General features: G+C 39.3%; 2 protein-coding genes across 2 annotated transcripts; one reads left to right on the top strand and one right to left on the bottom strand.

Annotated features, from left to right (window-relative positions):
* Window positions 1-18,668: 18,668 nt before the first annotated feature.
* On the top strand, window positions 18,669-46,362 carry LOC308279116 (NACHT, LRR and PYD domains-containing protein 12-like; the record flags this gene model as incomplete). The annotated part of the gene is made up of 12 exons (XM_080719080.1): window positions 18,669-18,738; window positions 20,159-20,203; window positions 22,206-23,859; window positions 25,612-25,701; window positions 34,631-34,801; window positions 34,919-35,089; window positions 36,385-36,564; window positions 37,161-37,331; window positions 37,433-37,603; window positions 37,892-38,062; window positions 38,182-38,352; window positions 46,281-46,362. The coding sequence occupies 12 exons, from the start codon at window positions 18,669-18,671 to the stop codon at window positions 46,360-46,362; spliced, it is 3,147 nt and encodes a 1,048-aa protein (XP_080575206.1).
* On the bottom strand, window positions 29,822-31,072 carry TEX13B (testis expressed 13B; the record flags this gene model as incomplete). Its single annotated transcript, XM_080719526.1, has 1 exon — window positions 29,822-31,072. One exon carries the CDS (start codon window positions 31,070-31,072, stop codon window positions 29,822-29,824), a length of 1,251 nt encoding a protein of 416 aa, XP_080575652.1.
* Window positions 46,363-72,089: the final 25,727 nt, after the last annotated feature.

Raw genomic sequence — 72,089 nt, 5'->3', positions numbered from 1 at the left:
GAAAGATAAAAAAAAATCTAGTGGCCAAATCAGCTTTTTTGGCTTAAAGAACATATATACTCACTGCTAATCAGAAAATGGGCAATGCAGTATGATTTAGTATTGCTGGTTAATAGATTGCTGTAATGGAAAGTTCATAACCTTTGGATTAAAATAATCATTATTACTCTGCCATTTACTAGCAGTGTGACCTTGAGCAACTACTTCATTTTCTGAGCCTCTGTTCCGTCTTCTGTGAAATAATACTGATTTCATAAGGCTGTTTCAAGGATTTAAAAACAGCATGTATAAACTGTCTAACATAGTACCTGGCATTTATAAGTGTGCAATAAATATGAATCTCCTCCCTAAAACTATTCATTTTCTTTCCTGGCTTTTATATTTTAGGTCCCTGGGACAAAGCTTTAATATCATCACTCCATTTTTCACTCTATCCTGGAGTACATTCTCCCACTCTTGCCTTTATCAACCAGACTAACTCTAGCCTCCTAGGTTATGTGCCCTCTTTTGCAACTCCTAAGGTGCCCTGAGCATCCCTTTTTCTCAGCAATAATCACATTGTATAGCAGTGTTTTCTAAAATGTGGTCCTCAGAACACTTATGTTAGAATCACCTTCAGTGATTTTTTTATTAAAATGATTGATTCAAGGACTCCACTCCTGATGTATTTAATAAAGAGTATATGGGAACATAAGTGGAAATTTACATTGTTTTGACAAGCTCCTCAGGTTATTAGATGTACACAAAGGATTGATGTATAATAATTATCTTCCCTACTAGACTGGGAATACCTTGAGGGCAAGTACTGTGTTTTTATTGTTGTTGCTGTTGTATTTTTAATACCTGGCACAGTGTCTGGAACAGAATAAGTTGCCTGGCTAATGTTTGTTGAAAGAATGTATGAATGAACAAATGAATACTCAAAGTTTCTCTCTTGTAATCTGATGTCCATAGTGGTATTTATTATTTTCTGGTCAGAAAAGATTGGTTACTTTTCCATTTTGTCTGTATTGATATTATTTTGAAGATGTACCAGGGCTTATAGATATATTACTCTCCTGAAACAACTTTTTGGCAGTTATCTTTCAAAGACGTCTTTGGGACACATAGCACTATTCTTTTTAATACCATTTCAATTTTTCAAATGCTCTTTGAAAGTAGATTTAATGTTTTGTTAGAGGCAAAATTCACTCAGCTAAGCCTACTGAATAAAATGGTAAATGAAACAGAGTTTGAGGTAAGCAATGAAGTTTGACTCTAAAATCCCAGTTTCTGAGCCAAATAATGAAGTGGCTTTCAAGACACAATATAGTGACAAAGCATTCAGCAGGGGTGTGGTGAGCCTCAGCTATCTACTTAAGTAAAAGTAAGATTTTAATAAAATCCTGGCAATACCAGGAACTTAAGGGAAGCCATTGGTTATCTCTAGCTGAACCCAGCTACCCAAAGGGAATAGGGCCTATACTTAACATCTTCAAGGAAGCTGACTCCATAGTTTTCATTGTTGCTTTACTCAATCTAATCTCTATAACTCTGCTAGAAAATGATTTTCTGTCTACAATTTATGCTTGTTTCCACTTTTATATTGTCTTATTGAAGAAAGCACAAAAATACAGTTAAATCTGCTTTGAGAATATGAATGAAATTGTAATATCACATTGAGTTTCTGGCTACTTACCTGTAAGTATGACTAACTGCATCTGGATGTGTTTTTATTATGTAAATCCATTGTGTATCTTTGGATGCAGTGAAATTCAGATTGCACCAAAGGCACTTACACATTATTTAGAGCTACAGTTTTCTGGGTAAATTTTCTAAGCTTCCATGGTTTACATATTTATATATGACTACCTGGATGGAGCAATCCATGAATGGACTTTTGAATAAGCTCAAATATTTGATACCCTTTTTTCCCCAAGGAATGGAGAATTGAGGCAGGTAGATATGAACCACATCCACACTTATTTCTAGCTCCTGAATCCAATTTCAGCCTCAGAGCCATTGGGCTGTATTTGGTAGTGTATTACACGTTGGCAAGACTTATTGCCATCAAGTCAGGAAGAACTGCCTTTTATGGTGTAGTCTGCCAGCTTCTGACATATGCTGTGTTATTGTTATTGGCTAGAATATTTATTAGACTATTGTCAGACTATTTTTTATCAAATGCTTTACCCCAGGCTTGTTTGTACTGAGAGCTCTGGACCAGTAGTGTCTCTCCTGGTGACAGAAATATGAGCATCTGTGGATTACACAGTCGCATCCCTCTCTAAAATATCCCAGCCCATCCAAAATGTTATATTATGAATTAAATAAATATATATGTATTCACGATTTCTTGGTTGCGTCTTACTGGAGTTTAGTTGGAATGTGACTAAATAAAAGATGGACACAAGTTACTGAAATCGAATAAGTGGCTTGAGGAAAACCAATTATCATATAATACATAGAGTCTATGCAGATAGTTTAGGAAGTCTGGAATTTAAGATCCAATCATGAAATATTTGATTCCCTAGCAGCAGAATAAAGTCAAAAATTTTGAAGAAATAAAAATATAAATAAGATATAAGGTACAAGGAAGCATGACACATGACATTTCAGGAATTGGAGCAGATGGAAGGAAGAATTTATAATGTTCCAGTTCTGGAACCCATTGGCAAATGTCAGAATAGAACCAGGAGTGACTGAGATGACTTGCTGGCCTGTAGGAGGAGCCTAAGAATTTCAGGCAGTCCCTTGGGCCTGGGATTGGGCATATTTTAATCAAAGTTGTGGATGCACTGAATCTAAAGGGTCATGGTGGTGCACACTTGTAATCCCTGCGCGTGGGAGACAGAGACAGGAGGATCGTGCAGGTTCAAAACCAGCCACACTGGCTTAAGAGACCCTGTTTCCAAATAAAAAGTATAAAATAAGTCTGGGAGTGTAGCCCCGAGGTAGAAGGGCTTCCAGGAACCCCAGTACCACCAAAATAAATAAATAAATAAAGGGTCATGCAATGTGAAAAAAAACAGGACAGTCGAATAAACAGTTAAGGGAGTTAGTACAGCACAAAGGCAAGCAGATTAAAACAAATAAAAGAAATTGCAATATCAGGGGTTTTGTAGTCTAATTAGCAACCTGGATAAATGCTAGATATGAAGCCACTTCCCACAGCTAAAGTTTTCATATGTATTTTTTGTGTATGTGTTTCTGATGATATATTTATTGGAATGAAAAGGCTAACTCCATTCAGTGTGCCTGAGCAAAGAAGACATTGAATTCTTTTAAGTCTACCTCTGTAGAGAGTTGATCCCAGAGTCTCATTGAAGCTGAGCTTATAGGTGGGTATGAGGTGGTCTTAGTTAAAAAACATTAGGAGCAACAGAATGCAAGAAGGTCATGATATAAATATAGCATAACTAGTGAGAATGATTCCTCCACTGTGAATTTCCAAGAGTTGAGGATCCAAGTGGTCTTCTTCTGATTGATGGGTACAATATATATATATATATATATATATATATATATATATATATATATATATATGTTACAGTTGTGAATTGTCTGGCCTGATGCAAGAATTATTTATTATCACTTGCTACATTCCTATAATTGTTTTCATTTTGTGGGGCTGCTAAAATAAAATATATTACTGTCATTCATTATGGAGCACCTGAGTAAATAATTCCTCCCACATCGTTTAAGGTCTCTAAACTCAATGAGTTATTGGCAATTGAGAAAGGGAGAACTTACTGGAGATATAGGGAAGAGAGTGGGATTCTTTTAGCAGGACCTAGCATGCAGGCTTGTGCATAGTAGGTCTTTTAGTAAATGCTATTAAAATAGAATTAGAACTTTGTCAGCAGAATGGCAAGCAGGTCATCCTGTACATTGTGAGATTTGTCTTCAGTGAACTCATCACCACCACCTGTATAATCCTCCTCAGGCACAGACTCTAGACTCACCATTCCTATAACTTTGTCTTACCATTGTTCTTTGAGGTCAGGCTCCTTTAAAGGGAACAATTAGAAGAGTAAATTAGTTATCAATAATGTGCTAATGTAGGAGTGTGGGCAAAATACATACCCTCAACAACTACTTACTCTACCTCTTCCTTCTTAGACTATAAAGAATGCTAGCAAAGACCTTCTAGAGACAACACTTTCATTGTCAAATTTGGGGGTGAAAAGGAGTGAGCAAGCTTCGGACTTTCAGGTTTAGAAGGGTCAGCTGGTAATGTACTGGAAGGCTCATAAGGAACATATTTTGAACTTTTTGAAAGAGGAATCTTCCTTTTTGTGTGTGTGGTAATGGGGACTTAACACAGGGGCATTCTATGCCCAAGCAATACCTCCAGCCCTATTTTATTTTTTTATTTTTAAAGAGGGTGTCACTAAGTTGCTAAGGACCTCACTAAATTGCTGAAGCTAGCTTTGAACCTGTGATCCTCTTGTCTCAGTCTCCTAAGTACTGGAATTACAGGTGTATGCCACCATGCCTAGCCAGGGAATCTTCCAAACAATGTAATACACATGTCAAATCTACTCTTTTTAGGGCGTTCAAAAATGCAAACAAACAGGCCGGGCATGGTGGTGCACGGTCATAATCCCTGCGTTTGGGAGGCGGAGACAGGAGGATCACTCAGGTTCGAAGCTGCTACAGCCAGCTGGCAAAAGTACAGGTTCCAAAGAGAGAGGTGAGGATGAAAAGAATTCAATTCTAAGAATTTGATTCAAAGAATATTTAATTCTATAATTGAAGGATCGCCAGTACACTCCCGGGTCGATATCTCTACTGACCAATCCTGGGTTTATCACTCTCATCCTATTTATATAGCTCCAGGTCAATCAACCCTCGTGCCGTCACCACCTGTGCGCATAACGGTCAAGTCAATCAGTCCCTCATGTCATCACCACCTGTGCGCGTAACGGTCAAGTCAATCCCACCTGAGCTTCTCTCAGACCTTGAACTTTCCATGACTCCAAACCTTATTGATTCTGGGCAAAGGACAGTCAAAGTATTATTTTAGGGGAAAACCTTAATGGCTCCCCACACGAAGCCAGCCATGCAGGCTCAAGAGACCTTGTTTCCAAATAAAAAAAGTATAAAATAGGTCTGAGAGTATAGCCCAGAGGTAGAAGGGTTTCTAGGAATCCCAGTACCACCACCACCACTACCAAAAAAAAAAATGCAAACAGAATCTGCTACTCCTCCTGCAAAGTTTAACATCCCAGGAAATGGAAATATTTTCCTTTGACATACAGTGGCAGAAAACATTCATGATGATCTACAATATGTTTGTCCTGCTCAATTCCCTCTATTCCTTTTTTTCCCCCATTACTAGGGATGGAACCCAGGGGCATTCTACCTCCAAGCTACACCCCAAGCCATATATATATGTATATATATATTTTTTTTTTTGAAACGGTCTCGCTGATTTGCAAAGGACCAATAGCTGAGACTGTCTGCAAACCTGGATCCTTCTGTTCTCAGCCTTCCAAATGCTGGGATTACAAGCGTGTGCCACCAGGCTCATCTCTCCTGTTGATGAAGGAGGGTGCTGTGCTATATTAGGAACATGAAATTCAGAGCTATCAAGCATATAAGGCAGGGTCTATCTAGTCCAAGGCCTGCCTGATTCAGCAGGTAAATATACAATGAATCACTTTTAGATTCATTGTATTTATTATTAACACAGTGAAAGGAAAAGCAACCACAGTTCTAGTTCATAGTGGCCCTTTTCTCAGCTACCAAAAAGCATGATCTTGGAACAAAAGTGGCCAGAGGACTACCATGAAAGTTGTGGGATGAATGCTATTACTAAAATGTCAATCCTAAACTTTCCTAAATGACTATATTCTGTAGCTCTGTTGTGAGGGAAGTGGATCAGGAAGGCTTAAACCTTATCAGAACCCAGAAGGTGGGGAGGGGGAATGAAAAGTTGTCTCATGACAGCCACCAATGGGAAATAAGGGACAAGTGGGAGATGACCTTGAGGTAACTCCTCTCAGACTTCTCAAATTCTTGCTCTCTTGGAAGATCACAGACACTCTTCTAATATTCAGACTAACTGTGATTTAAGCCCTTGACTTCTGTACCTATGTGCACAGCGCAACATCATAATGGTGCCAGATTGAAGTCCTCCTACAGAGGCTTGCTGAAATTTCAGGTAGTTTCCCTGGGGGTGGAGGGAAGCCAAAGGAAATAAAGTCATGGTCTGTTAAGGAACTTCCTCTGTCTCCCTTCTGGTGACCTTCCAGTCATGACCTTCCATTCTTCTCAGCATATTTGGAGTAGTAGGTAGACATGGGTCAGGGATTACAGGAATAATGGAATAAAAAAATGCAGACTTTGCAAGATTCAGTACCAAGGCCAGAGGATCCCAAGGCCCAAATCCTTTACTAACTCTGGCTCTTGGTTTTTCAACTATAATTGAATTATATGGATAATTTCTAAGTCCAAACAACATGAAATCCATAAATCAAATTTGGTTAAGGTGGTGATAGAAACCTAATGTTCATATCCTAAAAATGTTGGGACATTAGAGTAGATCATCGGGAATCATTGAGGTAGATGCTATTACTTTAGGACTACTATCAGATTTCTTTTTGGGATGACTATCCTTCCCCATATATGTTTCCCATGGTTTAATGGAAGCTCTCTTGCCAATCTTCTCTACTTATATTTGTACTGTTATTTTGAGCTTTCTATTTCAGATCTCTTCCCTTGTCTTTCCTTACTCATACACCATGCAAATACTGCTCTAGCTAGCTATGCCTCATTTTCAAATTTCAGGTCAGCTGTCTGACAGTCTCCCATGTGTCCATGTAAGGAATTGCCCAAGACATTCCACTTTCCAAGAGCAGAGTAGATCGCTTGATATAGCAATCAACAGGGGTCCTGTGCATCACCTTTCCTTTCATGGCCTCCCCCCACATCAACAGTCCACAACCATAGCCTTTATCTGACATAGAGGGTCTTATTCTAGCAACTAGTCCGGTTATCATTCAGTCATTTATTCATTCGTTTATTAAACAAATCATTTATTAATATCTTGTCTCTTTGTGTCAGGTGTTGGAGTTCAGTGATGAGTAAGGCACACAGTCCCTGCCCTCATAAAATTCATAATCAAATGGGGCAGATAATCAGGGAATGAGCATTTTCCTAGTCATATGAGCTATCATTGATAGATTGCTTAGTGTGCCTGACACTATACTAAGGACTTGAGATGTGGTGCCTAATTTAATCCTCCCCAGAAAATGAATAGCCAGTTAATCAATCTTTTCGTCTTGTGCCCAGATCAGCAGATTCCTAGACGCCTGGTGAAATACAGGCAAATGTTAGTCATAGTTGCCTTTGGCACAGGGTAATTAAGTTTAAGGGCCAGAACTGAGGGAATGACTTAGCCGAGTAGCTTCTGGTGCAGCGTTCACCAGGAGGGATTTCCTGGTCTTAAATACTCTCAAAACTGCAGGTGGCATAGTTTCCCCACCCCCATTTTCTTTCTCTTTCCAGCCCGTAATCAAGCCCCCCCTTTCCAGCCCGGTTCCTCCCTCTGGGCCGCCTTCTCTCTGAGTCATTTTCTCCTTCCACGCCCTCAAAGACCTTAGCTTTCTTTCCTGAAGTCCCTTCCCCGCTGGCAGAAAGCAAGGAAAGGCAAACCGGCTTTGGGAACCAGGTGAGCGGTTTCCCCAGCGGGGGATGAGAAATGCACTCCCCCCCCCACCCCCCGCCCGGTCCTGGATTCTGAGGGACAGGAAATAGAGGAAGTTCCCTCATTCAGAGGTGCTGACGTCCCTGCTGTCTGAGGTCCCGGTAGCCAATTGTGCGAACTACCCGCCCCAACACACACACACACACACACACACACACACACACACACACACACACGTCTCCGGGAAACCGGGGGAAGTGGCGGGCCAGTGGGGCATGGCGGCCGCGGGTTTGTGCGGGTGAGCTCAGCTTGCTTGTGAGGGACTCCGTATCTGTATCTGAGATCTGAGGCCGGAGGGCGGGGAGGGACTGACCGGCCCAGAGACCAGCCATTATGAAGAGAGTGGGGACAAGGATCTGATGATGTTCGTGGGCTTGGGGGCGTGGGCAAGTGGGCCGGCACGTGTGGCGAGGGGGATCCGTGATTGTGGAGGGGTGGGGAGAAGTGCGTGTGCAGAAAGGCGCCTGGGTGTGGCAGCAAGTCCGGGTGAGGCAAGCTAGCGAGCATTGACAGGTGCAGATGTGGTGCGTGTGTGGCTACCGAGAGGGGTATTTGATCCCAAGGGGCGCGCGTGAGGATTCCTAGTGGTGCTTGTGTGGGTGTGTACCGATATGGCGCTGTGCGAGGGAATTAATATGCATGTGCGCCGGATGCGTGCGTACGTGGGGGTGCGTGCGTGGAGGATGCGTGCGTGGGCGGGTGCGTGCGTGTAGGCGTGCGTGGGGGGGAGGGGATAACGGAAAGGAAGGCTGATCGTCTCAGGGAGCCAGGACTGCCTGCAGGCGTGCGTGAGCTGCTGAGGTAAAGATGTCAGAGAAACTTGCTTGATCTGGCTTAGAGTCCTGATTCTTAACACCCCACCCCTATTTTTGAGGTGGGCGGGAGGGTGGACATAGTCCTGTTGGAAATTCAACAAAAATTCTTTGCCGTGTCCAAAAGAAAGAAAGAACCCACGATTCACATATAACTACAGAAGGATCCTGAGCCCCTAAATGGCCATTCCTAGATCCCAGATTATGGTTTGGAGGGGGAAACAGACCCAACGGGGTTACTTTGCTATTTGCCATTGTGTCTTGATTCTATGAGACAAGAAACTGAACAGGTGACTGAGCTGTTTAATCTCTCTTGAACCTGTCCTTGGCTTGGTGTGGCTTTAGCACTAGGTGTGCTGCTCCTGTGACACATGGTCCCCTCAGAGTAAAGGGAGTATAAAGATCACTTTCTAGAGTAAGATTGCTGGGACAGCGGGGGAGGGGGTGTCATGGCTTTCATGGCCTGATTTCCTTACAATGTATGTTAAGGCCCCTCCCTGAGCAGGTCCTGGTACCTCACTGGCCTCAGAGCTCACTGGTCAACTCCTTGCTAAATAAGGTTGAAGTAGAGATTTGTAGTACTTCCTTATAGGACTCCCCTCCTCCAAAAAAAGGTCTGGACAGCCTATGGGTAGTATGGGAAATATGAATCTAAATTTGGGGCTTTGTTGGGTAAGGAACAATAGACTTGAGTTCCAATCCCATCTTTATCATTAACTGACTGTCTGTGGACTTAAGCATTTTTCTTAATATTTCCATGCCTCACTTTCTTTTATTATATAAAATAAGATAGTGGCTCACAGGACAGTTGAAATTGTAAATAAGCCTATAATTCCCAGCATATGGGAAGCCTTTAGTAAATGTCAGCATACTTAGAAGTGTGTGTGTGTGTGTGTGTGTGTGTGTGTGTGTTGTGTATGGGTCTCTGTGTATAGTGGTCCCTTGGTATCCTGGGAGAAGTAGCTCCAGGAACCCCTGCACATACAAAAATCTTCAGTTTTGCAAGTCCCTTTTATAATAAAGAGGTATAGCATTTGTGTGCAAATTATGCATACCTTCCCATATACTTTAAATCATCTCTAGATTACTTACAACTGATACAATGTAAATGTTATGTTGTGCTGTATCATTTTAGAAACAATAGCAAGGAAAAGGGCATGAAGGGGCTAATAAAAGAGTTGTTAAAGGGATTCACCACCGGGTGTGGTTGCACACATGCCTATAATCTCAGTACTTGGGCGGCTGAGACTGAAGGAAAACAAGTTCAAAGCTCCTCTAAGCAATTTAGGGAGGCACTCAGCAACCTAGAGATACCCTTTTTCAAAATTTAAATCAATCAATCAATAAAAAATATAAATAAAATAGGTATGAGGGTATATCTCAGGGGTAAAAAGCACCTCAGTTCAATCCCCAGAATAAATAAATAAGTAAATAAACAAGAAACAGATATACCATGGCATCCTCTAGACTGAATAGGGAATGGAGCAGCTATGGTTTGCATCCGGAATGTTCCCGAAGACTTCATGTGTTAATTGCTTGGTTGCTAGTCTGTGTTGGTACTGGGAGCTGGTAGGACTTATAGACATTCCATAGCGGATTTTTAAAGAATATTTTAATCCACAATTTGGCTATTGTAGCTGTGCCTTGAAAATATTCTTTAAAAACCCAAACAAGTGCTGGGTGTGGTGGCGCATGCTTGTATTCGCAGCTCTTGGGGGACTGAGACAGGAGGAGTGCATAAGTTCGAAGCCAGCCTCAGCTGCTTAGTGAGACCCTGTTTCCAAATAAAATAGAAAATAGGTCTGAGAGTATAGCCCAGAGGTAGAAAGCCCCTGGGTTCCATCCCAGTACCACACACAAAAAAAAACCCAAGCAGTTAAAATACTGCAGTTCCATATGTGATGTTATCACTACCAGTCTTGCTAATATACCCCCTCCAAACAAAATATTTTAAATTTTTGAACACACAGATGTGGAACTCATTGATAAGGAGGGCCAACTGCATAAATATGCAAACATATACACAGACTCTTGAGTAAAAAATAAAATATTAGCCAAGCATGGTGGTGCATGCCTGTAATCCCAGGATTTGGGAGTCTGAGACAGGAGGATCCGAGCTTTGAGGCCAGCCTCAAGTAATGAAGTAAGGATCTCAGCAACTTAGCAAGACCCTGATTCCAAATAAAATAATAAATAAGCCTGTTGGTGTAGCTCAGAGGTAGAATTTTCCATAAATGAAAACATATCCCAGTACCCTAAATAAACAAGTAAGGTATTGTGTGTATATATATATATATATATATATATATATATATATATATATATATATGTTTACAAAGAAGCTAAAGCAAAAATCTTATTCTAATAGAAGATATTAAACTGGTTTCTCTTTGGTTTCTTATAGGCATAGCTAGTTGTATTGTCCTCAACAAAAATCCACTGAGTTCATTCTGTAAATTCACACATCTGAAGTAAGTGAAACTTTATTTTGAATTATTTGTAATGTACAGGTCCACCGTCAGCTCTTACCTGGATTACTGCTTTGGTCTCATTAAGACTTCACATTTGCCTGCTTTTCTATCCTTCATTCCCTACTTGCACCCTGCTCTAGACCTTCTTTGCTATCCTTTGCCTTATTTGTAAAAGGGGATACTGGTGATATCTATATCATATGGATTTTGTGAGCATTTGTGGATGTGATGCATGTAGAATGACCCATAGTAACTGTTCAATAAATGGTGGATTAAAAATGGCCAGGGCAAGCTGGGCGTGGTGGCACAGGCTTGTAATCCCAGCATTCAGGAGGCTGAGACCAGAGGATTGAGGTTTTCAGACAGCCTCAGCTACTTAGTGAGGCCCTCCGCAACTTAGTGAGACCCTGTTTCAAAATAAATAAGGCAGGGGGTTTATCTCGGAGGCTGAATGCTCCTGGCTTCCATCTCCAGACCTGACTGTCAAAAAAAATGGTCAGGGCAGTGAAGTTGCTAACAAAAAAAGCATGATCGAAGTGATACACCATGTATACCATGGAATATATATTGAATAGGATATGAAGGTGCTAATGGTTTGAATCTGGAATGTCCCTGAAGGTTCAGGTGTTAAAAGCTTGATTGCCAACCTCAAATGGTGTTGGGAGGTGGTGGAACCAGTAGGAGGTAGGGCCTTGTGAAAGGAATTTAGGTCATTGGGAGCATGCCTTTGAGGAGGATATTGGGATCCTTGCTCCTCCTCTCTTTTCTTTGCTTCTAGACTGCTCTGAGGTGAACAGCTTTGCTCTGCTACATGCTCCCTGCCATGATGTACTACCTCACCACAGGCCCAAAAGCAATGTAGGCAACTGACCATGTACTAAAACCATGAACCAAAATAAATTTTTCTTTTTTACAGAGTTTATATCTCGGGTTTTTTTTTTTTTTGGTCACAACAATGGGAAACTGACTAACACACAGACCATGAATTGATAATGAGCTGGGGAATGGGAGAAATCATAGTATAGGAGATCTCAGGAATAAGAAATGAATATTCTGAAAACGAGGAAGAAAGAAGGGTAGGAGATTTTAGACAGCTTGGTATAGTAGAATTCAGGATTTTTGTGATAGCTAAGGAATTGAACTCAGGGTATCATACAGGTTAGGCAAGTGTACTACCACTTAGCTATATACCCTGCATACTAATTTCCATAATGGTTGTTCTAATTTAAAATCCCACCAACAGTGTACACATGTTCCTTTCCCCCTACATCCTCACCATTATTTATTATTTGTACTCTTGATGACTATTATTCTAACTGGAGCAAGATGGAATCTCAGTGTAGTTTGGATCTGCATTTCCCTAATTGCTGAAGATGTTAAACATTTTTTCATATATTTGTTCCCTGTTTATATTTCTTCTTTGGAGAAGTGTTTAGTTCATTGGCCCATTTATCAGTTGGGTTATTTGTTCTGTGGATATTAAATTTTTTGAATATGTTCTGATTATTAATCCTCTGTCATATACTCCACCACCCAGAAATAAGCCTTTCCAAGACTCAGTCCCCAGATGTAATCACTCCTGCCCAAAGGGAAAATGAGTTGCACTCTTTTCTATTATCTCTGACCTGAATCTCCCAGACAACAATCTTCTCTGTTCCTACTCCACTCTTGTTCTGCCAAGTGTACTCTATGCTACTCTGTGGGCACTGGCCTGGAGAGTGTGACAGAATTTGATGTCCTGGGTTCCTGAAGCAGCAAGTTCCATCGAGTTCCTCAGGACAGTTCCTGCTTTACCTCTTTACTCAAAAGTTGAGAAACACCAAGTACTTTTCAAACCACAGCTTGCTATGCAGCCTTTTGATTTTGCCGAGTTCATACTACCTTTCAACTCTACAGATGTTACTGTGCCAAGTCGGTCTGCTGTGTTTCTCTCTCTCAGTATTACCCTACCCCTCTGCGGTGGTACAGCACAGCTGCCACCACGAGCTTGGCTCCAGTGTAGTCTTTCTTGTCCTTTGTTAAAAACACCAGAATTCCTGGGTCTCTCCAAGCCTCTAACTGTCCAGTACTGAATTTCAGTGAATTCCCTCAGTCACCTGTTCAGGGAGAGGCAGTATTCCCACTGCTTCACTTACTGGGCTAAGGAGCAACTGGAAAGTGCAGTCTTCCTCTACTCTACTGTCTTCGCTCCTCAGGCAAGTGTGTGTGTGTGTGTGTGTGTGTGTGTGTGTGTGTGTCTGTGTGTGTCTGTGTGTTACTGGGATTGAACCCAGGGATGAGCTACACGCAAGCCTCTTTTATTTTACTTTTTTGTTTTGAAACAGGGTCTCACTAGGTTTCTGAGAGTCTCACTACATTGCTGAGACTGTCTTTGAACCTGTGATCCTCCTTTCTCAGCCTCCCAAGAGCTGGGATTATAGGCACATACCACCATTCTCAACTGACAGATATTTAAGTGTTAGATCTTCCCTGTTTCCTAGGATAAAAATTCTGGGGAGGATATATCCTTTTAAATCTAATATGGTATTTGAGTGACTAATATTTTCTTTTGCATTTATATTTTTGTGTCCATAAGTGAAATTGCCTATGCATGGCATTGATACTCAACCTGGGGCTAAACCATACTTCTTTAAGCCATTTCAAAATATCTGGAGGTACATTTTGTTATTACAGTTTTTTTTTTTTTGGAGTATGTGTGTGAGGGGAAGTCCTACTAGCATTTAATTGGTGAGATCCAAGGATAGTGAGAAATGATCCCAACCAAAATGCCAGTATCACCCCTGTGAAAAATGTTGGCCTGTAGTTTTCTTGTACTTACTCATTTTGACATCAAGATTATACTTTTTGTATCTATATTAACAAGTGAGATGGGCCTGTAATTTCTTTTCCTTTTGTCAGTTTTGACACCATTCATCTCTAAAACCTCTTCATCTTCCCAAACTGAAATTCTATTACAATTAAACTGTTACCCTCTATGAATCTTTCCCCCAGCTCCCAGCTCCTGGTAAATACTATTCTACTATCTGTATGGATTTGACAACTCTAGGCATGTATATAAGTGAAATCACAGAACATTTGTCCTTTTGTGTCTAGCTTATTTCACTTAGCATAGTGTCTTCAAGGTTCTTCCATGTTGTAGTTTGTGTTAGAATGTCCTTCAATTTTAAGGCTGAATAATATTCCATTATACACATGCACATACATACATACATACATACATACATACCACATTTCATTTATTCATTCATCATTCATGGATATATGGGTTGCTTCCAGTTTCCCATTTCCTAATTGAATTTTAATTAATTATATATAATTTTATTTATATTGGCTGGTTCTATTTATATACCATAAAGTTCAACTTTTAAAAAATTTTATTAAGCCAGGCGTGGTGGCTCACCCTTATAATCCCAGAATTTGGGAGGCTGAAACAGGAGGATCATGGTTCAAGGACAGCCTCAGCTACTACTTAGTGAGGTCCTTTACAAGTCAGTGAGACCCTGTTTCAAAATAAAGAATTTTTTCTTTATTTTATATAGGGCTGGGTATGTAGCTTCGAGGTAGAATGCCCCTGAGTTCCATGCCCAGTATTGCAAAAAAAATTAAAAAATAAAAATTTTTACTAATACAGTGTAGTTGTATGTGAAAGTGAGATTCATAGTGATAATTCAGATATACAAATAACATTATTTGTTCTATTTCTTTCCCTACATCTTCCCCCCCTCTTTTTTTGCGGGTCTGGGGATGGAACCCAGGGGAATTTGATCTCTGAGCTACACTCCCCTGCCCTATTTTTTATTCTTTAATTTGAAACAGAGTTTCACTAAGTTGCGAAGGGCCTCACTAAATAACTGAGGAATTAAAATCAGAATACTGTAGCGATACTGCACATTAATGTTTATAGCAGAACAATTAACAATAGCCGGGTTATGGAACCAACTTAGGTATATGCCAGTTGAATGGATAAAGAATGTACCATATAAATTCATCCTTTTAAAGCATATATTTCAGTGGTATCCAGTATTTTTTACAATGTTGTATATTGTTACCACTATCTAATTCCAAAGTATTTCCAACACCCTAAATAGAAAACCAATACTTGTTAGCAGTCAGTGCCAGTTTCCCTTCTCCCTCAGCTTCTGACAACTACTACTTTGCTTTTTGTCACTATGGATTTACCTATTCTGTGTATTTCATATAAATGGAATCATATATTATGTGGCCTTTATTTTCTGGAGTCTTTCAATTTATGTAATGCTTTCATTTTTTGTTGATATGATACTTTGTGTGTATTGAACCCAGGGCCACTCTACCATTGAGCTACATTTCGATCAATTTTATTTATTTATTTTTAAACTTTGAGACTAAATTGCCTAGGCTGATCTTAAATGTGTGATCTTCCTGCCTCAGCCTCCTGAATAGCTTAGATTACAGGTGTGTAAAGCCACATGTTTTCAAGGGGTCATCTACATGTAATATTTGTGTGTGTACTTCATTTATTTCTATGTTTATAATATTCTACTGTATACACATATCACATTTTGTTTATTAATTGATGGACATTAGCTATTGTGTGTAATGATTCTCTGACCATTCTTTTGTGTGTGTGTGTGTGTGTGTGTGTGTGTGTGTGTGTGGTACTGGGGATTGAACCCAGGGGCTTTCTACTTCTGAATTATACCTTTTTGTACTTTGCATAAAAATTCCAAATGTTCTATTGGTGATCCCTATACAGTGTATACTTTTCTATCCTGGAATTTAGATCCTGGGATAGCCTTTATTATAGCTGGGACTAATACCAGCTATAAAATACCTCAACCATAATTCTCCAAAGGCCTTTATAGTTTAATTTATTCTTTGGTATAACTTTTATTTTATTTTTTAAAATTTATTTATTTTTGGTGGTACTGGGGTTCCTGGAAGCCCTTCTACCTCCAGGCTACACTTCCAGACCTATTTTAACATTTTTATTTGGAAACAGGGTCTCCTAAGCCAGAGCGCGCGGCTGGCTTCGAACCTGCACGATCCTCCTGTCTCTGCCTCCCAAGCGCGGGGATTACAAGTGTGCGCCACCACGCCCGGCTTTTGGTATAACTTTTATATCAAAATTTTGTTGCAGGCAGCAGAAATTGGTTTGTATAACTTAAGCCAAAACAGAACTATTTGGAATGATAACAGGTGTGTATAAATGCAGATTAAATTGCTGAAAACCAAGGCCTTGAAACCAGAAACCAATGAACTTGAGTAATTTGGGTAGTAGAACCTCAGTCCCTATAGTCTTCAATCAGGTTTAAATATTCAAGGATGAAAAATCTGGTTATTCCCAAGAGGAATTGACATATATTAGGACAAAATTCAGTGAACAAATGTTAAACAAATTAATCAGTAGCAACCAAAGGAGGTTAAAAAAGAGGTGTCAGTATTCAAAAGAAGATGTTGAGTAAGCCTTTAAACGTATAAATTGGGATCTCATATATGATGAGGGCTAGATTGGAATAAACAATTAGGAGTCATCAGGATAATTGAAATAATAGACAAGACTTAGATTGCTCAGGAAGAAAGCAAGAGGCCTTGTATCCCTCCAGCTTTGTTACACAAAGGTAGGCACTCTAAGTGGGGTAATTTGTAGCTGCAAGATTGAGTGTACCTTGAGGAGGATAAGGATATTCTTACAGATTGGGAGAGGAATCCAAGATAGGGTTAATATAGTAGTATGTTGTAAAAATTCTCTTTAATAAGAATGAAATTGTCATGAGTAGATATTAATGGAACATAACTTCTTTCTGGCAATGTTGTAATAAATGACATTTTTTTCTCTTAATATTTACCATCTATATTGCACCTGGTCCTTTGATAAGCATTTTGTGAACACCATCTTACTTAATCCTCACAAAAATTAGTGAGATAGATATTACTATCAACCACATTTTGCATATAGGTTACTGGAATCTCAGAGTTTAATTTACTCGATATCTTATTGCTGGAAAGAGTGGAAATGAGACTTAAAGTCTAAGTGCAAAAGCATATCTACTCATATAAAATGATACATCAATATAAACATTATATATAAATTAGAGATTTTAAGCCCTTACTGTCTACCATAAATTAGTGGTCATAATGACCTCATAAAGGAAGTAGTATTGTTATTCCTACTTAACAAATAATCTGATGCTTGGACATTTTAATTCTACAGTTGTCACATAGTCAGTAGTAGTCAGGAGGACTTGAACATATTTTTTGGATTCTAAAGACTGTGCTCTTCACCAATACAATTTCCCCTATCAAAACTAACCACATTTGTGCCAGGCGTTGTGGCATACACTTGTAATCCCAGCATTTGAGAGACTGAGATAGGAGGACCCAAGTTTGTGGACACCCTCAGCTACTTAGTGAGGCCCTTTGCAACTTAGACCCTGTTTCAAAATAAAAAGTAAAAAATAGGGCTGGGGGTGTAGCTCGGAGGTTGAATGCCCCTGGATTCCATCCCCAGCACTGCAAAAAAAAAAAAAAAAAAAAAAGTAACCACATTTTAGATTAGTGGCTCTCTTCTCTGGATGTGTAATAGAATCGCCTGGGGAGTTTAAAAATCAATGCTAAGCATCATCAAATATTCTGATTTGATTTATTGGGCATGTGGAGGAGTAATTGGATTATTTTTTAAAGCGTCCCTTCATTCAGTTTACTCAATAAACACTCAATGCATATCTACTCTCTGCCAAACACTTTCTAGGCTCTTATATTCCATGGTGGCATACAACCACCATGAAATTTTGTGGTCTTAAGCATTTATTAATCATTGATTGCTACAGATCTGGAAAACAGCTGGGATTTAGCTGATTAATAAGGCTCTATTGCACTAGGAACAGTGATACATGCCTGTAATCCCAGTACTTATGAGGCTGAGGCAGGAGCATGACAGGTTTGAGGCCAGTGTTTGTCAACTTAGTAAGATCCTGTTTTAAAATAAAAATTAAAAAGGGTTTGGATGTAGCTCAAAGATAGAATGCCCCTGGATCAAATACCAAATACCCCTATGGCTCTTTTACTGTGAGACTATCAGTAAACTAAGGTGGCTATGTTTCACTATTTTTCATCCTTCTTGGACCAATGGACTAGTTGGAGCTTTTATTTTGGCTTTTCTTATAACAGTAGCAGAATCACAAGAGGGGACATGTTCAAAACTTCATTAGACAAAGCAAGCCTCAAGGCTGAGGCAAAAGACAAGTGAGATAAAAACAAGCTCTCCTGTGTTGTTTGTTGAATTGCAAAGTTCATGTCAAAGGTTGAGAATTGGGTGAGAAAGACTGACAAAGAATAAGCATAGCATATAAATAAATTACCAAATGTATTAGAAAGTGATATGTCTTTTGCAAAGAAGAATAATAAGGTCTAGAGAGTAGTATGAAAGTGATTCATATGTACAGCTAGTACTGAGAACCACTGTTCTTATAATGTTAAAGCTAGGAAGAAACTTAATCTAGCATTGTTTTCGCCCATTTTGAACAAAACAAAACAATCCCTGAGAGGAGAAGAATCTTACTCAAGGTCCATACGATAGAGTATTTCTCTTACATCATAATATTCCAATATATAGTCAAAAATCTCCCTTTGTTAAGGGTACCAAAATACATTGTAGAAGGGGATTGAAGTTATTCTTTCTTTTTTAGATTATAGTCTTACCCATTTTTCAGGATGAATAGTCAGAAGAAAAGAAAAGATATGGAACCTGCTTGTACCTGGAGTTTATTGTCTGGAGAAAAAGGTAAGGAACTGAATTAATAGGGCATATAAGTGAGTCTATTCATTCTCTTTCCCCTAGTTATTCTCATAACCTTTGGGATTCTTTTGAATCATTTAATTTCTTCTTAGATGTGGACATGCATGTGTGTATATGATGATATTACTTGAATCCAAGTGCGGTGGCAAATACCTGTAATTCCAATACTTGTGAAGCTGAAACAGGAGGATTGCATGTTTGAGGCTAGCCACAGCAACTTAGCAAGACCCTGTTTCAAAATGTAAAAATAAAAAGGGCTGGGGGTGTAGCTCAGAGATAGGACCCACCCCAGTTTCATCTCAAGTTCCAAAATAAATATTTTTTGGATACAGTATATGCCTACTAATCTTGAAACTGACAAGAGGTGACTGTGGTTTATGTTGTTTTTCACAATCTCCCGAACATTTATAGTCGTAAAAGACTTTAAATCTCTCCCTTTGTTGTCACCACAGCATTTTGTGTGTGTGGTACTGGGGATTGAACTCAGTTGTGCTCTTCAACTGAACTATACTCCCAGGGATTTTTACTTTTATTTTGAGACAGGGTCTCACTAAATTGTCAAGGCTGGCCTCAAACTTGCGATCCTCTTGTCTCAGCTGGTAAGTATTGGGATTATAGCCATGTATCATCATCCCTAGCAACATAGCTTTTCCTCAAATGTATAGTAAATGAAGTTTTCTGGAGTTCTCTTGGTGGCTAATTTCTGAATTCCAAGAAGTGTTTAGTTGTGAGAAATAGAAACCAATCTCAACAGACCACACTTGCCTGTTCATTTCTGAGATATTCTAATATCTACCCCTCCAGATCCTGCTTGTTTCCATCCATCTAGTATACCTTCTCCACAACTATAAGTCCCATTCTTTTAAAGCAGTGCAAGTAATTAAAAATCTACAGAATGTGGAGTTGTGTGTCTATGCTTTTCAATTTTTATTTATTTACCTATATGTACAAATGTTTGCGTCGAGTGTATATATATATATATGTGAGTATAGGTCATTATATGATGTGTTAAATATTCAGCAATGTTTTATTCTTTCCCATTATCAAGTCAGGCTCAAAAGAAGCCTCAAAAGAAGCAATAGACTGTTTGATCAAAGGAAAATACCAGAAAATGGTCATTTATAATATCATATACATCTCTAATACCTAAAATTTTCCTTATTAATTATATAAATAAAATGTTTATACCTAAATAAATGTGTAAGGGATGTTCTTATGTGTTACTGTATGCTATACATTAGCTCTAAAATACATTTGTGGGTAAGTCAGAAAAGTTATGAGGTGACTTTCTGTTTGAGGAAAAGTATGAAAGGCAGTAGCAATGTAGCTAAATTTTCATATAATTCATGTTTGGGTATGAGAGTGTATTTGTGATACTTCTAATCCAAACCTTTTTCTTCCACAGCTGCTTCTAGTTCTCTGGCTTCATATTCTTGGAAAGAGCTTACAGGTAGGTGTCTTTTCAGTTTTACCCCATTTTGTGTTTGGGGATTAGTGTCTCCAATGAACCCAGCTTCTCATCCCCAACTGTTTCTTGTCTCTGCCTTTATTCCTTGGCAGTAATTGATTTTTTGGCAATATCTATGAAGCTCTAAACTGGCATAGCAATTTATAGTATAATTGTATAATATAGAACGTATTCAAAGAGGTATTCAAATACTGGAAGGACCACTGATGGTGGTCATTCAGAGCCAGATATAGCAGAGCATGGAGGCCTACTACATCTGTAATCCCACTACTTGGGAGGCTGAGCCAGGAGGATTGCAGATTTCAGGACAGCCTGAGCAACTTAGTGAGAACCTCAGCAACCTAGCACGACCCTGTTTCAAAATTTAAAAAATTAGCCAGGTGTTGTGGTACATGCTTGAAATTCTAGTATTTGGGAGGCTAAGACAGGAGGATCACAGTAGACTAGGGGTATAACCTGGAGGTAAAATGCCTCTGAGTTTAATCCCCAGCACCAAATAAAATAAAATAAAGTAAAATAATTATTAAAAATGGCCAGGGATGTAGTTTGGAGATAGAGTGTCCCTGAGTTCATCCCTAGTACCAAAAATAGAAGAGCCAGATGTAGAGATTTTTATGGCTAGGAAAAACCAGTCCTCTTTTGGAATTATGTAAATCAGGGCCAAGGAACTATAGCTAGTAGGCCAAGTTCTCCCAGATGTGTGTTTTTGTAGACAAAGTTTTACTGGAAAACAGCTATTCATTTACATATTGTTTATTGGAGCTTTCTCATGCTAAGATGGCAAAATGAGCAATTGCAACAGAGACAAAAAACTCAAGCTATTTATGAAATTTTATAGAAAATGTTAGCCCAAACTTTCTAGATCAGCATTCTCCAAAGTGACGTCTACATAACAGTTTTCCAGGAGTTAAGAACTTTGTTGTTAGAAAAGAGCTCTGTAGCCAGGTGTGGTGCACACTTGTAATCCCAGCATTTGGGAGGCTAGACAGGAGGATCAAGGTTGGCGGGGGACAGCCTCAGCTACCTATTGAGGCCCTTTGTAACTCAGTGAGACTCTGTTTCAAAATAAAGAATTAAAAAATAGGGCTGAGGGTGTAGCTCAGAGGTAGAATGCTCCTGGATTCCATCCCAAATACTGCAAAAAAAGAAAAAAGGAGGAGGAGGAGGAGGAGGAGGAGGAGGAGGAAGAGGAGGAAGAGGAAGAGGAAGATTCAGAATTTCAATGTAGCAAGAGCGAAGTATTAAACCAAATATGGGTTCTGAGAATGGATACCTGTGGAACTTAATAGATTTCACCCTTATGAAGCCAGCTCTGGTTGTATTTTAATTTTTCAACTACCAAATATGAATAATTAATTCATGGCATTAATTTGAGAATTAAATAAGAATTATATATAGACAGTCCAGTATAGAATTTAGTATAGAATATGTAATAATTAATAACTTAGTTAAATGAAAAAGCATTTATATCCATATTTAATAATGGGGATCAAACCCAGGCACATTCTATCACTGAGCTATACCCCCAGCCCTTCTTATTTTTTTTTTGTTTTTGAAACAGGCTTTTGCTAGGTTGCTAAGAGTCTTGCTACATTACTGAGACTGTCCTTGAACCTGTGTACCTCTTGTCTCAGCCTCCCAAGTATTGGGATTATATACTCTCATGCCTGGCTTGAGGCTTATTTTTGAGGGCATAAATCATAGGCCTTGTTAATTGATTGATGTAGAGAATTGAAAGGAAAAAAGAACAACTCACAAAACATTTCTGAGCAATTGGATAGCATCTTTTAACTAAGACATGAAATGCCTGGGGAGAGTTGTTTGGCAAGCAAAAAGGGTATAACAAATCAAAAGCTCAAGTTGAGACATGTATAAAATTTGAGGAGCCTTTGAGATATCCAGATAGAGATGGTGGTGTTAGTCATAGTTGTTCAACCTGTTGTCTAGGATTCTTGATTATTAACTCTTGGTGTCATGTCATTAGATTACCAGGAAATGTACAGAAAACATCTAAGAGAAAAATACCTAAAAATAGGAGTTGATAAATGTTATCACCATGGCAAACATATAGAGTCACGGCTGCTTCTTGTAAAAGAGCATGGCATATCAGAAAAGACACCATGTGGAATTCCTCAACAAGACCATTTTATTGAGCTGGAACATGTGTTTGATCCCAGCGAAGATGGATGCAGCTCACCCAGAACTGTGGTTCTTCAGGGATGTGCTGGGATTGGGAAAACAGCAGTGGTGCACAAGTTTATGTTTGACTGGGCAGCAGGAGTAGTTACTCCAGGCAGGTTTGACTATCTCATATACGTCAACTGTAGAGAAATCTGCCAAACTGCTAACCTTTGTGCTGCTGACCTGATCACTAACACTTTTCAAGACATAAACCGACTAATCCTGGACATTATTCTTATATATCCGGAGAAGATTCTGTTCATTCTAGATGGATTTCCTGAGCTGCAATACGCTGCGGGTGACCAAGAAGAGGATCTTAGTATTAACCCATTGGAGATAAAGCCAGTAGAGATGCTCTTGTGCAGTTTCGTGGGGAAAAACCTGTTTCCCGAATCTTCTCTCCTGATAACTGCCCGGCCCACAGCTATGAAGAAGCTCCACTCTCTATTAAAACAACCTATCCAGGCAGAGATTCTATGCTTTACAGATGTTGAAAAGAGAGCATATTTTTTGAGTCAGTTTTCAGGTGCTAATGTGGCAATGAAAGTCTTTTATAGCTTACGAGAAAATGAAGGTGTTGATATTATGTCCTCTCTTCCTATTGTTTCCTGGATGTTATGCAATGTTATGCAGTCACAGGGAGATGATGACAGGACTCTTTTGAGGTCCCTAAACACCATGACTGACATGTATCTGTTCTACTTTTCTAAGTGCCTCAAAACCCTTACGGGCATCTCAGTGTGGAAGGGACAAAGTTGCCTGTGGGGCCTCTGCTCTTTGGCTGCAGAGGGACTGCAGAAGCGTCAGGTTCTGTTTGCAGTCAGTGACCTCAGAAGACATGGGATAGGAGTTTATGATACCAACTGTACTTTTCTCAGTCACTTTTTGAAAAAAGCTGAAGGAGGTTTCAATGCCTATACTTTCCTTCACTTCAGTTTCCAGGAGTTCTTGACTGCTGTGTTCTATGTCCTGAAGAATGAAAACAGCTGGATGTTTTTTGATGAAGTAGGGAAAACATGGCAAGAAATATTCCAACAATATGGAAAAGGTTTTGCATCACTAACAATTCAATTCTTATTTGGCCTCTTGCAAAAAGGTAAAGCTGTGGAAACTACTTTTGGGAGAAAAATTTCTCCAGGACTTCGAGAAGAGTTACTGAAGTGGACTGAGAAAGAAATAAAGGACAAATTTTCTAGATTACAGATTGAGCCAGTGGACTTGTTTCACTGTTTGCATGAGATGCAGGAAGAAGAATATGCAAAAAGGATAATTGATAATTTACAGTCAATTGTACTGCTCCAACCTACCTATACAAAAATGGACATTCTGGCTATGTCGTTCTGTTTAAAAAGCAGTCACAGTCATCTGTCAGTGTCTCTGAAGTGTCAGCACCTACTTGGGTTTGAGGAGGAAGAGCAGACCTCAGCACTCATGCCATCAGCCTTAACATTTAATCAGTAAGTATATTTATGTCTTTCCTCTAGTTTTTTTGGCCTTCACAGGCAACAGGGCCTACTTGTCTATTTCATATATTCAAACATTGTGAATAAATAAAAGTAATCATGTTAGCTTTCCATATTTTATTGCCAGTCAATACAACAAGGATTAATTGATTGTCTATCATGCATTTAACACTAACCTAGGTAATTCTAGAGGAAGAGTTAACAATTTTGGTCATTTACTATGTGTTGGCCACTGTGTTTGTGTGTGTGTGTGTGTGTGTGTGTGTTTGTGTGTGTGTGTGTGTGTGTGTGTATTTTTCATTGTCACTCTGTGGATGTGATTTTTATCTATTAAGTGTTATGAGCATTTAACATTATTTAGATTATCATCAGGGACTCTTATTTTTGGTGTAGATTACCATCTAGAAAAGGCTGTAAACTTAACATCCAATTGTTTGTCACTCTCCTCTATCTATGCTTCATCACTGTGACCTCAAAGAGCTCCAGGTTAGTAAGGGGCAGAGCTGCACTTCTGTGTATCTTTCTGTAAAGCCTAGGCTCTTTTCACCAGACCTTCACAGAGGGTTGAGAGCTGAAGTTCAAAGAGGCTTAATTAAACCACTTTTATGAACTCTATATACCAAAAAATAGAATTTAGAATTTTACTGACTTACCGATTAAAACAGCAAATAATGCGTATATCTATCATCAATCTCTGAGTTAAGATGGATAATAACTCCCTTATTTGTGGGGCCAACTGAGTGGTAGAGAACCTTGAGGAAAAAAGGAGAGTTAACAGAAATCTCTATTTGAGAAGTATGTTAACTTATCTCTTATAGTTGTATTTTCTCAGTGGGAAGGAGCATGGAGTTGGAAGTGAACATGGGGTAGGTGTGTTTGAGGGAAATGGGGAGGGAAAAGGAGATGTAATAAGAGTTTGTGTTTGGAATTAGAGAAGAAATGGATAGGAGGTTAAATTGATTCAGAGTTATGAAGGATATTGGCTAAAATGTTTCCACAAATTAGTGACAGCTTCAATCCAGTTGTATATTATAAAGTAAAATCATGGACTAGCATATCTCGGAGATTTAAAACACTGATAGAAACAAAAGGGCTTTTGTTTGATCCTGGGTTTCCAGGAAGTCAGCTATAGATGGAGTTCCCAGCCCTTATGGGTTTATTAGAAACCTTAAATACTCATCAGAATCAGGCATTTAACGCAAAACACTCCTAAGAGTTTACTGTTTACCTTTGCTGGGTTTTAATTAATTAATTCTATTACTACTGACAATGAATAATAATTTATATTGTAAAGTTAGCTTATACAAGGCATTTGATCTCCCAGAGCATCTGCAAAATGGTAGTTCCAGTAGTTATTGGGTTAAGGGCCAGATAAGTGTTTACCTTGGTGCTGGACACACAGTAGGATGGCTTTGTAGTCAGACCTGAGTAATTATCTCAGTTCTGTACCTACCTATGTGACCTTGAGCAAATTATTTAATTTTTGTTTTAATTTCCTTATCTGCAAGATGGGATAATATATCCTAAGGTTTGAAAGGAGTAATTTAGTACAAGCATGGAAAAGAAGCCCAAATAAACATTTTTTTAAATTTGGAAACAGGGTCTCTTAAGCCAGTGTGGCTGGCTTTGAACCTGCGCAATCCTCCTGTCTCTGCCTCCCAAGCATGGGGATTACAGCACGCCTGGCTCAAAATAAACATTTTGCCAAAGGTTTTCTTTAAAATTTTGTTTTCTCATCTCTTTTAGGTCCTTTCAGCTGCACAATTTGCCAGTGTCTCGGCTACACTTGTTCTGCCAAGCACTGCGTAATCCATACTGTAAAATCAAAGACCTGAAGTAAGTTGAACTTTGCTTTAAACTCTAAGATATTTGCAGGCAAAGACTGGGTTGATAGTAATTGCATTCCCAGCTGATTGGACCTAGAACAAAGTATAACCAGTGTCCAGTTTCTCCCTAGTGGAACAGCAAAAACATGTCATAAGCCAAGAAGGGGAAGAAATTAGTCACAGGTATCTGCCACTCCTATTGTCTTTTCCCCTTTCATGTGTGCTATTTCTGCTGTAATGAGTAGGTGGCAGGCTATTAACACCAGAGATTTTTGCCCCTTCTGGATCTACCCTTCTTCCTTTTCATGACACAGTCCCACCATATTCTGCCTTAGTTTTCTTTCGGCTGGGTTTTATATCCTATTCCATGCAGCTTGATGATCCTTTTCTCTCCCTCCATTCCCCAACCTATACCCTCAGTTATTAATTAAATTGCCCAAAGAAGCTCCCACTTCTGCTCTGCCCTTCTGTCTTCATCCACTTTTAGGTGGTTTGTCCACATCACAAGCATACAACTAAGAGTCCCCTTGGTTTCCTACACCTTTTCCATATAGATCAGTGTCTTCTGTCCTTCTCCCCTCCCACTACAGTGAAAGAAATGGTCTTCCAAACCCACTGAAGGCAGTAAATTCACTTTATTGTTTGTATTTTTGAACATTGGATTATAATATGTTAAGAACACAGAAATCCATAAAGAAACAAAAGCTTTCATCCAACTGTCCTGTACTCCACCCTATTCTATATCCCTGTACCTCAGTGCCTCCCATCTCCAATCCTCATCCCTCCCCTCTTTTTGTATGTGGTACTAGGGACTAAACCCAGGGGCATTCTACCTCTGAGCTACACTCCCAACACTATTTTATTTTTTCTTTTGAAACATGGTCTTACTAAATTGTGGAGGGGTTCATGAGGATGCTGAGGCTAGCTGCTAACCTGTGATCCTCCATTCTCAGCCTCCCAAGTACTGGGATTAAAGGAATGTGCACCACCACATCCTGTTTATTACTTTCTTTGATAAATGTCTTTTCGTACCTTTTCTATTCTTATACAAATATAAATCCATAACACAAGGCAAAAATAACCTATAAATATAGTGTACATATCCATAAAAAATTTGGGGGGATTTTATTTTCCACAAGTGATATGTCAAATGATTTTTCTCATTTAGCAATATAGCAGCCAAGCCTCCAACATACAATACAGGATATATCCCATTATTTCACATATATTTTGCATTTTCAAGATTTTTTCTGCGATTACCTTTCCTATGGCTGAAGTTTCTCCCATAGTCAATTTTGTCTCTTAACCACGTATTCTGCCTTACTTCATCCCTTCACAGCCAAGCTTGGTCCTTGAGAAGAACATTCCCCCTCACTGACTCTACTTCCTCACTTCCCACCCACTCCTGGGCCCCTGTAGTTTACCTTCTACCCTGACACTCCCTTGAATCTTCTTGAAGATCCAAAGTTAATGCAAGGCCCAAAGACATTTTTGAGTTTCTGTTTCATAAGGCCCCTCTTCCTCCTTCGCCTTCTCTTTTGATTTTATCCCTGTTTAGACTAATAAGTACTTTACTGTCTCCGAGTTCCTAACTGGGAACCATTTTGCCTTCTAGAGAACATGTGGAAAGATCGGAAACAATTTTAGTTGTCACAGTTGAGGGTTCGTGAGTGGGTACAACTAGCATCTAGTGGGTAGAGGCTAAGGAGTCTGGTAAACAGCCTACAATGTACTGGAAATCCCCCTGCAACAAAGAGCTATCCAACTTCAAATACCTAGAATACTGAGGTTAGACCTAGCTTGGTGGCACATGCCTATAATACCAGTACTTGGGAGGCTGAGAGAAGAGAATCACAGGTTCTAAGTCAGCCTTTGCAACTTAGCAGGACTTTGTTTCCAAATAAAGAAAAAATAGGTCTGAAGCTGGGCGTGATGGCGCACGCTTGTAATCCCAGCATTCGGGAGCCTGAGACTGGAGGATCGCGGTTTGCGGACAGCCTCAGCTACTTAGTGAGGCCCTCTGCAACACAGTGAGACCCGGTTTCAAAATAAAGAATAAAAAATAGGGCATGGGGTGTAGCTCGGAGGTTGAATGTCCCTGGGTTCCATCCCCAGACCCGCAAAAAAAAAAAAAAAATAGGTCTGGGGTATAGCTCAGAGGTATAGTGCCTCTGGGTTCAATCCAAAGTACAAACAAGAAAATAAAGGGAGACAGACACAAATCAAGGTTAGAAAACCCCATCCTATGGGGACAGAAACAAACCACAACTTTTCTGAAAAAAAAAATGTAGGGTAAGGATCTGGCCCCTATTCCTGATGGCCATTGTATACACCCTTCCAAACAGGAGACAAACTAAGGACACATCTCTGCTGCTGCATATGTCGCAGGGTGATCACAGCATCTCAGTGTCTCTGGTTCATAGTCCGCAGGTGATATCCAGGGCTCCACCAGTTGTATTTCAGTCTGGTTCAGGTGCAACTACTCCCTGTCCTTCCACCCGAGAACTAAGCACACATTTATCCCTCTTCAACACAGCTTATAGTCACTACAGGGGAGAAGCTGACCCAACTCCCATTCACCTCTTACTGTACCCATTCCCATCTTCCCCTTCTGTCTCCCTCCCTCTGGAAGTTGATTTCCTATTGGGATGTTTCTTATTTCATGTTTCTGGATTCACTGAGAGCTCTGTAGACAGATTGCCCTTCCACATTTATCATAGTAGTGGCTGGAGGGGAGAATCTCACAAACTTTGGTCTGTAGTCTAGACCAGCAGACCCTCTGAGCACTATCAGTTGCAGACTCACCTCCTTGGCAGTGGTATGTAATCCCTGTTCAGGTCTATTTTTGGTTTCATCAACTAGAGAGTGGGAAGGATTCTGTCATGAGGCTGTACAGTCACAGCATCTGGTACCAGCATCCCTCTCCACTACACAGTTCTGTAGGATTCCCTTATGGGTGGTAAACCTCTGCCATCAAACCAAGCATAAACCTGGGGTTAACCCAAGGCCCATTTTGATTGTTTCTTATCATACAAGTCCTTCAGAACACAAGCCTCTTATTCAGTTCACTGGGTAAGAGGAGACTCTTGGGTAACAGGAATTCTCACTGCTCACCAAATCCTGATGTAAGACCCTTACTGGTTCCAACATTTCCTCTAATCGTCTATTGTTTGAAATTGCTTTTCTTGTCCTAGTTTCTGACTTTGAAATGATCTGTTTATCCCAAACAGGAGCCCAATCAAGTTATCTTAAAGAAAAAAGGATCTGAGTAAAGTGGATCTTCATGTAACACAGTTAAAGGATATGAAATGTAGCCAAGTCCCTATCATTCTTTCCATCTTTCTGGGTTTTTAGTTCACTAACCGTACAAATCTAGTAAAAAGTCACAGTTAATGTTAATTGGGAGTTAGGCTAAAGCAAGTTAATACAGTTGAAGTTATAATTAAATTTGAAAAAATCCAGGAGAAAAAGAAGCTGAGTAAATGGATCAGGTCCTCTGTGATTCTGTTTTGGCCTATACATGGAAACTTCACAGTGGTATCCTCTAAAAGATACCATTTGTAAAGCACCGAGTTCTGCTTCTCCACTTTCAGGGTTAGGTCCCAAATCCAAGTGATCCAAAGGCTTCACTACCAAAAATTATTCTGATAGAATTTGCCCTTTTCTCAGATTATCTAACCTGACAATCCATGTGGCTCAGCATGGGTCAAATGTGTATTCCTGCCCTAATACCCTAATAATCTAAGGAATAGGTGTGGGGGGGTTGAGGGTGGAATAATATATATATATATATATATATATATATATATATATATATATATGGTTGATTACACCTGCCCAACACACACACACACACAAACACACACACACAACACACACACAAACACACATGTGCGTGCATGTGTGCACAACACCTGGGGTATCCTATTCTAATCCTCCAGAATATAAAAGGGGTCATCAACCTTTCTTCCTCCCCCATCTACAACCTCCCTACTATCAGTACCCGGCTCCCATTCCCTTTGGCCACATCTTCCCTACCACCCCCTTCCCAACCAAAGTGCCGCTCCCCCATTTCCCATTGAAATAGTCCAAGCCTATTTCTTGGTTCTGAATTCACTAGTCTGGATTCACTATGGGGTTTGCAGCCAGATTCCCCTCCCACAGCGAAAGCAGCTCTCCCTTCGTGAAAAATTCAGGGCTTTACACCAAGGGCAGTCCCAGTCCCCAGGCCTGCGAGAAGCGGCTCTTTTCTGCTGATGGTTTTCACAGTCTTTCTTGTCTTTCTGGGTTTCCTGAGCATCTACTCCCTGGGACCCCATATCAGGCCACAGACTAACATCACAGGCTGTAGAGTGGGGAAACTGAGGCGGGGCAGGTGGTGGGAGCACAGGGGGTGGGGATGGTAAGAGTGTGTCGGCAAAGGAGGACAAAGGGCAGGAGTAGGAGTATGTAAATGAGGCGGGAAGCTGGACAGGAAGTGGTGACACTGGTGCTGAAGAGGATCTGGACTGTTGGGGCCCAGCGAGAGAATATACGGGGGCCCTTTCGCTGAATCTGAGCTCTCCCTCCCTCTGCCTGCCAGAGGTGTAATTTCTGGGCTCTGCAGATCCTATAAGTTGCTGGAAGTTTCCACTTAGGTCATATGTACTGGCAGGCCCCGCTGCATCCTTCTCTTCTCCGCTTCCTCCTCCTCCCGTAATACCAGCTGCGGCCGCTGGGGTCTCTTCCTCGCCTGCTGCTGGCCTCCCAGTCCCTCTGGCAGCAGCCAGGCCTGTCCCCTCTGCAGCTGGCTCTAGAGGAAGCTTCAGCTCCTGGGAAGAAACAGGCAGGGCTGAGACAGGTTCCAGAGGCAGGGGGCCCTGCGGTAGGTAGGGTGGGTTTTCGTGGGGGCAGGGTGGGGTGGGGGAGCAGGGTGAACTTACGGCCCTGACGAGCTTCCACCTCAGCAGGTCCCGCTCTCGCTCCACCTCCGCTAATTTGGCCCTGGTCAGCCTTAGCTGGAAGGTCGCCTCCTGGCGCTCCATCTCCTGCTGCTTCGTGAGCTGCTTCAGGTTCTCTGCCAGGGCCTGCGCGGCTGTCTTGTGTAGCTCGGCGAAGTCATGCAGCCACTGCACCCTGCGCCCCTGAAGGTTCCCCTGCCTGCGAGCGAAGCGGATGCCCAGGGCCAGGCCGCCCCAGGCACACGCTTCCTGGACCTCGCTGGGCACCTCACTGTCCTCCAAGATGGCCCCGATCTTATCTTCAACCTCCTCCCAGGACAGGGACAAATTTTCATGGTAAAACGCAGGGCCTTTCTCGTGCTTGCCCATTTTCTCGTTGATGAAGGCCACCACCTTGTCTTGGTGGAAACCATTACAGAGGTCCTGAGGTTTCAAGGCCATGAGGTCTTAGAAGGCCCTGGAAGGGGTGGGGTGGGACAGATCTAACAGTGGTCCCTTTGTTCTTCTCCCTTAGCCTCACCCTTCCCCTCCCACCCATTCTCCACCCACCCTCTGGCCTTCCCTTCCCCAGGCCTCATCTCTCATAAAGACTGGCTCCTCCCAGGTCCCAGTCTCTGTCCCTCCTCTCTCCCCCAGTCCTCCCTTGTGCTAGTTCTCATGACCTTGGACACCACCCCACCCCTAGCAGGCCTCCCTCACCTTTCCTGGCAAGGGCAAGAGGAGGTGTGGGCCAGCCACACCCGTTACCAGATCCCAAGGGGAGGGGGGGAGGGAGAGGGATCTGTCTGCGGCTTGGGGCGCTGTGGAAAAGGAGGTGTGGGGGCAGTTGCCAGAGGTTTAGAGGCTCGGATTGTTCCAACTTGGGGTGTGGTAGGGGTGGGGAGGAGCCTGGGCCTCAGGTCCCGCCTCCTGCAGGGAGGGCCCAGCCTGCCAGCCACACAGCCTCCTGTTCTGGGAGGTGGGAAGAAACCCCAATGGTCAGGAAAGACTCGGAGCCCGGAAAGTAAGTGCCCCCTAGCAAGGCCAAAAGCGCCCACCTCCTGTGCAATGGTGTGTCCCAAGCTTGAGCCTGCCCCACCTAGCAACAGAACATTCTAGAATGCCCATGCTGCTGCCAGGCGGCGGCTGCCAGGTGGCTGCTGCCAGGCTGATGGCATTGGTGGCTGTGCGTCGTTGACGTGGAGTTAAGGACACCTGTGGAGGACCAACCAGGTTGGTAGAGGCAGGGGAGGAGGGTGGAGGCAGGGGGCAGCCAGCCCTATCCCCATGAACCACCTCGCCTTCTCCTCTCCACTGCCTTCCTCATCCTAGCCTGGTCATGCCTGCCCTAGTCTTCCAGCCACCACGACCAGCCGCAGCCCCTGCAGTTCTCTGACACCAGGTCAGGCTAATGCAGGGTCATCACGGGGATCCATCATGCCTCTTAAAACCTTCAGGAAACACACCAGACAAATTTGCTACCTACCGCACCACCAAGTCCCCTAACTGAATAACAGTTTGAACTGGGGGCCCATGATAAAGGTACTGGGGATGGAACCCACAGGCATTCTGCCTCCAAGCTACACCCCCAGCCTTTTTATTTTTTTATTTTATTTTGAAGCAGGGTCTTGCTAAATTGCTAAGGGTCTCACTAAGTTGCTGAGGCTGGCCTTGAACCTGAGATCCTCCTGTATCAGCCTTTCATGTGCTGGAATTATAGATGTACACCAGCATGCTCAGCAATTTCTACTTTTAAAACGTACGTATTTCTCTGATTTTATTCTTACAAAGTACATATACCTACATATATGCATGCCTTAAAATTTGGAAGGTAGGTGGGAATGGTGGTGCACACTTGTAATCCCAGTACTTGGGAGGCTGAGACAGGAGGATCACAGGTTCCTGGCCAGCCTCAGCAATTTAGTGAGGACCTCTGCAACTTAGTGAGACTTTGCTTCAAAATAAAAAGGGCTATGATGTAGCTTAGAGGTAGAATTCCCCTGGGTTGAATCCCCAGCACCACACACAAAAACAAAATCTTGAAGGTTATATGCCAAAATTTTAATAGTGGTTATCTTTGGGCAGTAGGAATATAGAACTTAAAAAAACTTTATTCTTTGTGTTTTTCTCTATTATAACAATTCTTTAGGTATGCATTATATTTTGCAAAAAAAATTGAAGCCTGTTTTTCTTTTATTTATCTTGATTTTTTATTAGTGCATTGTATTTATATATCATAATGGGGAAAGAACACTTGTGTAGACATAGATGTACACATTACCCAGCCAGCCCTCATCCAGTCCCCACCTTATTCCCTCCCCGTCCCTCCCTCCCATGATTGGTTTAGTGGTTGACTTCGATATGAATAAGTATATCATGCTATCATGTGCTTTAAATAGTTTCCATCTTCCTCCCTCCCATCCCCACAGTTAGGTTGCCGTATTTGCTCCTCTATAGGATCTCCTTTTTCACCTTGAGTTTTTCCTATGACCCCTTTCACCCTAGCTTTCACATATTAGAGAAAGCATGCAATTCCTTACTTTTTGCAACTGTCTAATCTCGCTTAGCATAAAGTCCCCAAGATCCATCCATTTCCCTGAAAATACCGCAATTGTATTTTTTTATGGCTGAGTAAAATTCCATTGTGTACATATCCCAAAATTTTGTAATCCATTCATCTGTTGATGGATATCTTGACTGGTTCCGTAGTTTGGCAATTGTGAATTGTGCACCTATGAACATAGATACACATGCATTAGTTTGGTAGTTTGGTTTCCTATCTTTTGCATAGATACCCAGAAGTGGTATTGCTGGATCAAATGGTAGATTTGTTTCCATTCTTCTGAAGAATCTCCATACTGTTTTCCAAAGTGGTTGCACTAATTTGCAATCCCACCAACAATGTCTTAAGAGTTCTACTTCTCCACATCCTTGCCAGCATTTGTTGTTGTTTGTGTTTTGAATGATTGCCATTCTAGTTGGATTTAGGTGAAATCTCAGGGTAGTTTTGATGTGCATCTCTCTGATTGCCAGTGATGTTGAGCATTTTTTCATGCATTTATTGGCCATTTGAATTTCTTTTCATGAAGTGTCTGTTTAGTTCGCTTGTCAATTTTTTGATTGGATGATTTGTTTTTCAGATACCATTTGATCATTGTAAATAATTTTAAATACTTGAGAACCACATACCTTCCTATAATTACACTCTTCCCCCAATCTTGGGAAGAACTATTTTAATTTTGGTATATAGATTCCCAGATTTTAAAAATATGCCAGAAATAATTTCTATTTTTCTTCTTTTTTCCTTTTTCTTTCTTTTTTCTTTCTTTGCCATACTGAGGATTGAATTCCAGGGGATTCTAACTCTGAACTATACTCTCAGCACTTTCTATTTTTTAAATTTTTGAAGCAGGGTCTCACTAAATTACTGCACATTGACCTCCAACCTGTGATTGTCCTGTCTTATCCTCCTATGTACTGGAATTACAGGTGTGTACCACCACACCAGCTTAATTTATAGTTTCTTAAATGTGATATCTTCTCTTTTTCTTGGCCTCTGCAGAAGATATTACATGTATGAATTGCCCTCAGCTTCCTCTTACTCTCTCCACTCCCATTCTTCTTATCCACCTATTTTCTATCCAATTTCCATTCCTTCTTCTTACACAGGCACTCAAGCATTTTTTCCTCTTATGTGTATTTGTTGATCATCCAAACCCCTTTCCAAGTTGGGCTGAATTTGCAACCTTTTCAGTGCCCCCATAATACCTTGTGCATACCTCTTGTGGTACTTTCACACTATATGAATTTGCTATTTCCCACTAACTGGGTATTCCTTGAGGAAACAGTTTATTTATTAACTCTCTCTGTGATTTGAGCCTCAAGGAGAATGGTAAGTGTTCAGTAATCTATTTATTAAATGAATTGAAATAGTTCATTTCATCAGGCAGCTTACAAAAAGTGCCTTTTAAAATGAATCCATTTTTTTTTCTTCCTTGAAATATCTTTTTCTTCACACAGACTGATTTTCTGCCACCTCACAGCTTCTTGTGGTAGAGACCTCTCCTCAGTATTTGAAACCAACCAATATCTGACAGATTTGGAATTTGTAAAAAATACCCTGGAAGATACAGGAATGAAACTTCTGTGTGAAGGATTGAAACAACCAAACTGTATGTTACAGACCCTGAGGTAACTGATAGGATAAATTGTTTTTGTATTCATTTCATTTTTTGATCAATTTCTATTTCTATGTGTGAGGGGGAGAACATGAATAAAGTAATGAAGTCATTGTTTTCTTTTCTAAAGGTTGTACCGGTGCCTTATTTCTCCTGCTTCTTGTGGGGTATTGGCTGCTGTTCTTAGCACCAATCAGTATCTTACTGAGCTGGAATTTAGTGAAACAAAACTGGAAACTTCAGCTTTGAAATTGCTCTGCGAAGGTTTAAAAGGTCCAGGTTGCAAATTGCAGAAGCTCAAGTAAGTTGTAACTGTTAGCTTCCATTCTTCACAGATATTTTTTCAAATACAATTAAAGAAAAATGTGTGACCAAAACACAGTTTAAGGTGTCATAGAGAGGAGGAATAAAAGTGGCAGTCTCTGAAATTGTTCCTATGTAACCAGTTTAGGAAGAGAATTTTTATTTAAGTGGCAATATCATCAATGACAATACTAATAACTCACATTTATTGAGCAATTATTTTATACTAAGCATTGTGCTGAATGCTGTGTATACATGATTCCCTTTAATCTGTGCAGCAGCTCAATTATTTATCCTCATCAGGCTAAAAAACTTGGCAAAGGCACTTCAAAACCCAGGCGTATCTGACTTCAAAGTCAATGGTATTCATCCTAATCCAATATTTGTTATTGTATATGCATTAGGGTTTTTCAGAGAAACAGAACCAATAGTGTGTGTGTGTGTGTGTGTGTGTGTGTGTGTGTGTGTAGACTGATGGGGGAGAATACCTGTAAGAGACTGATTTTAAGAAATTGGCTCGTGATTATGGAGGCCGGCAAGTCCAAAATCTGCAGGATAGTCTAGAACTCTCGAGATCCAGGGAATAGCCCATGTTGCAGTTCAAATCGAAAGGTTATCTGCTGATGAATTTTCTGCTTGTTAGGGGAGATATAAATACATTTTTTATGAGCCCTCTTCAACACTGAGGTTGGAGCATGGTAAGCCAAGAAAAAACGGAGGATTCGAGGATTGTACTATATACATAGGGATTCTAAAAAGTGATGGAATAAAAAGTTTATGATAAATGGTTCAAGGAATTTGACTGTTTAATAAAGAAAAACAAAGATTGAGAATATATGGAAGTCAGTAAAATCCACTCTTCATACCAAAAAGAGGAATATTATATGGATGATGGTCATCAGCTGGGTCTAAGAATGGCACATTAATTAACAGTGGATGTTTAGATAAGAAAAGAGATTTTGATTGTAAACTTTATTAAGGGTAATTATAGAAAAATTTCCCCCTGGGATTTGAAAGAAGATATGACATATAGCACTAAATTAATATAAAAATTTAAAATGAGATATATCTATTTCCTCCCCATCCTTTTATTTCCTCAGGATGTCAACATTTATTAAGTTGCTACTGTGGGACACCTTGTTTTGGAAGCATTTCATAAGTCCTTGATATGGGGGATAAGATTGGGGCTTTGGTATTTGTGGGTATTTTGTCTGTTCATGTAATATTGTGGGTAAAAAGTGAGTGGTGTGATAAAGTGTGGCTAAATCTTTCTCTGTACATCTTTCTCTCCAGGTTATGTGCAAGTCTTCTCCCAGAAAGTGCAGAGGCTGTTTGCAAGTATCTTGCTTCTGTTTTGGTTTGCAACCCACACCTCACTGAATTGGACCTGAGTGAAAATCCCCTGGGGGACAGAGGGGTGAAGTATCTTTGTGAAGGTCTCAGACATTCCAACTGTAAAGTGGAGAAACTGGAGTAAGTTTCTTAGAACTCTCTAGCATCGTGTAATGATCATTTAAGTTGTTGAGTGCCTGCTATGTGTTTGGTGCTTGCCAGGTAATTCTCACTCTATTCCCTACTTACAATAATTATAGAAGGTGGATTTTCTCATCTCTGTTGTACAAATAAAGAAACTGAGAAATGGATGTATAGTGACTTTTCCAAAGTCACACCACAAATAAGTGGTAGAGTCCAGAGTGACTCCAAAATAACGTCTTCAGATCTCATATACTTTCCAGTATACTACAGCTTTGTGCTCATTGGAATGACATTAATTAAATAGTAACTCTATAAAGAATATGTAAGTGGAATTGTCACGAGTTCTTCAAATGATAGGGCTGCCCTTAAGGGCACACAGCTACATACCCAATATTATGGAATCATTTAGAAATGTTACATGAGCCCAAGGAAGAAGAGGAGGTCACTCTGGGTTGGAGGCCTCAGGAGAAAGTTCTGTGAAGGAGGTGGGCAGGAGATATAATTCAAAGGAGGAGGCAGGGAGACTGGCAAGGCATTCCCAGGAAATCAAAATGATGGGAAAGGCTAATATTCCTTTTGTTTTCTCTGGGTAGCTTGAGCAAATGTTACCTCACAGAGGCTAGCTGTGTGGAGCTCTCTTCTTTCTTGCAAGTGAATCAGACTTTAAAAGAACTGTTCGTATTCGCCAATGTCCTGGGGGACAGAGGAGTACAGCATCTCTGTGAAGGTCTGCTACATGCAAAAGGCATACTTGAGAATCTTGTGTAAGTATCTTCTGTCCTTCTCCTGGTCCTTGTCATTTGAGGGCCAGTGGAACTTCCTGCTGTTGTATTTAACATCTATCCTGGTGTCTCCACCTTTTCAGGCTTTCCGAATGTTCCCTCTCCGCAGCTTCTTGTGAGCCCCTCACCCAAGTTCTAAGCTCCACCCGGAGTCTGACAAGACTGCTTCTGATTAATAACAAAATTGAAGATTTAGGACTGAAATTGCTGTGTGAAGGATTAAAACAGCCTGACTGTCAATTAAAGGATCTGGCGTGAGTATTATGGACAGTAGCTGTAGGCAGAATTTCTGGATGTTTCAGCAATTCCCAAAATTAAATGAGTATTTTTTGGCCTGTTGATTGAATCTCCATGGAAGAGCCAAATAATTTAGAGGGAATAAATTATCCTTTTTCCAGTCTCTGATTACCACTTACTTAAGGAATTTTTTTAATGTGATACTCTGATTATTTCATGTGTTTTTCTGATGAGCGAACACAACTCCTAAAATGACCCATTGCAGATGAAATGTTGTCAGTCTTCTCTAATTTACTTGCTGGTAGGTTGTGGACCTGTCATCTGACTGGGGCATGCTGTCAAGATCTGTGCAATGCACTCTACACAAATGAACACCTGAGAGATCTTGACCTAAGTGACAATGCTTTAGGGGATGAAGGCATGCAGGTGCTATGTGAAGGATTGAAACATCCCTGCTGCAAACTTCAGATTTTGTGGTAAGTGCATGGGCACTCTTTGTCTAGTGAGTTTTTGCTCCAGGCTGTATATGAAAGGGAGAGCCACTAGGAACTTGGAATAAAATGGATTTCTTTCTCAAATCTTTGATCCCTTACAGGTTAGCAGAATGTCATCTCACAGATGCATGCTGTGGAGCCCTTGCCTCTGTCCTCAACAGAAATGAGAACCTAACATTGCTAGATTTAAGTGGAAATGACCTAAAGGATGTTGGAGTGCAAATGCTCTGTGATGCACTGATTCATCCAATATGTAAACTTCAAACATTCTAGTAAGTCACTATGGTGGGGGAAGCTGAAAGAAAGGGTCAGGACAGGCATTTTCATTTCAGTGAAGAAAGAAAACTGAGGACAGGCCAGGCCTAGGCAAAATAGTAAAGTAGTTTATAAGGGGGAGAGGAAAAGGACATGTAGCCTTCTATCTTACTACTAAAGGAAGCAGCCTGACAGGGGGAAAAGAATATAGGATCTATGTATTTCTAGGTATCCTCCAATCCTGGGCCTAATATCTGCTGGCTACATGATTGGTCATGTTACTTAATGAAATTCAGCACCCTTGTATGCAAAATTGGGATAATACTAGGACTTGACTGGCACTAGAGGTTAACATGGGGATTGAATTAAGACAACATTTATGAATGTACTCAATACAACCCTTAACACAGAGAAGTTGCAGCATAAATGTTTAGCTCTTTCAATTTCTATGTGTAATACCTACCATAGTGCTTAATGTGTGTATTTTGAGAATCTTTGAAACTCAAGGAGATGAAGCTGAAATAGTACAGTTACAGAAGATGAAGGTCTTAACTCTCTGTGATCAGTGTTGCCAGGTCAAAAGGCTGGCATGACACATAATTACAATACAACTGTGCTATGTTGGCAACAAACCAGTGGCTAAATGGCCATTTGTTTTTGCATTCAGAAGTGGAACACATAATGGAAAATAAAGGCTAAATGCAACATTTCACATTCCAAAATCAATTTGCTAGATTGAAATGTAAATAAAAACAACATAGAGGCCAGATTACAAGTCTGTCTGGAACAGAAGATGGTTTTCTATTAGCAAAGTAAAGTCTGTTAGTTCAAAGACTCAAGAGTAGTGAAGGTTGCCCAAGCAGAATGAATTATACACATGATAAACTTTAGAGGTTCAGGACTCCGTGGCGTATTTCTCTGAAATATGTAGAAAAAGACTTATTGTCAGAAAATTAAAATAAATTCAACTATCAACTTTAATGTTTCTTTAAATGTCGAGTAGTTAATGTGGTAGCATTACATTGTGTTGTATATGGTAAACTTCCTAAATAATAGCAAAATAAATTATATCATTGGTGATGGATGCAATTACTTTTTTATTGGAAATTGTACCATTTCCAATTCCTGTTATGATTTCTGGGGTTTTTTGTTAAATAAATTTTTATTGGTGAATTGTAGTCATACATCTTAATGGAATAAAAAACGTGTGGAAATAAACATGCACACATCACCCAATCAGTCCCTACCGAATCCCTAACCCTTCCCTCCCCCTCCCTTCTTCCCATGCTTGGTTTCCTGATTAACTTTTATATGTTTAGTTTTTTTTTCTTCCATATATGGTCAAGTTATTTTTGACAAGGTTTCCAAGAACATTTGGTGAAGGGAATAATAATATTTTCAGTAAATATTGTTGAAAAATAATAACTACATGGAAAATAATAAAATTGGGCCCTTATATAACACCATTTACAAATATTAACTCAAAATAGATAAGAGACCTAAATGTAAATCTTAAGACTATAAACTTTTAGAAGAAAACAAGGGTCATAAAAATTTACAACATTGAAATTGGCAGTGATTTCTTGGATATGATTCCAAAGGCACAGGAAACAAAATAATAAACAAACGTCATAAAAATAGAAAAATATTGTACATCCAAAGACAATGTAAACAGAATTAAGAGTCACTGATAGAACGGGTTAAAATATTTCACATGCTATATCTGAAGGTATATTAATATTCCAAATATAAATCCTAAAAAATTGGAACAATAAAAGCAAACAATACAATTTAGAAATAGGTAAAAGACTAAAATAGATAATGAATCTCCAAAGATTTTTATTTATTTTTTTAACAATTTTTTATTGAACATAAATAGTATACATTTAAACTATATTTGGTGCCCTCTCCCCTCTGCCCCTGTTTTCCCTTCCCCCCTCCCACCAGTGGTTGTCCAGGTTAACCATGTCTTATTCATAATTTTACACATGTTCAGATGTAGACCCTCATTAATCAAGATCAGCCTTCCTCTTCTCCTATCTTTCCATTCAAACTTTGCTGGTATTTCCCCTCCATTATCTGGAGTCCCACTGGTATCCTTTGTATTTCCTAGTTTGGGCATATTAGAGGAAACATATGTACCTTCTCCTTCTGTGCTTGGCTGATCTCACTTAACATAATGTTCTCCAGGACTTTCCATCTTCTTGCAGATGATATAATTTTGTTCTTCTTTATGGCTGAATAGAATTCCATTGTGTGTATTTCCCACAGTTTTGCTGTCCATTCATCTGTTGATTGTGGTCTGGGTTGGTTCCATATTTTGGCTATTACAAATTGTGCTGCTATGAACATAGGTATGCATATGTTGCCGTATTTCTCTGAATTCAACCCCTTTGGAAAGATACCCAGGAGTGGTATAGCTGGATCATATGGTGGATCTATTCCCACCTTTCTTAGGAATCTCCACACAGATCTCCATAGTGGTTGAACTAGTTTGCATTCCCATCAACAGTGTAAAAGAGTTCCTCTTTCCCCACATCCTCGCCAGCATTTGTTGTTGTTTGATTTCTTCAAGCTTGCCACTCTGACTGGGGTTAGATGGAATCTCAGTGTAGTTTTGATTTGCATCTCCCTGATGGCCAGTGATGAAGAACATCTTTTCATGTATCTATTGGCCCTTTGTATCTCTTCTTTTTTGAAGTGTCTATTTAGTTCATTTCCCATTTCTTGATTGGGTTGTTTGTTTTTCTAGTGTAGAGTCTTTTGAGCTCTTCCAAAGATTTTTATATGACCAATAAAACACATGAATATCACTCATAATTATCATAATATAACGAATCACTAAGGAAATACAAATAAAATCTATAGTGAAATACAACTTCACATTTGTTAGGATGGCTACTTAACATGAATTACCTTGCTCCAGCCCTTTACCTTGAGTTTCTTACTATCTTTACTTGTAAAATGTGTTTCTTATAAGCAGCAGATGGATGGATTCTGTTTTTTAATCCATTTTGTCACTATATGTCTTTTTATTGGGGAGTTGAGGCCATTTACATTCAGTGTGATTATTGAGAGATAACTTTTAATCCCTAACATGTTAAGATTTGATTTCTGTTTGAAATACTGTGTATTTTTCTTTGCTTAGTTGTCTGCTGGATGCAAAATCTTGTTTCTCTGGTTCTGGCGTGTATTACCTATTTCTTCTTTGTAGTTAATTTCCTTCAGTATTTTCTCTAGCGCTGGTTTGGAAAACATAAATTCCTTCAGTTTCTGTTTGTCATGGAAGCTTCTTATTTCCCCATTTAGTTGGATAGATAGTTTTGCTGGGTAGGAAATTTATGCCTGGAAGTTATTTTCTTTCAGAGTTTGGGTTATGTTACTCCAAGCCCTTCTGGCTTTCATGACTTTGTTTGGAAAGTCTGGAGTGATTCTAATTTGTTTGCCTCTGAATGTCACTTGGCCTTTTGTTTTTGTTGCCTTTAAGATTCTTTCCTTGGCTTCTACATTGGTCATTTTGACAATATGTGACATGGGGAACCTTTTCTCTGATCCTGTCTAAAGGGAGTTATTTAAGTTTCCTGGACCTGTGTATCAACCTCTTGCTCTATGTTTGGAAAATTTTCTGCTATTATTTCTTTAAAGATATTATTGATCCCTTTGGTTTCATCTTCTTTTCCCTCCTCTATTCCAATTATTCTTACATTCGCTTTTTAAAAATGGGCCCATATTTCGTCAATGTCAGATTCCTGCTGTCTGATTTTTTTTCTAAGTTATAAATTATGCATTTGTATTTGGAGTGATCATCTTCTAGGAGCGAGATTCTATTCTCCATGTGGTCTAATCGATTGTTTATAGTTTGAATTGAGGCCTTTACTTCAGAGATTGCATCCTTTATGTCTTTTAGACTCTCTCTAAATTCTTTTTGCAAGTCCTGTATTATTTCTACAGTTATATTCCTGATTTGATCTTCTGGAGATCTCTGAATTTCGGTGTTATCAGGTTCTGATATTATGTGGTTGTGGGCATTCATTGCTCTATTTTTGTTCCTCTTTCCCAAGATTTCAGAAGTTTGTGCCTTCTCTGGGTTCTTCCCCAGGTCACCACTTCACTTAGGGTGCTCTGGATCTCGAGTTTGTGGTAGTCTCAGCTGCCACTACCCCTTTACTGGGTTGTATCGTAGAATCTCAGACCTAGGGAGCTAATTGAGGCTGTGCGAGACTGCGGGGTTGCCAGACTGGGCCTTTTCCCACGAGGAGCTGCAAGTAGGGTGTGGTATCTTTGCCACCACTACTACTTCACTGGGTTGGATTGCAAATTCTCAGACCCAGGGAGATTATCATTGCTGCGCGAGTCCCTAGGGGTGCAGCGCTGGGATTTCTCCTGTAGGGGTCGCAATTGCACTTACAGTTATTGTGCACACTGCTCTGGAGCCGTCGCGGGGGAGGTGAACTCACTGCCACTGCTGGCAATATGGCGCCGCTGCCATGCCCTTGGCTGTGAGGCTGGCATATTTCTTTTCTGGTTTGGAGCTTTGTTCTGAGTCCCTGGAAGGCGTGATGAGCTTGGCCACTGGGAGCTTTAGACGTTCTTTGCGCTGAAAGAACTGCTGAATTACACCCAAAAAATCTGCAGCTGCTCACTTCAACTCCTTATTTACCTTTCCTCTCTAGATCCTGGTGCTGTGAGGCATGATGGCGCTGGTACGGCTCCACAATGCAGGCTGGTTTCTTTTCTTATCTATGGTTGTTCTTCTAGTCTTCTTTTTCACTGTCCCTTGTGTTTACATTTTTTATTTCTCTGCTTATAGTGTTTTATGGCTATGAAAAGCGCTGATTTTGTGGCAATAGAGTTTGAGTGTTAGCAGGACTCGTAAATGCTGCTTTTCTCGGTCACCATCTTACCAGAAGTGTGGTTTGTGTTTTAACCAATATGCTTCCATTGTGTTTTTAGGCAAGCCTTCAAACCGTTATAATGTGTCAATGAACAAATTAATGGCAATGTGCATTTATAGTTTTGAATACAAAACAAAGGATACACAGAGTAGACAGTTTGCTGACCTCAAATAAATTTGGAATGTTAGAATGTATATCATACAAAATCAGCATCAATAGAAATTTTTATTTACACAAGTAAGATGAGAGAAAGATACGGATTATTTAATGTGGTGGACAGAAGAGGAGTTGATCCGCGAGGGCCATTGTAGAAATAGACCTCTCTGGAAATTGTGAAGGCTGGAGGAAGGTTATTTTCTAAGAGCTGCTTGAGTACAGACTCTGAATCTTGTTCCTTCATGTGTCTTCCCCACCAACAGTGCTCTGAAATACATATAGGATACCAGTTAGTAATTTAGAACATTTGGGGGCAAAACAAGAAGACATTTCATAATATGTTCAATAAAGAGGAGATGTCTAGACATTCAGAAAGTCAAGGAAAAAGAAGATACTGTGTCCTCAAAGAGACAGAGCTCACCTTTAGTTATTCCTCAGGTACTTTTTGAATATCTCATATGTACCAGGCAAATATGCCAGGTGCTGTGGAAATAAGAATGAATTAAGATATGAGAGATGATCTTTTCTCTTTAGGATCCAGCGGGCACAGTAATAGAGTGACACATAAACTGAGATACCTAATCATGAGATATTAAGGAAGCCATCACAGAATACAACTACCTAGCCTAAAAGGATCAGGGAAAGCTTCTTGAAGGAAGGGTCACCCAGGTTGCATCTTAGGACCATATCCAGGGAAGATGGGGGTTAGAGTGGAAAATGATAGTCCAGGCTTAGGAAATAATGTGAACAAAGTTACCCAGAAAACAAATAGCATGACTTATGGTAGGGACAGGGTAAAGAATCACTAGGAAGTTTGGTATTGATGAAGTATAAAGTACAAAAGCATAGTATGTTAATAAATGGAACTGTAGAGGTGGTCAGGACCTTGTATACCACATGTGATAAGTAAAACCTGCTAGTAGAATTCTGAATGCAAATTCAGTCATCTCTCTTTCTCATTTGGAAGCCTCTCCTTACCCCATATTTCTAAACCTGGCAGTAAAGATGAGGCCAGTTTACCATTGCTTCTGCTTCTCATTTCCAAATGGGGTTGATTTTGAGAATTGATCTTTCACAATGAAACAGAAGTTGGGGACAGGATAGTGATGCCCTGGCTGGTCTAGGATCCCTGTTGTCCCTGCAGTGACATACTTCCATTTCAAGGATACAGATGTCTTAGTGTACCCAAATATGTAGTCATTGGTCTATAAAGTACCATTCGCTTCACTTTGGTCAAGAAAGGAGGAGCTCCATTATCATCCACATATATACATATGCTGACACCTTCATTGCCTACCACGGCTCTTGAATTGAGCCAGAGAAACCACTTAAGCCTTCTTTTTAAGGTAGTTTTATTTTAGGGTTCTTGGAACCTTTTGCAATTGCTGGCCCTTGGATGAGACTTCCAAGCACATCCTTGATACATAAAAGGTTGAGGCTAACTGATCTTTAATACCTAGAAGACCTCTGGATCTTCTGAACCCTTCTTTCCCACCCAGCAATGAGTTTTGTATATCAGGAGGGAAGGAACTTTCACTAATTCACTCAAAGAATTTTAAAGGTTTTATTATACTTCCTTGGCATTAAATAACTCTTCATCCTAAAATTATATAACATATGAAGCTACTCAGTTCCCTTTGCCAGATAAAGATTATTTTTATCCATTAAAAACTAAATGTATTATTTCACTATATACTTCAAAGAGCTTGTACTTTCTTATCTAGTTAATGGTTTTTTTGTGTGTTTGGTGCTGGCGGTTGAAACTAGGGACATTCTACCTCTCAATTATACCTCCAGCCCTATTTTTTTAAATTTGGAAATGAGGTCTCACTAAACTGCAGATGACTTCGCTAAGTTGCTGGTGCTAGCTTTGAACCTGCTTTCCTCGGATCATACTCTCTTTGACTCCCAAGTACTGGGGTTACAGGTGTACACCACCACACCCAGCTTAGTCAATGGGTTTTAGTCATGGACACGCACATTGACCTTGAAGTATCCAAGAAACATGTGGGAAGTTTCCCAGTAGGTAAACAGTTGGATATAGGAGTGCACACTGGGAAATGATCATCTGTGGAGAGATGATAGTTGAAACCATGAAAGTGGCTGAGGTCTATTAGGAAAAGTGAGAAGAGAAACAATTCTGAAAAATCTCTCTGGAGAACAAGCTCTAGGCAATAGGAACTTTTAATATGGAAAGGAAAATCCATGGAGATAACCAGGAACCAGGAGATAATGGTGTTCTGAAAGCTAAAGAAACAGTGGAGTTTAGGAAAGAAATGCTCATCAGCATCAAATGTGGCAGAGAGGTACAATAAGATGAGTACCTACAGGTGTTCACTGGATTTAGTAATTAAGAGGTTATAAGTGACCTGTCCAAGTGCTGTTTTAGTGGTGTGGTGGGGCAAAAAACCATATTGCAGTGATATGAAGAGGTAGAAGATAAGGAAGTGGAGAAAATGCGAAGACTACTTTTTCAAGAAGTTCGTGTGAGAGAAAGATGTGAGGTCATAGCTAGAGAGAGTTATGAGGCTGGAAAAAGTAGAGAGCTGTTTATCTTTTATTTTTGCCTTGCTTTGAGAGAGAGATATTTGTAGGCTGAGAAAAAGGATCCCACAGAGAGGGAGTGGCTACAGCTATAGGAGTGGGAACTAACAGACTGATGGAAAAGGGCCTTGGACAAGGTAGGGAGGGATAGGAGTGAATCTAAGAGAAAGTTAATCTTTTTATCTTTTGAGACTCAAAGGCTGTTGAAGCTGGAGGGCGAGGTAGATAACTGAGTGGACAAAATAATTCAGTGGTGCTATGGAGTGTGAATGAGAATATTATCCTTGAATAAAGAAAGGTACTACAGGAATATGTTGACTTGACCTTACGATTCTTTTCCTTTTTTACAGCATTGATACAGATCATTTACATGAAGATACATTTAGAAAGATGGAAGCTTTAAAACTGAGTAAGCCTGGAATCACCTGGTAGTTTTCAAGGAGAATCTCTGAACTGACTGCACGTAGATCTTTCTATCCGGTACCATCCTCCATAGCTGTGTGACATAATTTTTCTGAATCTGTTAACTTTTGCTGAAGATTCTTGTATGAAACAAGCATTAGTGATCCCTATTTCTTACAAAATCCATCCACTAATGTAGTGTATAAAAGGCAGAAGCACCCTAGCTCAAATGTTCTTAGCAATAATATCTTACATTCATATATTGCATTGCTATGTTTACTATGCCACCACAAGAACTTCCAAGGTGGGAAGATAAGGTTCAGAGAAGTTGTGACTAGCTTCAGGTCACACAGCTCACTATGGTAGAGTTGAGACTGGAATCTAACCAGGATTCCCAACATTTAGACCATGCAGAGAAACAATAGAAAAAAAAACACATACACATAAATGAGTCCACTTAAAGAAACAAGATACTTGAAATGATTAAGACAAGAAAGTGCTGGGCATGGTGGCACATGCTTGTAGTCCCAGTACTTGGGAGGCTCAGACAGAAGCATTACAGGTTCAAAGCCAGTGTCAGAGACTTAGCAAAGCTCTCAGAAACCTAGTGAGACCCTGTTTCCAAATAAAAAAAATAAAATTGGGCTGGAGGTATAGCTCAGATTTAAATGCATGGGTTCAATTCTCAGCAACACACACACACACAGAGAGAAAAGACAGAATATAAAAACACATATTTTATCTTATGGTGCTGATTTTAAGTAAATTTGTAATTCATGAAAGAAGAGAGAAAAATGAACTATATTAGTAGAGAAATGCTCATGAAAGAGGTAAGACTTGATGTGGACCTTTAAGAATGAACAGGCTTGAGATAGGTGAAGACACAATGCCAGCAGTTTTAAGACTATAGGGTAACTGAGCTGTTTTTGTAAGCAACTCACCAAAAGAGCCTAGGGAGAGAGAAATATTTGCATTAGAATTTCTTGAGTTGCCACAGTATCCATACATGTAGGTTCCTGAGGTTACTCCAGTTTTGTCTCAATTCTTTTAAATATTTAATACCTCCCAAATGTGTTTGTATTTGTTCATAGACTACCAAGACTGACTCACTTCACTCCTGAAAGCCCACTACTTAGTCCAACACTGATTCTACATGACATTCTTTCTGTCTCTTTCTAGTTTACACACAACAACAGATGAGCTAAGTGGGGAAAGGAAGTGCCACAAAAGGAAAATAGCACAGTCAGTGAAATCGTAGTGAATGTGGTGTTGAATCAACAGGAATAGTATGAACTTACTAGAGTGTAGAGATGTCCCTGGAAGATACGTAACTAGCTTTGTAACCCCGAACCATTCACTTGGATTCCTGGAACCTCAGTGTTCTTATCTACAAAATGGGGAGAAGCTGGACATGGTAGCCCACACCTTTAATCCCAGTACTTGGGAGGCTGAGCAGGTTTAAGACCAACCTCAGCAACTTAGACCCTTAGCAACCTAAAGAGACTCTGTGTCAAAATAAAAGAAAATAGGACTAAGGAATATAGTTCAGAGGTAGAATACCCCTGGGTTCCATCCTCAGTACCAAAAAATAATAAAAATAAAATGGGGATATATTGACATTAATCTTGCAGGGCTATTTCCAAATATTGTGACTATTCCACAGTGAGCACTAATTAATTGTACCTGTTTGTATGAGTGTGTATCTACACTACACAAAGCTATGTAGTCTTGAACTCCTAGATTTTCTTGTTGTTGGAGTCAGTGTTAACTGTGCATTTTAACTAAATGCATGTACCAGAGGTAGTGTAGGGAAAAAACACAGAGTGGAAGTTATTCCAGATGAGGGAGCGTAGAAGAACCCAGCTGCTCCATGTCCTTATCCATAATTGTACATTGTTTCCACTGCCTGAGATGGTAATTCTTAGTGAAGGAGACACAATCTCTCCAGAGAAGAATGGTCAAGATAGTTTGTCCCTCGCTTTCTCAAGTTCTTTTCTCTTGAATTATTTAACACATATTTATTGAACACTTATTATGTGCCAGGTTTTGTGCTAAATCATAGTTTTACGGAGATAAATATGCCTTTTCCTGAGCCCTTTCCCCTCCGTATTCTGTAACTATCCTAATCCCTCTATGAGTTGGTAAAAATGTGATAAAATTTAGTCACATTAATAATTCAAAGATATAAAACTAAATGAAAAGCTATAGAATGGTGTGTGGATATGTATGTGTGTATCCAGCTTGTATACAAAAGGATGTATATGCATAAGAATGTATGTGTCCAGAAAATCTGTGGAAGGATGTATATACAAGAAACTGCTAACAGTGATTACCTCTGGCAAGAGGAGTTTGGCAAACAGTACAGTAAGGGGAAAAGAAAAAGAACTTTATATCTATAGCTCTGTGTTCTAGGTGATGTTTTTAACATATGCATGTATTACTTTTATAATCAGTAGACTTGGTGTTAAATAAAGCTCAGTAATACTGGTGAGTTATTTTCTTCTCTTAAAACATGAAAACTTAGAAGAAAATACAGGGCAGGCATTTTATTTTATTTATTTTAATTTAAAAAAAATTTTTTTGGTGGTATTGGGGGTGGAACCCAGGGGCTTTCTTCCTCCGGGCTATACTCCCAGACCTATTTTATATTTAATTGGAAACACAGGGTCTCACTAAGTTGCTGAGAGCCTCACTAGGTAGCTGAGGCTGGCTTTGAACCTGTGCGATCCTCCTGTCTCAGCCTCCCAAGTGCAGGGATTACAAGCATGTGCCACCACGCCTGGCAGGGCAGGCATTTTAAAGCATGACATAAAAAAAGGACAAGAATAAAAGTTTTGCTAACATCACAAAAAATTTTGAAAAGTATACCATAAATAAAATGTTAAGGCAAGTGATAAACTGGAAAATTATAGTTGGCACACAAAAATATATGACAAATAATAATTATTTAATAAATAACAAATCAACATGAGAATACAGACGTTGGAGGAATTCTACTTCCAGCAATGATGGAGTAAAATTATTAGATTTGTCTTGTCTTAACTAAAAAAAATCAAAGTATATGAAACAATAGTTTTCAGACAGTGAATAACAGATTTGAGACAAATAAACAAATATTAAGGCAGTAGGTTTAAACTGAATCATTTCAATAATTATATTAAAGTTAATGGTCTCACAGCAATCCAATTAAAAGGCTGAGAGAGGTAGAATGGAAAAAAGTAAAAAACTCCAGTAAATACTACTTACTGCTTTTATTTCTGCTGTTTTTATGCCTATATAAAAGCACAGATAGGTTAAACATAAAAGATGAGAAAAGATGTACTGTGTTAACATTAATTGTATATGCTTTTATAGGTGCATATCATAGTCATATAATATAAATGATGTTGGCAGTGACATTTTTAAAAAGATAAAGCAAGTGTATTATTATCAGAGGAAGCTAATTACAAAGTGAATATTGCTGGAAATAAAAAGGCACAGTTGATTAAGTGACTAATTCATCATGAGGACATAACAATCTTAAGTATATATGCATATAATTAATAGAGATTCAAAATACATGAAGCAAAAACTGACTGTACTTAAGGAGAAATAGACAAATCCACAGTTTTACCACTTCAGTACCTCTCTTTCAAGACCAAAGAGGAAGAAAATTAGTAAGAATGAAGAAGACTTGAACAACACAAGTAATAAACTTGAACTACTTGACACACAACACTCAGTCCAACCACAGAAAACATTATTTTCAGGTACACATTGAACATTTACCAAGTTAGATCATTTCTGAGTCATATCGCAAGTCTCAATAAAGTTAAGGGATTCAAATAATAAAAAGTTTGTTATCTAATAGTGTGGAATGAAAAACCACTGAAAGCCCCAAATATCTGGTAAATAATTATTTCCAAATAATCCAAGGCTCAAAGGGCATGTCCCAAAGGAAGCTAAAAAGTTTTTTAAAATGAATGAAAATAATACATATCTGTGTGATATAGTTAATGCACTTTTTAGTGGGAGGTGTAAACAGCTATATTAGAAAAAGTCTTAAATCAATGACTTTAGCTTTCACAATAAAAACTAAAGAGGACGATCAAGTGTAAAACAAAGTAAACAGAAGAAATAAAAAATCATTGGAATAAAAAAACAATAGATAAAATTAAATAAAATACCAATTATTTGAGAAGATAAGTAAAATTCATAATTCTTTAGTATTGATCAGGAAAAAAAGAAGACAAATAACTAATATTGTGAGTGAGAGAGGATCATCGCTATAGATCCTACAGACATTAGAACAATAATAATGTAATATTATAAACACCTTTATGCCAAAATTCTATAATTAAATTGAAGTGAAAAAATACCTCATAAGACAAACTACCAAAGCTCACTCAAGAAAATGTAGAAAACTTGAATGGCCCAATATCTCAAAATTTAATTTTAGTTAAAAACCTTCCACTTAAGAAACTGAAAGCATAAGTCGTTTCACTGGTGAATTCTACAAAATGCTTAAAAAAGAAATATTAAATCTATATAAAGTCTTCAGAAAATCAAAGACAATGTAACATTTTCCAACTTATTCTATGAGGTAAACATCCTGCTACCAAAACCTGAAAAAGACTAAAAGAAGAATTGTACCACAATATTCTTCATGAAAATAGATGCAAATGTACTTAAAATGTTAGCAAGTCAAGTCCAACAATATATAAAATGATGTGTTGTGACTTTGGCTTCATACTAGAAATTGTAGGATTTTGCAATAATTAAAAATTAATACATTTTAATATTATAGTATTATTTAAACAGGTTAAAGTGAAAAAAATATTGCCTCAACAAATGCAGGAAACACATTTATCAGGATCCAATATCCTTTACTTAAAAAAATTAACTGATAATAGAAATTCCTCAAGCTGGGCGTGGTGGCACACACTTGTAATCCCCGTGCTTGGGAGGCGGAGACAGGAGGATCACGAAGGTTCGAGAAGCCAACCGTGCTGGCTTAAGAAACCCTGTTTCCAAATAAAAAGTATAAAATAGGTCTGGGAGTGTAGCCCGAAAGTAGAAGGGTTTCCAGGAATCCCAGTACCACCAAAAAAAAAAGAAAAAGAAAAAGAAAGAAAGAAATTTCCTCAATCAGAAAAAAGGTATATTTTTATTTATTTGTTTTATTTTTTGTGGTACTGGGGTTCCTGGAAACCCTTCTACCTCCTCCGGGCACACTCCCAGACCTATTTTAGATTTTTATTTGGAAACAGGGTCTCTTTAGCCAGTGAGGCTGGCTTCAAACCAGCGCTAGCCTCCTGTCTCCGCCTCCCAAGCACAGGGATTACAAGTGTGCGCCACTACGCCCAGGCGTAAAAGGTATATATATATATATTTTTTGGTGGTACTGGGGTTCCTGGAAGCCCTTCTACTTCCGGGCTACACTCCCAGACCTATTTTTTATACTTTTTTATTTAGAAACAGGGTCTCATAAGCCAGCGCGCACGGCTGGCTTTGAACCTTCCTGTCTCTGCCTCCCAAGCACGGGGATTACAAGCGTGCGCCACCACGCCCGGCAAAAAGGTATATTTTTAAAAGTTACAATTAACATTCTACTTACTGAAGAAGGTTTCTCCTTAATATTGGAAACTAGGTAAGGTTGTCTGCTTTTACCACATCTGCCCAATATTAGACTATATGTTCTAGCCATGGCCATATTTTATTTTCAGGTTACATGATGTTTGGTGTAACAAGTTCTAAGAAATTTATAAAACAACTGCTAAAAATATTAAGTTAGAGACGGGAGTAGTGGTGCACTTTTGTAATTCCAGCATTTGGGGGGCTGAGACCAGAGGACAGCAGTTCGTGAACAGCCTCAGCTGTTTAGTGAGACCCTTCACAACTCAGTGAGATGCAGTTTCAAAAACTAAAAAGGACTAAAAAAAATAGGGCGGGAGGGGTAGCTTGGAGGTACAATGCACCTTAGGTTCCATCCCCAGTACTGAAAAAAAAAAGAAATATTAAGTGAGTTTAACAAGGTTACAGGATAAAAGACACATGCAAAATGTTGCCATTTTGGTATATTAGCAGCAATCAAGAATGGAAATTTCTAAAATACCATTTAATAACTTAATACTTTTTTAAATACTTAGAGCTAATCCGGGTGTGGTGGCGCACACTTGTAATCCCAGCATTCGAGAGGCTGAGACTGGAGGATCGCTGTTCGCGGACAGCCTCAGCTACTTAGGCCCTCTGCAACTCAGTGAGACCCGGTTTCAAAATAAAGAATAAAAAATAGGGCAGGGGGTGGAGCTCGGAGGTCAAATGCCCCTGGGTTCCATCACCAGACCCGCAAAAATAAATAAATAAATAAATAAATAAATAAATAAATAAAATACTTAGAGCTAAATCTGGCCAAATGTCTAAGATTATATATATATATATATATATATATGTATATGTATATGTATATGTATATATATATATATATATATAGTATACATACACACACACACACACACACACACACACCCCTGAACGGTATAAAGTCTTTCTGAGAGGAACTAAAGACCTAAATAAATGGAGTAATATAGCATGTTCATGGACAAAAACCCCACAATATTAAGACATCAATTATTTCCACATTTCTAGATTCATTGCAATCCCAATAGGTATTTTTGGCAGAAATTGACAGCCTGAATCTCAATTTCATATGGAAATGTCAATAACTTCTAATTGCCAAAACAACTTAAAAAATAACAAACCCAGGAGTGGTGATGCATTCCTGTAACATCAGCTACTCAAGAGACTGAAGGAGGAGAATGGAAAGTTTTAAGCTTAGTCTAGGTGATTTAGGAAGACTACATCTCAAAATTAAAGTTAAAAAGGGCTGGGAATGTTGTTCAATGGTAAAGTACCCCAGGATTCAATCTCCAGTACCATACTCTAGAAAAGAACAAATTTAGGATACTCACCCTACTTGATTGCAAGACTTATTACACAAGTACTGCAATCAGTTCTTTGCTGCACTTGTATAAAGAGAGACATAGGGAAATGGAACAGAAGAGATTCTAGAATTATATCCACAAACAAATGAACAATTGATATTTGATAAATGTGCAAGGACATATTCTATTTTTCAAAAAACTGGTGCTGGAAAATTTGGATAGCAATTTGTAAATGAATAGGTCTAAACCCTTATCTCACAGTATACAAAAATATTAACTCAAAGTATATTATATACCAAAATGTAAGAGCAAAAATTATTAAACTTCTAGAAAACATAAATGAAAGTTTTAGTGATCTTTTTGGAAAGTATTGACTTAATAAGACATATAGAATCATGAAATATAAGTGGAAAGAAATGAATAAATTTGACCTCATTAAAATAAAAAAAATGTTTTGCTTTTCAAAAGATCCTGTTACAGCATGACAACCTCAGCTACTACTTAGTGAGGCCCTTTGCAACTCAGTGAGACCCGTTTCAAAATAAATAATAAAAAATAGGGCTGGGGGTGTAGCTTGGAGGTTGAATCACCATCCCCAGTACCACAAAGAAAAAGAAAAGATAGGACCCTGTTACAAATAAAAATAGAATTGAAAGCTGAGAGAAAATATTTTCATAACAAATCTCTGAAAAAGTACTTGTGTGTAGAAAATATAAACATTTCTATAATTAAATTGACAACTCAGTTTTTGAAATGGGAAGGATTTGAACCAGTATACCACCAAAGAAGATACATACTTAAAAATATTCGGTGAAAAGACACTCAAAATCATTATTCCTTAGTAGAGTATAAAAAATATGATGTGATACCACTACACACCCACTTGACTGGCCAAAATTAAAAAGATTGACCATGGTAAATATTTACAATGTTGGGACTCTCAAACATTGATTAGGAGTATATAGAATTGTATATCCACTCTGGAAGAAAACTTTTTAGTTGCTTGCAGTGTTAATTATTTATATACCATACAACCAGGCCGTTTTATCTAAGAGAAAAGAAAGCATATATCTACATAACATATATAAATGTTCTTAGCAGATTTATTCATAATGCCTAACACTTAAAAACAACAGAAATGCCCATGAAAATGTGAATGAACAGATTTTACTATAGCCATAGGATAGAATATAGCAAATAAAGAACAAACTATTGTTAAATGCAGCAATATGAATGAATCTCAAAATAAATATGTTGAGCAAAAGAAGCTAGAAAAAATAGAAAAAACAACTGTATGATTTCATTTTTACAAAATTATAGAATGTTAAAAACATTCTGTAGTGATAGAAAGCAAATTGGGGTAACTTGAGAACAGGGGTGCGGACATGAAGGAATACATTCCAAAAGGGCACCAGAAACTTTCAGGGTGATAAGTTTTATATCTTGTTTTTGGTGATTTCAGTCAAAATTTGTCAGTCTCTACTCTTTAAATGTGTATACTTTGTTATGTATCAATTATATCTCGGTAGACTATAAACACACACACACACACAGACATACACATACACACACAGTCACAAACCTGTCTGAATTATTGAAGAACAGCATTTGCCTAACCCCCTTTTTAAACAGATGAGGAACCTGTAGTCCAAATAGGTTAAGGTTTCATATATTTAATTCATGATAAGACAGATTAAGACTTGTGTCCTTATTTTTGGTGATGTTCTTAATACACAGAGGAAAAGCTCAAATCGAAGACTAAATTTCACTTGTCAGACTTTCATGCTTTTGTGTTATTCTAGTGGGAAATACATTTACATAACAAAAAGGAGTAACTTCCCCAGGATGTTGGATCTGACTTGTACTGGTTTTTGAAAGTTGATGGTTAATTTCTAAAGGAATTTTGCAAGTTGTTTAAAAAAGCCATTATTTAACATCGAAACATGAAAACTTGAAATTCAAGAAGTTATATTAAAATAAAAGTAGTAAATACGCAAAACTCATCACTTTCTAATTATTTTACTAAATTTTACTACCATTTCTGTTATTAAGGTTTTTATATCTGTGCGGTATAAATAATAAATAGGAGTGTTTTATTTTGCATCTCTTCTCTATTCTACATTTAGTGACTCACATTCATAGCTTGAAATTTACTGTGGCAGAAATGTTCATACCTTAGAAATTGGAAATCCCTATAAGCAAGAATCCCCTTTCCACAAAAATAACTGGTTTAGTTGTTAAGAACTTATTAAATGCATTCCTGCCTTTAGGTATAACTTTCCCTGGCATTCAGTTAAGTCTGGCCTGGAAGGCAACCCATCAGTGCCTGAAGCCATGCTAGATAAAGAGTGAGCAGTCAGTGTTTTGTCACTAACCATCCCAGTTTGCCTTGGAATCTCCTGATTTTAACACTGAACATCCCAGAATACCCCACAGTTCTGGTAAGCAAGGATGAAGGATCACTGTAGTGTTCACACACTTTTCAAGAAGGGGAACAAGATAAGTAATCGATTGAAAACTATAAACTTGCTTGAAAAAAATAGCCCTGATATGTTTCCATCTTGGAATAACTAGTGGCAATTTGTGTATAAGACCCTTAAACATAGTCTCAGTAGTAGCCAGGAGGGAAAGACAGGGCCTTATACAATGAAGGTACTTGAGAAATATTCACTGGTGGAATGGATAGATGATACAGAGACAAATTCACACAGTAATAACCAGCTAATCCCTGACAATGTGCCAAAAATTATGTTGGAGAAAAGATATCCCTTTAAACATATGGTGCTGGGAAAACTGGATATCTGTAGAAGAATGAAACTAGATCCTATTCTCTCACCCTGCATAAAAATCCAACTCAAAATGGATCAAGAACCTAGAATTTATACCAGAAACTGCAATTACTAGAAGAAAGTGTAGGGTTAACACTCCAGAATGTATGCACAGACAACAACTTCCTCATTAAGACCCATAAAGCTCAGGAAACAAAAGGATCAATAAATGTAATGACATCAAATAAAAAAGCTTATGCACAGCAAAGGAAGCAATAATATGAAGAGAGAGCCTACAGAATGGGAGAATATTTTTGCTAGCCACTCCTCTGGCAAAGGATTAATATCCAGATTATACAAAGAACTCAGTAAATTTAACACCAAAAAAACAACCCAATAAATAAGTAGGCAAAAGAACTAAAGAGAAATTTCTCAAAAGAAGAAATACAAATGGATAACAAATATATGAAAAAATGTTCAACATCCTTAGCAAACAGGAAAATGTGAATCAAAACTACACTGAGATTTCATCTCCAGTTAAAATTGCAATCATCAAGAATATACATATTAATAAATGTCAGCAAGAGTGTCAGGGGGGAGGAACTCTTATACTTTATTGGTGGGACTGTAAATTAGTAAAACCACTATGGAAAACAGTATTGAGTTTCCTCGAAAGATTATGAATGGCGCCACCATATTACTCAGCTATATATCACTCTAAATGAATTAAAGTCAGAATGCTATAGTGATACATATATACCCATGTTTTAGCAGCACGATTCACAATAGCCAAATCATGTAAACTAATTGGGCATCTGTTAACAGATGAACTGATAAAGAAACTGATATATACACACATTGAATTTTACTCACATAAAGAATAACAAAGTTATGTAATTTCAGGAAAAATGGGTAGAACTGGAGAACAACATGCTATGTGAGGTAAACGACTCAGAAAATCAAAGGCCTTGTGTTCTCTCTCATATGTGGAAACTAGAGAACAAAAAAGGAAAGAAAACAGGCCTCATCAAAATTAGGGGACCAGTAGAGTAGAGAAAGGAGACTGGGAAGTGGGGAAGGGGAGGGAGGTATGAGGAAGGAAATAGACCAAACAAAGTTATTATACATATGCAGAAGTGTCACTATGAATATCATTATCATGTACAGTTACAATGCACCAATAAAATATTTTTTTTAAAAAAGTACCTGGAGAGCCGAGCCTGGTGGCGCACACTTGTAATCCCAGGATTTGGGAGGCTGAGACAGGAGGCTCACAGATTCATGGCCAGCCTCAGCTACTTAGTGAGGTACTCCACAACCGAGTGAAACCCTGTTTCAAAATAAAGTCTTAAAAAATAGAGCTGGGCGTGTAGTATGGAGGTAAAATGCTCCTGGGCTCAATCAGGTACCTGAAAAACAAAGGCTCAGCAAATATTTTTTAATGAACAAAGAAAAAGTTTGGAAAAAAACAAACGTCCATTAGTGATAGTTGTCTGAGATAGGCAGTGCTACAGTGAGAAGGGAGCTCAGAGATAGTGAAAAAGAGACAAGGGAGCAAAAGAAATGGAATCGACCATGAATAAAACCGGGAACTGGCTGACATTTGTTTGCAGTGACTCCATTCTTTCCCTAGGTCGTTATCTCTCTCTCCAAATTAGGCACTTATTGATGTGCCTAGAACAGGCTTGCCATGTTGTCCACTAATGCTTCAGAATTCTCACCACCAAAACTCACTTGCTGTGCATATTCTAGGCACCTAATAACCAATCAGGAGCTAGCCTAATCAGATGACGTGTGTCAATGGGCTGCTTGCTTCTTATATTCTTAGTTTACAGTGCTTTGGGTACCCTAACTCATAAGAGAGTGTGACAGTTGTTGGTCAGGGAGAACTTTCCCATGCTGCATAGGAAACTACTTATTGAGCCCCTGGGTAGAGTGAACCTTAAATGGAAGAAAAGGGAAATGAAATGAAATAGGTAGGTCCGTCCCAGTAAATTGCTTTGTTATCCTCAAAGTGATAAAAACCACAATAAGAACTTCAAAATTGCAGCCACTACTTAATGTTCACATAGCACTCTTAATGACAGTAGTTTTTTTATTCCTCGAGACTTCCCCAACCCTTTCCTAACTCATACCCAGAGTCACCTGCAGTTGCCACCACTTGGTAAACTAAAACCAACTTACTTATTTTTCTTTCTTTCTCCATCCATCCCTCCCTTCCTTCCTTTCTTTCTTTCTTTCTTTCTTTCTTTCTTTCTTTCTTTCTTTCCTCCTCCTCCTCCTCCTTCTTCTTCTTCTTTTCTCTCTCTCTCTCTCTCTCTCTCTCTCTCTCTCTCTCTCTCTCTCTCTCTGCTTCTCCAACTCCTCCTGAAAAAGTGCAAGGTGCACTAACATGTTCCATTCCCTAATATGAATGTACCATACACCATCTAACCAAGCCATTTCTTAATTCCCATCAGATTGAGGCTGGGGATATGCCAGAAAAGAAACCAATATTAATAACAATAGAAATAGTTACTACTTTTCATTACCTTATTTTTGACAGACCTTGTGCTTTACTATATTCTCTCATTTGATCCTTTTTATTTTGTTTGACCCTTTTTATTTTATTGATGCCATATAAGAGACCCAGAACTGTGAAATAATTTGACAAAGGTCATACTGGTAGCAAATAGCAGAGCCAAAATTCAAACCTATATCTAACTCTAAAACCTATGCTCTTGCCGGGCGTGGTGGCACATGCTTGTAATCCCCGTGCTTGGGAGCCGGAGACAGGAGGATGGCGCAGGTTCGAAGCCAGCCATGCTGGCTTAAGAGACCCTGTTTCCAATTTTTTTATAAAAAGTATAAAATAGGTCTGGGAGTGTATCCCAGAGGTAGAAGGGCTTCCAGGAACCCCAGTACCACCAAAAAAATAAAAATAAATAAAACCTATGTTCTTGATAACCATATCTCATATAGACTCCAGCTTGGGGTAGAGGAAGAAGGGGAAGTAGACATAAAAACATTATTTCATTCCATAGATGTGTATGTACTTCCTCCTATTTTCTTGGTTTATGGAGCATAATAAAATGAACATGCACAATCCCTGCCCTCAATCAGATTAGCTTCCCATGCTTGGCTTAGTGATTGACTTTGATACGTTTGTTTAAGTACATGGTGTGCTTTAGAGAGGTTCCCTCTTTCCCCCTCCCATCCCCTCAGATCGCCTTATTTGCTCCTCTATAGGATTTTCTTTTTCATCTAGAGTTCCTCCTATGACCCATTTCTCCTTAGCTTTTACATATTAGATAAAGCATCCAATTTCTTATTTTCTGTGACTAATCTCACTTAGCATAATGTCCTGCTTTTTATTCTTTATTTTGAAGCAAGGTCTCACTGAGTTGCAAAGGGCCTCACTAATTAGCTGAGGCTGTCTGTGAACCGTGATCCTCCTGGCTCAGCCTCCCAAATTCTGGGGTTACAAGCGTGCACCACCACGCCCGGACCGTGGCTCCATTTTTTACAGACATTTCCACTGTGTTCTTAGATTTTTTGTTGAGTGATAAACAATATTTCTGACATGCTAACTCTTGTCACTGAATGCTACTTAACCTCCTTGCCCTAACTGACTGTCTGTTTCCCCAAGGATACTCATGATGCAGTAGTGGAGAATGGAGGATATAGAGACTAGAGGAGGAATTGTCATCCTCTTGACATTCTGAGGCAGCTTCTGGACCTTTTTTTGTGAGTCTGGGGATGAAACTCAGGGGCATTTGATCTCTGAGCTACACCCTCTTCCCTATTTTTTATTTTTTTATCCTGAAACCGGGTCTCACTGAGTTGCAAAGGGCCTTACTAAGTAGCTCAGGCTGTCCGCGAACCATGATCCTCCGGTCTCAGCCTCCGAATGCTGGGATTACAAGCATGCACCACCATGCTCAGCTCTGGACCATTGTTTTTTGTGCCCTGATAAAAATACAATGTTAACAACATACCAGCTGAATCAATCAATTACTATACTGCATGATTGTTGCCTAGACCCTGACATGCCCCTAAAGTAATCCAGGCATTTTGGCCTCTAACACACAATCTTCTTCCTTGCCAACACTCATAATCTAGTTGTCCTGGAGGTTTCAGTGTCCCCTTATTTATTCATTTAAACTTCTGTCCTGGTGGTTCCTGACTTCTTAAACCTTTTGGCTTGCCTTTATTTTATTTTATTTTATTTTATTTTATTTTATTTTATTTATTGTTTGGTGGTACTCGGGGTGGAACCCAGAGGATTTTCTACCTGTGGGCTACACTCCCAGACCTATTTTCTATTTTATTTGGTTGGAAACAGGGCATTACTAAGTTGCTGAGAGCCTCACTAAGTAGCTGAGGCTGGCTTCGAACCTGTGCGTTCCTCCTGTCTCAGCCTCCCAAGCGCTGGAATTAAAAGAGTGAACCACCACACCCAGCCGACTTGCCTTTATTTTAGTCACTCTCTTTTATGTCAATCCCTAGAGCTATGCAGTTTAATGTAGTAGCCACTAGTCACTGGTGGCTATTTGAACTTACTTTAACTTAAGTAAAAATTTAAAATCACCTTCTCCCACTAGCTACATTTCAAGTGTTTGATACCTACAGTTGCAGTTGACCAACATATGATATATAATGCAAATAGAGAAAATTTTCATTCTCACAGAAAGTCTTATTAGACAGTAGAGTTTTCAACATTGTACTCACCTATAATTGCTTTACCTCAAAAATATTTAAATGTTTATTTTGAAGCCAGGCATGGAGACGCATGCCTATAATCCCAGTACTTGGGAGGCTGAGACAGGAAGATTGCAGGTTTGAGTCCAGCCTTGGCAATTTAGCAAGACCTGTTTTGAAATAAAAAATAAAAAAGCCTGAAGGTTGAGAAACTTCCCCTGTGTTCAGTCCTAATAATAATAACAACAAATGTATATCTATCTACCATTTTCTAGGTACTATGCAAGACTCTGAGGATACAACAGTGAAGAAAACACATCATCTATTAAGGATTAATGAATATCCATAATAACCAAGACACTGTGGTATAGGAGAAGGGATAGATACATAGATAATTGAAACAGAATAAAGAACCTAGAAATAGATTCACACAAATAACTCAACTTCTTTTTTGACAAAAATGTAAAAGCAACTCAATGGAGGAAAAATAGCCTTTTAAATTAATTATATTATAACAATTGTGCATTCATAGGGCAAAAGAAAAAAAGCCCAACCTAAACCTTACTTTTATTTAAATTAATGGATCATGGGTTTAAATGTAAATGATAAAGCCAGGCGTGGTGGCGCATGCTTGTAATATCAGCATTTGGAAGGCTGAGATAGGAGGATAGCGGTTCGCGGACAGCCTCAGCTACTTAGTGAGGCCCTCCGTAACTTAGTGAGATCCCGTTTCAAAATAAAGAATAAAAAATAGGGCTGGGGGTGTAGCTTGAAGGTCGAATGTCCCTGGGGTTCCATCCCCAGCCCCACAAAAAATATATAAATTATAAAACTTTATTACAAGCCATAGCATAAAATATTTGGGACCTAGTGACAAAAATTTGAGTGTGACACCCAAAGCACAATGCATAAAAATTATCCACATTAAAATGTAAAACTTTTACTCTATTAAGAGCAAGCTAGAAACCAGGGGAAATTGTTGATACACCACATATCTGGCATAAGACTCATATAAAATATGGAAATATATAAAGAACTCTCAAAACTCAGCAGTGAATAAAACTGACAATCCAACCAAAAAATAGGAAAAGTCATTTCACTGAAGAATATCTATAGATGAGTCAAAAGCACATGAAAAGATGTTGACTATCATTAGCCATTGGAGAACTACAAATAAAACAACAATAAGATATCACAACACATCTATCAGGCGGGCTAAAATAAAAACAGAAATATGTTAGTTTTCCATTACTATGGAAGGTACCTGGGATAATCAGCTTTTAAAGAGAAAAATGTTATTTTGGCTCACAGTTTTGGAGGTTTCAAGCTGGTTGTGCTCACTGCTTTTGGGCTGGTGACAAAGCAGTACATCATGGTGGCATAGATGGCAAAACTATTCGTCTCTTGGCAACAAAGCAAAAGAGAGAGAGGAAGAGACCAGTATCCCACAATCCCCTTCAAAAATATGCTCCAATGACATAAAACCTCTTACTAGGTGCCACCTCTGAAAATTTCTGCCATGTTCCAGTATCACCAGGCTGAGGATGAAGCTTTTAACACATGAACATTTGGGGAATATTCCAGTATCATCAATTGCTGTTAAGGGTGCAGAGAAGCAGACACTCATACATTGCTGCTGGAAATACAAAATGTCACAGCTACTTTGGAAAACAGTTTGAAAATTCCTTATAAAACTGAACATGGATCTACCATAGGACCCAGAAATTACATTTTTGGGCATCTACCCCAGAGCAATGGAAACCTGTACATGAATGTTCTTTGCAATTATATTCAGAGTAGCCCTAAACTTTAAAGATACCTGATGTTCTTCAATGATTGAATGGTTAAACTCTCATACACACTGATTGAAAAGACAGCCACTCTTTAAATGGTACATGCTTTATATTTCCATTTGTATGGTGTTTTTGAAATGAAGATAGATTAGGGGGACTTCCGGGAAGATGGCGACCGAGAAAAGCGGGGCTTGAGAGCCCCGCTAAAAATCAATCTCCAGTACCACAAAATCAGCGCCTTTCATAGCCAGAAAACACCATCACCAGAGAAACAAAAAAATCACCAGGCTCCAGAGAGAAAGCGGACTGAGAACAGAACTCAGAGCCACAGAGGAGATACACCGGCCTCACGCCCGAGGACGCGGCAACAGCGCTTTACTGCCTGCGGCAGTGGCGAGTTCACCGGACGGCTACAGCAAGCCGAGGTGAGCCGCTGTGGAACAGCCAGGCGGGATTTCTCGGCACAGGGAGCATCTAAAGCTCCCAGTGGCTGAGCTCAGCACATGCTGCAGGGATTCAGAGTGGAAATCAAAACCAAGAAGAAATACGCCAGCCTCACGGCCGAGGGCGTAGCAGTGGCACCATATTGCCACCGGCGGCAGCAGCAGAGAATTCACCGAATCCAGTACAGCTACATCTGCGTACTCAAGAACAGTGAGTCAAATTGCGGGCCACAGAGGAGAAATCCCAGTACTGTACTCTCTGGGACTTGACCCAGTGGGGGAGGGGCGGTGGCAGAGATATCACACTATAGGAGAACGTGCAACCTGGCACCCCCCACAGTCTAAAGCAGCCTCTATCGACTCCCTGGGACGGACTCTGTGATACAACCCAGTAAAGGAGTAGTGGGGTCTGAGATACCACAGACTCGAGATCCAGAACACCTTAAGTGAAGTCATAGTGACCCAAGGGAAGAACCCAGAGAAGGCACAAACTTCTGAAATCATGGGAAAGAGGAATAACAATGGAGCAATGAATGCCCATAACCCCACAACATCAGAACCCGATAAAACAGAAAATCAGAGATTTCTAGAAGATCAAATCAGGAAAATAACTGTAGAAATAATAGAGGTGCTTCGAAAAGAACTCAGAGAGAGCCAAAAAGAGATAAAGGATGCAATTAATGAAGTAAAGGCCTCAATTCAAAGCACAAACAACCGATTAGACCACATGGAGAACAGAATCTCGCTCTTAGAAGATGATCATTCCAAAAATGAATGCATAGTTTCTAATCTAGGAAAAAATATCCGACAGCAGGAATCTGATATTGGAGAAATATGGGCCCATTTTAAGAGAGCTAACCTAAGAATTATTGGAATAGAGGAGGGAAAAGAAAGTGAAACCAAAGGGATCAACAATCTCTTCAAGGAAGTAATAGCAGAAAAATTTCCAAACATAGAGCAAGAGGTTGATACACAGATCCAGGAAACTTATAGAACTCCCTTTAGACAGGATCGGAGAAGAGGATCCCCACGCCACATAATTGTCAAAATGACAAATGTGGAAGCCAAGCAGAGAATCTTAAAAGCAACAAAAGCAAAGGGCCAAGTGACATTCAGAGGCAAACCAATTAGAATCACTCCAGACTTCCCAAACCAAGTCATGAGAGCCAGAAGGGCTTGAAGTAACATATTCCAAACTCTGAAAGAAAACAACTTCCAGCCAAAAATTTCCTACCCAGCAAAACTTTCTATCAAATTAGATGGAGAAATAAGAAGCTTCCATGACAAACAGAAACTGAAGGAATGTATGTCTTCAAAACCAGCACTAGAGAAAATACTCAAAGAGATTAACTACAAAGAAGAAATAGGTAACACACACCAGAACCAGAGGAACAAGAGTTTCCATCCAACAGACAACTAAGACTGGTTATCTGTGGAGATTCATTATTTATGTTAGTCTTTTACCTATCTCTAAATGGTATTGTTTGCCCTTATTGTTCTTAATTTTTAGGATGTCTAGTTGGAATATTAATATACCTTCAGATATAGCATTTGGAAATATTTTATCCCATTCTATTAGTAACTTTTAACTCTGTTTACATTGTCTTTGGATATACAATATTTTTTTTTATTTTTAGGGAGTTTGTATACTCTTCTGTTGCCTGTGCCATTGAAATCATATCCAAGAAATCACTGCCAATTTCAATGTTGTGAGGTTTTATGACCCAGATTTTCTCCTAAATGTTTATAGTCTTAAGATTTATATTTAGGTCTTTTATCTATTTTGAGTTAATATTTGTATATGGGATTAGGTAAGGGTCCAACTTTATTCTTTTCTGTGTAATCATTATGTTTCAACAATATTTAGTTAAAAGATTATTATTTCTACCACCAAATGTTCGTGGAAACCTTGTCAAAAATAACTTGACAATATAGGGAAGAATTTAGCTCTAGGCTTTTATTTAACTCCAATGTTTTATATATCTGCCTTTAGAATAGTACTACACTGTTTCAGTTATTGTAGCTTTATATGGTTTGACATTAGAAAATATATATCTTCTAGATTTGTTCTTTTTCAAGATCGTTTTGGGTATCTAGAGTCCATTTTCCATATTAGGATAGATTTTTTTTCTGAAAAATAAATATATAAATATATGATAGTTTCACCTAAAAAATAGAAAAAAATATTCTCTGGTAAGAAAGAAAGTAAAAAGAAATATTGAAATGTTATCTTTAAGTCATCAAAAGCTTGGTATCAGACAAATGAAACTGTTATGTGAGATTATCATTTTTAATTTTGGATAAATTGCTATAATAGTAGATGTCAACCACTAAGCCAAGCATGGGAAGGAGGGATGGGGAGAGAATGGGGTGGGGTTTGTGTGGGGGCTGACTGGGCGATGTGTGCATGTATGTCTACAAAAGTTTGTATCCCACTATGATGTATGAATACAGTACACCAATTAAAAAAAATAAATAAATAAATAAATAAAAGAAAAATAAATAAAAGAAAAAAAAAGATAGATTAGTGGCAACCAGAGATTAATTAATGTACAGAGATAGGAGTGTTTGTGACAAGAGTGTGGGAGAAATGTTTTGTTGTGAAAGGATGACATGAAAGATTCTTGTGATGATGAACTGTTCTGTATCTTGATGGATCAATGTCAATATTCTGAGGATGACATTATACTACAGTTTTGTAGGATGTTACCACTGGGAAACACTAGGTGGAAGTACATGAGTTCTCTCTGTACTGCATGTGAATCTATAATTATCTCAAAATAATAAATTCAATTGAAAAAGCCAGAGGTGGTAAAGAATTCAAGAAGGAGGAAATGATTAACTGGATAAAATCCTGCCAAAAAGTCAAGTGCAATGAAAAATGTCTACTAGGTTTGATAATATGGAGGTCATCATGACCTGAGAAAGAGCTGCTTCGCCATAGTAAAGGAACAGAAAATTAGATAGATGACTGAAGTGTAAACAATAGGCAAATAAACAAGACAGTAAGAGAGACAACTCTTTAAAGAAACTTGACTATGATGAGAGAATGGTGGCTTGAGTCAAGTGTGGGGTTAAGGAAGATTTTTTGTTTGTTTTTTTGTTTTGTTTTAATAGAAATACTTCAATATATTTAGATGTGTTGGGAAGGATGTAATGGAGAGGGAAGAGGTAAACAAAAGGAAATATAAAGGATCAGCAAAAGTATGAGGTTCCTGAAAGACAGGAGATCCAATGTACATGTAGAGGGATTGCTGCTGGAGAGTAGTAACAGGTTTTTTAACGTAATGGAAAAGAATAAGATGAGGATGAAATCATATAGTTGTCCTGTTCTGTGAATTACTTTAGCTGTGCTCGGGTACAGGTACAAAGAACAGAGAAAATAGGTTTAACAGTGGGGCAGTTTATAAAAGAAGTTTTAGTGAGACAGCAGGATCACGGTTCGAGGACAGCCTCAGCTACTACTTAGTGAGGAGCTTTGCAACACAGTGAGACCTTGTTTTAAAATAAAAGGTTAAAAACTAGGGCTGGGGTTGTAGCTCTGGTGTAGTCCCTGGTTTCTATCCCCAGTACCGCAAGAAAAAAAAGAAGTTTAAGGCTGGGTATGGTGGCACACACCTATTACTCCGGTATTTGGGAGGCTGAGACAGAAGGATGACCGGTTTGAGACCAGTCTCGACAATTTAGCAAGGCCCTCAGCAATTTAGTGAAACCCTGATTAAAAATTAAAAACAAAATAGGGCTGAGAAGTGTCTTGGAGATAGAATGCCCCTGGGTTCAATCCCCAGTACCAAACCAAACCAAACAAAAACAAAACAAAACAAGTTCAAGTCAAAGGAACATTCTTGAAATAATGAAAAATAGAATTTAAGCTAAGTAATGAGGGGGACAAAAATGAGTGCTTTGATAGAATGGGAGAAATCAGAAGGGTCTATGGATGTGAGATCTGAGGAATGATAATAGTTGTAGTAGTTGAAAATCTGAGAATAGGCGGGTATGTCTAGAGGATGGGATGCTTGAATTTATGATGCTAATTTTTGGTTCTAGAGTGAAGCAGCCTTAGATCTCAGATGTAGCTAGCAGTGTGTGTAGTTAAGGTGAAAGGAAAGGTCATTTGAGATTGTGAGGACAAGAATGAATAGCAAGTTGTCAGTTGTGTTAACTTGGGGATATTGAAATCACTCAGGATAGTGGCAGAGCTTGAGATGGGAAGAAAGAATGAACCAGGGGCTAACGTCATTTGAAGGGGAGTAACCAAAAAATTAATTCATGACTGACTAGGAAAGAAAGAGGGGATATGTTTAAATGGCCCTTAAGGATCAGGATTGGTTTTTATCTTTTTCATTTTTTGTTTCAGAAGCACAGAGATGTCATGGTTTGAATATAGAAGCCGGGTGTGGTGGTGTACATTTGTAATCCCAGCATTTGGGAGGCTGAGACAGGAGGACCATGGTTTGCGGACAGCCTCAGCTACTTAGTGAGGCCCTCTGCAACTCAGTGAGACCGTTTCAAAAAAATTAAAGAATAAAAATAGGGCTGGGGCTGTAGCTTGGAGGTTGAATGTACCTGGGTTCCATCCCCAGACCCACAAAAAAAAATAGAAATGAGAACACAAACACCGCTCTTATTTTACTCCAAGGAAAATAAAGGTAAACCACATTGCAGCAGGCTATACTTGTAGCCACTGGGTTTTAATTAAGTTTGGATGTGAAGGTAACTCAATGATGAGGCTAAGGACATATGTGGGTTTGCTGAATATGTAAGACAGTTTGTCATATTCCAAAGGTACAAAGATAATTCTCTGGTACTGGGTAGGAGTGGTAGGATGGGTCAGTGGCAAATATGTATATGGTATTATGGAGATGACTGTGTAATAGAGGATGTATGTGGGGGGGAGGAGGACTGATGTTAACTTAGATGAGGGGCCTATGGATTTGGCCTCAGCAGAGTCTTAGCGAAGGGTGGAAACCAGGCCTAGTTTTGTCGTGTCTTTAGTTTATAGTTTTCTGTCCATTTAGACAAACATCATTGCAAACCCAGCAGTTATGGTGTCTGTACTGATATGGCCCAGTGTAGCACTGGTCCAAGATAAGGTTAACTTCAGTTTTAATCTTTATGGCCTGGAGTAGTAGAATCCTTGATGGCTAAAGTTCTTCTTAAACCAAATTTTTCTGTCTCTTTAGTCTGTTGTTAGTATGGTATGATTCTTTTATAATTAAACTTCTGGTCCTTTGATCTCTCCATTGTCTCTCAAAGCAACTTACTGGCTTTCATTCCCAGCTGGGACAACTAATTTACCAATATTTACCAATATTTTCATCTGCCTTGCCCCCTCATCTAGACATTATACTTGTGTAATAGCAGAGCCCAAAACTAAATCACATCAAAATTTCTATTTTCTATGCCTGGCAATTGGCTTTAGTCTCAACTTGGCATCTAACATTACCATGGACAAATGTGCCTAATGTGAGCATTCTCTGCCATTTTTCCTTTCACCTAAGAAACCATTTCAGCCCTTTGCCTGTCTTCCTAAATATTTCCCTCTATCTCTCAGCAGATAACCTAAATTCCTACTTAGCGATAAATATAGAGGCCAGATTAAACCTCTTCTTCTTGTCACCCATACTGACATTCACCTCAAAAATGTGTGGGCATCTAAAGGTTAATTGTGACATGTATTCTCTGTATCTTCTTTCCTTCTTGGAAAGTTTGAGCAATTTATTTTGGTGCTAAGAAAAAACCAAGAGGCAATCTACCTCTGAGGTAGACTCCCCAGTACTTTTTATTTTGATTTTTTAATTAAAATTTTGCAGTACTAGGGACGGAACCCAGAGGCATTCTATCTCTGAGCTACAACCCAAGTTCTATTTTTATTCTTTATTTTGAAACAGGGTCTCACTGAGTTACAAAGGGCCTCACTAAGCAGCTGAGGCTTTCCGCTGACAGGTTGGGTCCCTCCCTGCAGGGGCGGGACCTTAGAAAAGGAGGAGACTCTGCTGGGAGATATTGTGAGACAGGCAATATCATGAGAGGGGCGGCATTTCCATGCATATCCCCACCCACAAGACGTAAACCTTAAAAGGAAGGACATTTCCTTTTCAGAGATGGAGGAGCTCGGAGGTCTCCAGGAGTGGTCCAGCCCCTATCCCGGAGAGAGGACTGCATTAAAATTCTTCTTGGTGCACCAGTCTCTCTTGCCTTTTTACTGTACCTAAATCCCTAACATCTGGTGCAAAATCTGGGGGGATCATTTTATTTTAATTTAATTTTAAAATTTTTAAAAATGTCTTGCCACCGCTGCGCTATGTTCTAGGCGGGCTTGGTGGAAACCTCCGCCTGGATCCGTCGGGGCGCTCTATCCGCTGGGACCGCTCCCACCCTGCCCTCTGTTCCAAGGCTGTGCAGTTCCAGGACCACCGCCACTGCTGCCCCCTGCCTGCCCAGACCGTAAGCCATCTTCCTGGCCCGAGCTCTGCTGAGAGCCGGCGGTCATCTTCTCCTGTCCCCGCGCTCTCTTCTGGAGAGCTGACGGCCATCTCCCCAGTCCCGCACTCTCTGGGAGAGCTGGCGGCCATCTTCTGGGCCCTGAACTCTGATGAGAGCCAGCGTCCATCTCCCCAGACCTGTGCTCTCTAGGAGAGCCAGCGGCCATCTTCCGGCCCGAACTCTGCTGAGAGCCGGCGGCCACCTTTCCGGCCCTGAGCTCTGCTGAGAGCCAGTGGCCATCTCCCCCTGCCACCGCGCTCTCTTCCAGAGAGCTGGCAGCCATCTTCCCCAACCCCCACCCTCTCTTCCTGACAGCCAGTGGCCATCTTCCCGCCCCGAGTTCTGCTGAAAGCCAGTGGCCATCTCCCCAGCCCCACACTCTCCAGGAGAGCCGGCGGCCACCTTCCCGGCCCCAAGACAGTGGCCACCTTCCCAGTCCCGAGCTCTTCTGAGAGCCGGTGACCATCTTCCCAGCCCCAGCCCCGCGCTCTCCGGGAGAGCCGGCGGCCATCTTCCCCCAACTAACCCGACTCACGCTCAGAGCCGGTGGCCATCTCACCGCCCTGCCAAGCCCCAAAGGCCATCTTAAACCTCATGCAGCCCTGATTCCACTCAACAGCTCCAAAGCGTGCCCTCCTGGCTCTGCAGCTTCTCAGCGCTTCGGTGTTAGTCAGTATTGGCTGATAATACTACACTGGTAAGCTTCCCCTTCCTTGGACAAGCAGGTTCTGGCTTTTAGCCTTTTCCAGACTTGGGCTCATGGCTATTTAAAAAACCAAATATTTGGTTCCCGAGTTCTCCAAGAGTAGCCAGGCTGCCCTATGGTTGTGTAAAGGGAATGGAGACGTCCTTCTCTAACACAACCACGCTGTTTCCGGACATAAGGCAGGATCTTGGGACGCCAAATTCCTGTTTTCGTACTCACCCGCTGGCCAGTCATCTAAAATAGACTCCCAATCCACACTAGGCTGTGTTCTGGTTAATCTCCAGACTCTAGGTTTATCTGGGGAACTGTGCCCTGAGCAGCTCATATTTTTTGCACAAAAGTCTGGTCCACTTATGAGTTGGGTAATGATTCTTGGTGGCCTGAGATGGGTACATTAGATCTTAAAATGTTGACTGATCTCAGTAACTTTTGCAAACAGGCAGGTAAGTGGTCGGAGGTTCTGTACACACAGGCTTTTCTGTGTATGCATTCCTGGCTTTCCCTTTCCACCCCTCCTGACTCTACTGCTCATACCACATAAACATGTGGAGACTGAACACCACTCTACTGAATGAAGAATGGGTCACAGAAGACATAAGAGGTGAAATCAAGAAATTTCTAGAAACAAATGAAAATAGAGCTATAACACATCAAAACCTCTGGGACACTTTGAAGGCAGTTTTAAGAGGAAAGCATGGAATAAATAACTTAATGACACATCTCAAATCCCTTGAAAGACAGGAACAATCTAACCCCAAAGCCAGTAGAAGACAGGAAATTATTAAAATCAGAGCAGAAATTAACGAAGTAGAGAATAAAGAAAAACAGTACAGAAAATCAACCAAACCAAAAGCTACTTGCTCAAAAATATTAACAAGATAGATATAATACTATCCAATCTAAATAAAAAAGAGAATCAAACCAAATTATGAAAATAGATGAAAAAGCAGATATTACTACTGAGAGTGTAGAAATACAGAGGATTATCAGGAACTACTTTGAAAAACTATATTCCAACAAAATGGGAAATCTAGAGGAAAGTGAAAACTTTCTAGATGAATACACCCTTCCTAAACTGAGGCAAGAAGATATAGAACACATAAACCAACCAATAACAGTCAAAGTGATTGAAACAGCAATAAAGAGCTTACCATCAAAGCAAAGCCCAAGACCAGATGGTTTTCCAAGTGAATTCTATGAAACCTTTATAGAAGAGCTAATTGCAATACTCCTCCATCTATTTTGTGAAATAAAAAAATGGGACTCTCACAAACACATTCTATGAAGCCAACATCAAATTAATACCAAAACCAAACAAAGACAGTTCAAGGAAGAAAACCTACAGGCCTATATATTTGATGAATTTGGATGCAATATTGCTAAACAAAACACTAGCAACATGCATTTAAAACCACATAAAGAAAATCATACACCATGACAAGGAAGGGTTCATCCCAGGAATGCAAGGCTGGTTCAACATACAAAAATGAATCCATGTAATTCATCATATAAACAGAACCAAAGATAAAAATCATATAATCATTTCAATAGATGCTGAAAAAGCATTTGATAAAATCCAACATCCATTTATGATAAAAGCACTGCAGCGAATCAGAATATATGAAACATATTTCAACATCATAAAGGCAATCTACAATTAGCCCACAGGTAACATCATACTAAATGGGGAAAAACATTGAGAATTCCTCCTAAAAACAAGAACAAAACAAGGATGTCCATTATCACCACTTCTCTTCAATATAGTACTTGAGATTGAGGCAACAATGAAGAGCCTACCATCAAACAAAAGCTTAGGATCAGATGGTTTCCCAAGTGAATTTTATAAAACATTTATAGAAGAGCTAATACCAAATACCAATACTTATCAATCTATTTCATGAAACAGAAAGAAACAGGACTCTCCCAAATACATTCTACAAAGACAACATCATATTAAT

This window comes from Muscardinus avellanarius, assembly GCF_963383645.1.
Source record: "Muscardinus avellanarius genome assembly, chromosome: X".
Lineage (NCBI taxonomy): Eukaryota > Metazoa > Chordata > Mammalia > Rodentia > Gliridae > Muscardinus > Muscardinus avellanarius.
Note: the sequence above shows the minus strand (reverse complement) of the source record. Positions and strands in the feature narration are given on the sequence as shown.